This window comes from Micromys minutus (assembly GCF_963924665.1).
Source record: "Micromys minutus genome assembly, chromosome: 1".
NCBI classification, from domain to species: Eukaryota; Metazoa; Chordata; class Mammalia; order Rodentia; family Muridae; genus Micromys; species Micromys minutus.
In genome coordinates, this window is record NC_137969.1 from 189,633,422 (window position 1) to 189,705,510 (window position 72,089).

A 72,089-nucleotide genomic window follows, 5' to 3' on the forward strand; every position below is an offset into this window, starting at 1 on the left:
CAAGCTACAATTCACAGACCACGTGAAGCTCAGAAGAAGGAAGACCAAAGTACAGATGCTTCAGTCCTCCTTAGAATGGGGAACAAAAATATTCACAGGAGAAAATACAGATACAAAGCTTAAAGCAGAGACTGAAGCAAAGGCCACCCAGAGTCTGTTCCACCTCAAAATCCAGCCCATATATAGCCACCAAACCCAGACAATATTGCTGATGCCAAGAAGCACATGCTGACAGGAGCCTGACATAGCTGTCTCCTGAGAGGCTCTGCTGGATATGACAAATACAGAGACAGATGCTCACAGCCAACCATTGAACTAAGAATGGGGTCCACAATGGAGGAGTTAGAGAAAGGATTGAAGGAGCTGAAGGGATTTGCAACCCCACAAGAACAACAATACCAACCAACCAGAGCTCCTAGGGACTAAACCACTATCCAAAGAGTACACATGTGTAAATTAGAATTCAAAACTATTTTGCTGTGTTTAATCCCGGCTCCACAGTAATACAGCAGGCATATATATTAGTCACTTTGTAGCCTTGTGAACATATATTATTTCCCTATTACTCAGGCAGACTGTAAAGTATTAACTTGAATATAATATAGATAATGCTAGTTAAATCATGGCATGTTGCTACTAATACATGGTTAAAATAAAGTTGAGTGTCATCAAGTCTAAAGTCTAATGACCTCAGGTCTGCATCATAGAAGTCTTCAGAAGGGTCAGTGGATCCCCTAAAATTTCATGAAAATTGTGTGATAACCATTTTTCTGAAAAGTGCTCCTAATTCATTTTGAGATAAGCTTCCCCTGTTGCTCATCTGACCGCAGATGTATTGTGTACCTGAAGATGACCTTGAGATCCTGGCTCTGCTTCTCAGATACTGGGAGTTCAGACACATGCCACTCTGCCCAGCAAGAGCTCATCACTTCTATTAGGTTAAAAAAGAGATAAATGAATCCCCAGAATTTAACCTCTGCTGCTTGAGACAGTAACAGTTTATATTTTATCTTTCCTTAGAGAACCATACAGCTCTTTGCATATATTATTTACTAAATTGCTATAATAGAGAAATGAGAAAGCAGTTATCCTAGATGCAAATACACGAAAGCCAGTCAGCAAGGTGCTTTAATAAATCAGAAGTAGGAATATAGCAAGAAGAACCAACCTATAACCAGCAGGTTTATAAACTCTTTATAGAAAAAGAAGAAAGAGAGAAAGAGAGAAAGAAAGAAAGAAAGAAAGAGAGAGGGAAAGAAAGAAAGAAAGAAAGAAAGAAAGAAAGAAAGAAAGAAAGCAACCTTATGAACCACAGACTAAATCATGATTTTTCTGGGAAATAAATTATAATCTTCAAGTTATGTGGTATCAGGAAACAAATGCACAAGGTATTTTTTTTTTTTTTTAGATCATTGAAAAACAATGTGTAAGTTTTATTCTTTTTTTCGTGGCTACTAATATATAATTCAAAATGAGAGTCAATGAAGCAGGACTCAATTTCAGAACTAATCTTCAGTTTGCCTCGTGAATGGTCCAGGCTTTCTATTTTTTAAAGTATGCTGTACATGAGTATGTACAATGGGCTAGAATGTCATAAATGTGAAATAAAGTTATTTTTACTGAGTTTGTAACTTTGGTTAGTCCAGATGAAAATACCATCACCGAGATTACCTGAACTCCTTGTGAAAAATAAGTCAATAGACTCGGCAATTGTTTGGTTTAAAAATATGAGGCCTCTTTAAGAGAATACAGAAAGACATGGCAACAAATCGAGTTTTTTAAAAACAGAAACAAGATTATATTGATTTGTTTTTCATTTTATATTAATCTTGATATATTCCTTTCTATATACAGTGTTGAAAGCCTAAAAGACTACCAAGAGGCTGATTCCAATGAAATTGCTTGAGGATCTTTTTATGGAAGCTTGAGCTTGGGCTCAGCACCGACACCGACGGAGTAGGATGGAAGAGTGAGGCCCTGAGCCCTCACCAGGACGAGGCAGGTGTGGGGATTTTCAGCCTGGAAGCATCTAACCGAATGACTGTTATAAGATGGGTGCTCTGAAGCAAAACTATGAACAATCCAAAACGATCCGAAAGTTCATCTGGAACTACCAGACTAATCCTGATTGGCTGTTGCTAGGAAGTAATTAGGGAATGACTGTGGAATGGGCCAGAGACAAGTTATGGTTCTTCAGCTACAGGTTGAGTTGTCAGGCCTTTTTTCTTTTGAAATGGAGTCTGGTCCCAAGATGGAGTTGGTTTGGCCCCTGAATATGAGCCATCATGTGGTTGCAGTGAATTCAACTCAGGATCTCTGGAAGAACCTCACTTCTTCTGTTTGTTCATTGCCCACTGAGCCATTTCTCAACATTGCTTTTGAAAAGTATTTTTATTTATGTTTATGTGTGACTTACTATGTATGTCATCTGTTAAGACCAGAAGATGGCCTCAGAATGCTTGGGGCTGTATGAAGTTAAAGGATGTTATGAGTGATTTGGTGTGGATGCTTGATCAAATTCTAGTCTTCTAGAAGAACAGCAAGTGCTTCTAACCAATGAATTCCTCCCCCACCCCTCTCGCTCACCTACTACTGAGTTTTTTTTTTTAAGGCATTAACTTCACAAATTCATTAGCATACAGTTGTTCATAATTATATGCTGAATGTCTATAGCATGTAATAATATCTATCCTTCCTTTTTATTCCTGATATTGGTATGACTTGAGCTCAAAGTGACATCTTTAACCTCCTTCAAAAATAGGAAATAATGCCCCAGTTGTAAGATGTATAACTTACTGGCTCAAGATGCTAAGGCTTGCTATGAATAGCTGTTGTACATTGCATTTAATTTTTCCTTGTGTATCTTTATCTAAAATACCCTACGATGTTTGCATCTCAGCTCATGAAGTTTGAGGATATGGTCCTAAACTCCCATCTCTAGTGATTATCCTGCCCAACCACATACATATCCAGCTATGAGGTTAGAAGATACATGTCTGCCCACTCTACCTGAAGCAGATACTCCTACCACAGTGCACTGCAGGTTTTGTAGTTAAAATATATAAGATGATGCCATCTCAGACACAAACTCCAAGCACACGTAGCACATTCCTGCCTCTGAGGTGAGAGGTTATATAACCACTGTTTGCCCTTGGCTCACACTCCCATTATACTCCACATCTGGTTCAGGGTGTCAGAGAAAACAGTCTTGGTTGTACTCCTGATACACATTCCCTCCCTGTTATACCATCCACATGCATGAGGTCAAAGGGTGAAGGTTGATGTCAAGGCAATACATGATTGGACATTAGAGAGTGGCGACAAAGTTTTGGCAAGGCAGGGGAGATGGAAGGAGGGAGAAGCAACGTGGAGGCAGACATAGATGTTTCTCTCAGCCCATCTCTATATGGAAAGATGTTGTTATGAATATTTTATAAGGGGTGGGATAGTACAGGATGATCTGACTTATAAAGGTGGGCAAATTACATCATACCAATTGGATCAGAGTATTTTGGTGTGTTCTTTGATGTGGTGACTTAATTAAGTTCAAAAGAGGGTGTAGTGACAGTATGCACAAAACCCGATGTGTAGTTGGCATGGCAACAACCCACCAAGGGAAAGTGAGTGAAAACAGCATGTTTGGGGCAGTCGTGGACCACCTGGGTCAGAAGCAGCAAGAGCAAGCAGTATAGACTGCCTGGGTCAAAGGAAGCCGGGGTCTGTGGATGGCTCATGGCTCTGCAGTGAGCAGAGCTGTGGGGCTTTGTGACTCACAGACCACATGGCTCTGTGTGGAGTGGACTGCGTGGGAACCTCATACTGCCTTTTCTTAATATTTACTGCAACAGGTGACTAACCAATGTGTTAGGCAAGAATCCAATAGAAATTTAAGATTATTAGCCTGAGAGTTAAGAGTTAGAGTGTTATTTTCTAAGTAAGAGGGGCCAGCACCATGTTGAGTCACATGATGTCTCAAGTGCAGGAACATTAAACAAAAGAAAGAGAAGCAGCCTAGGCTTGCAGGCTGTAGGTCCCTGCTGTGAGAAGGCAGGCTACCATGAACACAGAGAGTTAGAGATTAGAAGCTGCATGATTCTTCTAGAGAATGCATTAAAAAGCTAGTTTATTTGTTTTAAAAAATGGTATAAAGATTCAATGCTCAAGTCTTACAGGATCACCCTTATTCTGCCTAACATGTGTCCCACGGGAACTTTGGGTTTAAATCCTAGACAAGCTGCCTGCTTCTTAATGGCAGGTATTAAAGTAAATATGATTAAGTATGTTTTTATAGTTAGAAAAAGAGAGTACAAAGTTTACTTTTTTGTAAGGTCATATCTTTACATTGGTATATAACTTATTTGTAAAAATATTTTTAAGCTACAAGGTTTGGACCCAGTGTGTCTACTGATGCCTTTGCAAAGTAACTTTGCACTTTCTTTTGCCTGAATCACATGGGGATTTCCACCCATGGTTCTGAACTAAGATAGGGAAAATTAGTTACTGGCTTCAAGTAGAGAGTGGTGATATTTGCCAGTTAAAAGGGTTATTAAAAATAGAAGTTTGTAGCACCAGGCAGAGTGCATAACAGATGTATATTATAGAAGTGGTTGATGAGTCAGATGCTCCAGACTGAGAGCTTGACAGATCCAATATATTTTGGGTTAAAGTACTGGTTTGACGATTCGCTTACTTTTTATAGATATTGAAATTGATAGAAAGTGTTAGTTTGTTTTATGAATTACCCTGCTAAGGCAATGTGGCCCATCCATGCTGGCTAGTGAGGGTTTATGATTATTTTTAAAATTACCACAACAAGAGGCTCATATTCTCTTAATATGGTCTCCATGGGAACTTTAAGTTGATATCCTAACATGACAGATTATTAGAGGCCTAAGAATAAGATCATATCGTGTTTTAGTTTATTCATTTGTTTTATATTGTTTTAAATTTCAAAATGGGTGTGATGTTGAGTTTTGGGGTTCTATTATTTCTCTTGGAGAGAATATCAGATTCAAGCTTTTCTGGTTGCCAACTAAAGGACATGCTACATTGGGAGAAAGGTTTTGTCTTTGTGTTTTTAAAAATGGTGATTGGGCTCTGGATGCCTTCCAGAGTTAAAGGAATCAGATTTGATAGAGGGAAACTTCCTAAAAATCTAGATTCAAGAAAATCAAATAAAAAGATATCTTGATGCTAAAATGTTGTTTTGTGAATTATACATTGCAGAATGTGCAGCTTTGGTGAAGCTCATCATCAAAATGCTGAACTGGCCTGCTTGGATTCCTGATCTCAGGGACTTTCAGCCAGATCCAGTCAAGAGAGATATCAGAAGTCACAACAATTATTGTGTGGCCTTCTTAAGACCATTCAACTCCCTAATTTTCCCTACCCGACTCCAAGCATGTCTCAATGGCAACATTACAGCTTGAAAAAGCCAATAAAAAGTTGTTGCCCTGATTCCCTGGACTTTGGGGGACCAAAAGTGGTTATTCAAAGGTTTTTTTCTAATGAGGAACTTAGAAATGACCATGATTTTATTATGTAATTAGGTAGATTGAGATTGATTAGTACAGTCATAATCTCATTTGGTAGTGAAGATAAAGTCATATCTTTACATTGGTATAAAACTTAATTTGTTACAAAAAGTTTAAAAGTACAAGTTTTGGACCTAGTGCTTCTATTGATGCCTTTGCAAACTTCTGAGTTGATTAAACATAGGAATTAGGAGCCAAATAAATTCATGGTTCCTAGTTCACTGTTAGGGTGTTTGAAAAATATTCTCATCAGAAATAGCTGAGAATAGTTAATGGACAACAGTCCAGATTACCTTCAAAAATGTCAGAAATTCACAAACTATGACATTTAATGTTACTTATCTTTTGTTGAGACAAATCTGTTCCTTACAGTTCTCCTTTGGTGGATTTAATGGAGAAATTGAACATCTCTATCTCCAGGTGAGCTATACTTTGTGGCTAACAGCCACTGGGCAGAAACTGCCTATTTCCCCTACAGACTAATACTGTCCGAAAAGGGACATATTTCAGAACAGTTGACTGATAATCATTACTGAGCCAGAATTATCAGCCCTTCAAGAATTTTGCATTTCAAAAGTCTGTCAGTGATCCTGGGCCAGAAGGCATAAGACTTGTTCTTACAAATTGCTAACATGGGATTGTACTAGGGGAGATTTGTCTCCACATGTCTCCACAACATGTCTCAGTTTTGAAAAAGCCTTTTTGGCTTCCTATGTTTATAGATATTTGGCTATTCTCAGATTTCTGATGGAGTTGAAGACTAATTTAGTTTTATAGCCTACTCAAGCTAATTAACTTTAAGAAAACATAGTCATTTAGATGATTTTCAAATGGTAATAGTTGTGCATGGCTTACCTTTGAGAGAAAAGTTTTTAAGTAATCAGGGTTATGTGTAGGTTGATATCAAGGCAATACATGATTGGACAGTAGAGAGTGAGGTGGAGACAAAGTTTTGGTAAGTTGGGAGATAGGAAAGGAGGGAGAGCAACATGGGGGCAGATGTAGATGTTTCTCTGGGCACATCTCTATATGGATAAAGGTTATAAAGTTACGCTCCCTGCCACTGCATGTCACATCATACCATACCATACCATACCATACCATACCATACCATACCATACCATTCCATTCCATTCCAAGTTCACCCTGGCTTCTGAAGTCAGAAGACATGAAATCTCCAACCTTTTCAATAGTAATTTCCCTGATCATATTGCTGGGACATCTTCTTGTGAAGCCAGGGGTTGTGCTACCCACTACAAAGCTGAAGTCATCTGAGCTATTTCACCTAGGTCATGGCCAACTGTCTTCACAACCAAATTTAAAGCAGTACGGAGCCAAGTATAATAGGCAATCTTATTGTTAACTTGACAGAATTTGGAATAACTTAAGAGACAGTTTTTAGGCACAGATATTGGAGAATATCTAGATTAGGTTAGTGTCTGGGCATATCTGTACCTTGATTACGTGAGGTCACTAAAGGAACACCTCACTGTTCCCTTGGCTTGAGTCCTGAACTGTGCCAAAAAAGCAGAAGGTAACTGATCATGAGCATTCATTGCTCTGTGCTACTTGACAGTGGAGTAAATATAACCAGCTGCCTCAGGATCCTGTATCCATGACTCCATTGCCTAGAAGAACTATATCATTATGCCTTCAGTCTACTCTTTTCTCCTTTCCTTGTGTTAAAATATTTCTGAGAAACACAATGAAGATAGGATTTAATCTGAATCAGTGTCCAAGAATCCAGTCTATCATAGTAGGCAAGGATACTGGCTAGTTTTGTGTCAACTTGATACAAGCTGGAGTTATCACAGAAAAAGGAGCCTCAGTTGGGGAAATGCCTCCATGAAATCCAGCTGTAAGGCATCTTCTCAACTAGTGATCAAGGAGGGGAGGCCCAGTGGGTGGTGCCATCCCTAGGCTGGTAGACCTGGGTTCTATAAGAAAGCAAGCTGAGTATGCCAGGGAAAGCAGCCATTAAGTGACATCCCTCCATGGCCTCTGCATCAGCTCCTGCTTCCTGACCTGCTTGAGTTCCAGTCCTGACTTCCTCTGGTGATGAACAGCAATATGGAAGTGTGAGCTGAATAAACCCTTTCGTCCCTACTTGCTTCTTGGTCATGATATTTTGTGCAGGAATAGAAACCCTGACCAAGACAGCAAGTAAAGGTGGCAGACACTTCAAGCAGATGGCCACATCATGCTCACAACCAGAAAGCAGTGTACGCTGTTGCTCAGCTTTCTTCCTCCAGTTATACAGATCCTATCCAAGGAGTGGTGCTGCCCACAGAGGTAGGTCTTCCCATATCAGTAAATCAAGACTCTCTCCCACAGGGAATCCCAATGTTCTATGTCCCTAGTTATTCCAGATTCTGTCGAGTTGGTACTAAGCTCTAACCTTAAGAGTGACCATCAAGCTTTGGACCCAAATAAACTCTTTCTCCCATAAATTGCTTTTATGAGAGTAAAACACTTTACACAGTGCCACAAAAGGCTTAACTAAGTCAGAAAAGTGGCACACGAAATGAGGGCATTGATGTGGCCTTTGCACAGACCTTACAATGTGGTTCTTAGTTCTTTAGTACTGCTTCCTGGCTGGACTTTGGAAGAGCTGTTACTTTGGCAAGAAAAGTCTTTGGATTTTGCAAACTGGGCATAATGAGCCATTCAGTAGGAGACCGGAAGGTAAGAATGCCCAAGGACAGCTCATGAAACTTCAGAGCAGACAACAACTGTCAGGAATGGGGCCAGCAATTGTTATTGATATTCTGACAAAGAATTTGATTTTATTGTGTGCATGCCTGATCATTTGAGAAAGATTAAATTAGAAAATAATGGACAGATCTGTTGGACAGAGGAAACTTCCATATAGTACCTAACCTGTGACATGGCTGCTGTCTACTGTGCATCCGGATATATGCTGAAAGAGAGCAAAAATGGGAACAGAAACTTTTTTTTTTTTTTTTGGGTGATTAACAAGTTTAAAATTACCAGTGAAGTAGGCTTAAAAGTAATTGTTTTAGGGCTTAGGGCCATTATAAAAGGAACCTAGAATCTTGTACTGAGACCAAAAAAAAAAAAAAAAAAAAAAAAGTGTCCTGAATAAAGAACCTACCCATCAAAGGCTCCATTTCCTGAAATGGAGATTCATAAGAAAGAAGAAAGCATACGGGCAGAAAAGGTAGCTCAGAGGTTAAGAGCTGGCCACTCTTCCAGGGTCTCTGAGTTAAGTCCCCAGCAACCACATACAGTACCTGTATGAATGCGGTGCACAAACGTGCACACACATGTTTAAAAATCTTTTAAAATGATCAATATATGAGCTAAGTAGGTATGACCAAACTATTTGTTTTCAGATTTCTGTTGCTAAGAAAATGTATTTTAGTGGTGACCTTTGTCACTTCCCAGAAAGAAAAAGAGTTGCAATGGGATACTTTTCATGACTGTGGGCAGTGAACCCAGAGAACTGAAAGCAGAGCTCTGAAAGATTACTATTCCAATGTTTGAACTCCATTCTTTCTTTTTTTAACTTTCTTTTTCTTTTGATAAATTGAACCTTAAACTCAGCAATAACTTGTAATCACCCAAATTACCACTTTGACTTTCCACCTATTGCTAAAGAAGCATAAGTTGGTGATGTGTTTATTTACTTTTGAGTCAAGGTCTGGATATGTATCACTAACTGGCCTGAAATATGTTAAGTAGATTAGGATAGCCTTAAAATCACAGAGATCCTCCTGACTCTGCCCTCCTGAGTTTTGGGATTAAAGGTATGAACCACCTCACCCAGCTTCGAAATAGCACCTTTATAGTAAGGTATGTACATAATTCTTATGTGTCTATAATAAATAATTTGATAATTAAGGTATATACATCAGTTTTGTGTGTATACAACAAATAATTTTATAAACATTATGCATGTTATATGGCTTATCTCATCTAAGCTATCACAAAACCTTGTAAGATGAGTATCATTTTTTGCCACTGTCTATGTTCAGCTAAGAAAAGTAAGACTTAAAAGGGTTATAAGATAGCCAGTGGTGATGAAAGTGGGTGGAGGATGCCCAGCAGAAGCCAGTGCAACTTGCAAGTATGTGGTGGACAGATGAGAGAGAAGGATGAGCAGAACACTTTGGGCATTATGAAGAGAGGTGGAGCTAGAGGCACAAGGATGGAGAAATAGTCTGTTGTGGGTAGCCTGCCCTCCACCTAGGCTGTGCTGAGGTCCTGACATGTGATGCTGCTGAGGGTCATATCTGAGTCTTTGGCCTTGCAGCAGCAGGATCAGTATTGATATCTTAGATATATATATCTGTGATATTACCACTACAGACCATGTGGACATCGCTGGGACCATGTAGATGTCCAAGGGTTGTGTATAGCTGGCCCTACCTCTCATGTGTTTCAATACTTGGGAGAGCAGGCCCTACACCTAGTTCGAGATACACCATAGACCTTACCCTGTTGGCTGGCATGCAGGTGAGTCAGTCATGAGCATGGGAGAGCTGTTTCTGCCCCTCACTGGCTGCAGCACTTGGGAGAGTGGATCCTGCACATCAGCTGGCAGTAGAGTAGAGCTGGCTCTGGTGGAGTAGATTCTGATGATCTGGACTGAGGGCTTGAGAGCAGAAGAGCGCTGCCCCCTGCAGCTTTCAGCATTGGTTGGGCTAGTGTGGGGGGCAGTGCAGGAGATCTCACCTGGTGGTGCAGATGTGGGAGAGCTGGCAGTCTGACCAACTCAGCTACCACCCAGGCCCAGATCCAGGGCTTTGAGTTGGACAAATAAGGCAATGAAGAGCTAATAGATAACATGTAACTCGGATTGAAAAGCAAGTTAAAGAAAGCATGTGTCAGTAAGTTTTAAAGTTTGTATTAACTCTTTTGCTAAATCTGGAAGGTAAGTAGTCTAACAATAAGCTACTTTTAAAAGAATCCATAAAATTGCCATATATATCCTGGTTTATATCCCATCAGGAAGCTAGATAAACTGGTCCTAAATTATGTAGAAAAATCCAGAGGATTTCTCTAAATTATAGATAATCAACTCTTGAAGGTAACTTTACGGGAGGTGAAGGAATGATTGTATTAAGAGGCTAAAAGGAAAAGTTTAACAGTGCTCCTCATTTCTTCCAAGCATTGCCCTCTCTATCAAAAGAAATCTGTGTAAAAGCTTACATTTTACTGTATTTACCTTTTTGCCTTAAATCTGACAGGGACTCAAGTCACCTAGAATAACCAATGCATGTTTAGTCTACAGTTAACCCGTTTAATACATTTCCAGTACTAGGGAAAAGGAACCAGCAGTCACTTGTACACATACATCATGATGCCGTTCTTCACACCTAATAAAATTCTGATTCAAAGCTTACAGAAGACACCCAGAAAAGGTTAACTCTAAGCGTCTAACTTGTTTAATATACATTCACCAAATTTACTGAGTGCCTACAAAATATAACACCTCAGCACTACAGGTAAAAATATTTTCCTTTTTATATCTCCAAACTAGATGCAGCTAATTAGGTGAAATTTCTATTATTGCTGAAACAAAACACGATACAGTTTGTGGCTTAAACAAGGTAAATGCATTATGTCATAGTTCTGCACATTAAGAGTCTGGTAGAATTACTAGCTGATTGTTCTATACTAGGTCTCAGAAGAATGAAATCCAGGTATCAGCAGGCTCAAATGTTTATATGAAGGTTCAAAGAAGGAATGTGTTTTCAAGTTAGTAGATCATAATTAAACCCATTATTTTGTATAAAATATACATTAATGAAATAAGTATAAAATTTTAAAGGTCTACTGGGTTGACAGAGAATTCAGTTCCTGCTGCTAATGACTTAAGGCCTCCCTTCGCTGTTGACTGACAGCCAAGAACCTCTCTTGGTTCTTTAGAGTCGCTCAAATATGTGAACTGAAGTTTCTTAGGAAAAAGAAAGAAAGGAAGGAAGGAAGGAAGGAAGGAAGGAAGGAAGGAAGGAAGGAAGAAAGAAAGAAAAGAAAAGAACAAAAGGGAACAGTGGGCACCTGTGTTAAAGATTATACCAGCTGACTAAGGAGGACCTCCTGATTGTGGAGACCTACAATGGTCCAGAACCAGATTTTCTTGAGTTATCTCTGGATGCTTTAACACACCCATTCATAGCTCACTTTTTCTTAAATGATAATACAATAAACTTTATTGTTTCTAGTTAGGATTTAATTAATATTCTTATTTCTTTTAAAAATCATTACTTTACATTCTGACCACAGCTTTCCCTCCCTCTTGTCCTCCCAGTCCCTTCCTCTCATCTTCCCCTCTTACCGCTCCTCCTCAGAGAAGTGGAGGCCTCCTATAGATCCCCACCAGCCTTGCCATTTGAAGTTGCAGTAAAACTAGGTGCGTCTTGTACTGAGGCTAGAGAAGGCAGCCCACTCAGGGGAAAGGAATCCATTGGCAGGCAATATAGTCAGTTAGCCCGTGCTCCCACGTTAGGGGTCCCACATGAAGACCCAGCTGCACAACTGTTGCATATGTGCAGAGGGACAAGGTCTGTTCCATGCATGCTCTCTGGTTGGCATTTCATCTCTATGAGCCCCTATGGGCCCAGGTTAGTTGATTCTGTAGTTACTCTTATGGTGTCTTTGACCACTCTGACTCATTTAATCCTTCCTCCCCTCTTCCACAGGATTCCCCAATCTCCACTCAATCTTGGCCAGTCATTGGTTTGCCCTTTCCTCAAAATGTTCTCCATCTTTTACCCCTACACATCTTGTAGGCAGGACAAATTGTGGGTCTAAGGGTTTGTGTCTGGTGTTTCAATCTCTCCATTGGAAGTCTTGCCTGGTTCCAGCTCCATATCCCCAGTCGCTAGGAGTCTTAGCTATAGGGCACCTTCATAGATTCCCGGGAGTTTTCATTGTCCTGGGTTCCCATCTCATCCCACATTTACTCTCCCCCCACCCAATGGTCTCTCCCAGTATGCTTTGCCTCTGTACTCCATTTTATTCCTCCTATTTCCATCACCACTCTTCCCCCACCACAGCCCCCTCCCTTCATCCATCCTTGATGTTTAATATATTTCTCTTCTCAGAGAAATTCGAGCCTTCCCTCATCCCCCTTGGTCCTTCCTTGTTACTTAGCTTTTTTGGAACTGTGGTTTGTTGCATGACTGTCCTGAAATTTCTGACTAATTTACACTTATAAGTCAGTACATACTATGGTTGTCTTTTGGAGTCTGGGTTACCACACTCAGGATGATCTTTACAGGTTCCATCCATTTGCCGGCAATTTTCGAAATGTCATTGGTTTTTAGAGCTGAGTAAATACTCCATTGTATAAATGTACCACATTTTCTTTATCTGTTCTTTGGTTGGAGGACATCTAGATTGTTTCCAGTTTCTGACGATTCGGAATAAAGCTGCTATGAACATAGTTAAGCAAGTGTGCTTGTGGTATGGCAGAGCTTCTTCTGGCTATGTGTCCAGGAGTGGTATAGCTTGTTCTTGACATAGATCCATTCCCAATTTTCTGGAAAACCACCAAACTGGTTTCCAAAGTGGTTGTACAAGTTTGCACTCCCACCAGCAAGGGAGGAGTGTTCCCCTTGCTCCACATCCTCCCCATCATGAGCCATCACTTGACTTTTTGATCTTAGTCATTCTGGCAGGTGTAAGAGGTCAGATGTACAGGTGTAAGATGTCTCAGTGTCATTTTGATTTGCATTTCTCTGTTGACTAAGGATGTTAAACTTTTTTTTTAAAGTGTTCCTTGGCCATTAGAGAATCCTCTGTTGAGAGTTTTCTGTTTAGATCTGCACTTTATTTTTTAAATTGGGTTATTTGGTTTGTTGAGTTCTTTATATATTTTGAACGTCAGCCTTTTGTCAGATGTGAAATTGAAAAAAAATTGTTTCCCATACAGTAGGCTGCCATTTGGTTCTTTTAACTGTATCCTTTGCCTTATGGAAGCTTTTCAGTTTCATGAGGTCCCATTTATTGTCGATCTGTTGGTGTTATGTCCAGAAAGTTTCCTCCGGTGCCAATGCATTCAAGGCTATTCTGCACTTTCTCTTCTCTCTGGTTTTATGTTGAGGTTGTTGATGCACTTGTACTGGAATTTTGTGCAGGGTGACAGAAATGGATCTGTTTGCATTCTTCTACATGTGGACATCGTTAGACCAGCACCATTTTTGAAGATGTCCCCCACCCCATTGTATGGTTTTGGCTGGTTTGTCAAAAAACAAGTGTGTGAATTTACTTCTGGTTCTTGAATTCCAATCCATTGATCAAGCTGTTTTTATGCTAGTACCACCCAGTATTATTACTATTGCTCTGTAGTACATCCGGAAATCAGGGATGGTGATTGATGTGTTTATAAAAATATGAAGGGGGGGTATATGTTCTATGGTGGTGTAGTGAGGTGTGGGGGAAGGGGTTTCTTTGGCAGGTCCATGTTGAGGCATCCCTTACTCCCAAGGGACCAGCCACACGATGGTATAGAGTTTATTTAGGGCATGGGGAGGGTAGTTAAGAGGGTAGTAGGGGCAGATTTAGAGGAGGTAAAGTAGTAGAGGACAGCCAAGAGCATGTGAAAACAGAGGAGGGAAGGGAATGGGGAGAAAAAGGACAAAGGGGGAAGAGGGGAAGAGAGGAAGGGCGCAAGAGAGAACAAGGGAGCAAAAGAGTGAGGAGGGGGCAAGAAGCCCCTTTTATAAGTGTCAGGCAACCCTGGATATTGCCAGGTAACTTTGGGGTGGAGCTTAGGTAGAAAGCTAACAGTGATACCTCCAGAAGTTCTTTTGTTGTACAGGATTAGCAGATGATATGATAGTATACAAAAGTAACCCCCACAATTCTACCAGGGAACTCCTACAGCTCATAAACACCTTTAGCAAAAGTGGCTGAATACAAAATTGACTCAAAAATCAATAGCCCTCATATATAACAAATGATAAATTGGTCGAGAAACAAATTAGGCAAACAATACCCTTGACAATAGTCACAAATAACTTGCTCTAACCAAGCAAGTGAAAAACCAGTAGTATAACAAGAACTTCAAATCTTTGAAGAAAGAGACTGAAGAAATCTTCAGAAGATGGAGAGATCTCCCATGTACATGGATCCGTAGGATTAACATAGTAAAACTGGCCATCCAACCAAAAGTACTCTACAGATTCAATGCAATGCCCATCACAATTCCAACATAACTGTGTTTGGCCAAAATAGTTTCGACTTTTGGGCAAAGCAGACTTTCTACCAACCCAAATGTTAAGAATGTTGCAAGGTAATATTTGCAACATATGATAGATTTCCTTGATTTGCTATAACCTGCCTGCTTGATGTTCCCCATAATACATTTTAAAGGTGCCTTGATTTGTCTTTCTTTTGTTCTGTAATTATAAAAACTTCATGAAACTATCACTACTTTAGAACATGGTACTTGAGACAAATGAAACCATTTTTCAACTTCCTAGGCACCAGTGTTTAGCTCCAGGATATATTCTCTTCTATTTCTTTTGCGATGTGAGATGTTTTTATATAAAATGGTTCTTTATCAAATTTCTTACAGCCTCCTCCTTATAACTTCTGTTACATCTTTGCTACTATTCTATGCTCTGTGATTAGACTGGGCCTGTAAGATTTTAATGTTAAGAGTTTAGCTGTTGCTAAAGCCACAGCACATAGCAGCAGTTCTTCCCCTCCTGGATACCCACAGGAACACTACTTAGGACAGTCTCTGTGAAGTTCAAGTTAAAAGACTTATAGGTGTCAAGATCTCTCACCTGGGGAATAAATTCACATCAAACTCAGGATAAATGGCATGAATCCTGCTCCCTACCTCCTAGCCTGCCTCCTTCCTGGGAACCAGAAAGATTGGCTGTAGGCTCATGCAATATTGCACCTTCACTCCAAAATGATAGGAAACCTCAACTTCTGCCACATGGCCTTCATTTCCATTGCAGAGCCCAAATATACTGTGTATAGCTTTAATAACCCTTCAAATACACTCTCAACTCTCAACAATCTGACTCAGCGTTGCTCTTGAACCCACATCTGATTGCTTATAGGATTCTCATGTATAATTAAAGGTAGCCTCTTTTCCTTAAAATCTGTGACTTTAATAACATATACATGACTCCCTTGCCCTGTGGCATAGGATATTCACAGGCTCCAAGGACTGCCTGTAACAGGATCTCATACATTAGTAGGCACCAAGCCTTAGGACAACTGCTATCATGCTAAAAACACCATTCAGACTTTGAAACCCAGAAATCCAATGCTTGCCAAAAAAAGAAATAAAGACATAGCCCATCTGCCAAAATAGCAACAAAGGTTAAGTCAACACTGTTTGGAGAAAGATGAAGCGAGTCGGGGTGGGGGTATATGCTCCATGGATGTGCAGTGAGGCATGGGGGAAGAAGAATGCCTCTGGGGAACCAATGTTGGGAATCCCTTCTCCCTGAGGGACCAGCCACAGGACAGTATAGTACAGAATAGAGTTTATTCTGGACATAGGAAGGGGAGTTAAGAGGGTAGTAGCGGCAGAGAGAGAGAAGAGGAATAGAGAAGCAGAGGCCAGCCATGAGCACTCTGAGAGAAAGAGAAAGGGGAAGGGAAAGGGGAGAGGAGAGGAAAGGGGAAGGGAGAGCAAAAAAGCAAGAGAAAGCAAGAGGACAAGAGGCCAAGGAATAGAGGAGGGGGCAAGTGGCCCCTTTTATACTGTCAGGTAACTGGGGTGGAGCATACCAGGCTGTTGCCAGGTAACTGTGGGGAGGGTTTACAGAATTCCCTCCACCAAAAAAAAAAAAAAAAAAAAAAAAAAAAAACCATTCCCACTAAAATTCCAGCTTTCCAATTCAATTCTTCATAGAGTTAGAAAGAAAAATTTGTAAATTCATTTGTAATAACAAAAAGCCTAGGATATCAAAAACTATTCTCAACAATAAAAGTACTTCTGTGGGAATCACCATCCCTGACCTCAAGCTGTATTACAGAGCAATAGAGATAAAAAACTGTATGGTATTGATACAGAAACAGGAAGGAACATCAATGGAATAGAAACGAACCCACACACCTATGGTCATTTGATCTTTGACAAAGGAGCTAAAAACATTCCATGGGGAAAATAAAAAAGATAGCATTTTCAACAAATGGTGCTAGTCCAACTGGCAGTCAGCATGTAGAAGAATGCATATCGATTTATTCTTCTCTCCTTGCACAAAACTCAAGACCAAGTGGATCAAGGACCTCCACATAAAACCAGATACAGTCAAATTAATAGAAGAGAAAGTGGGGAAAATTCTTGAACACATGGGCACTGGGAAAAATTTCCTGAACAAAACACCGATGGCTTGTACTCTAAGATCCAGAATAGATAAATGGGACCTCATGAAATTACAAAGCTTCTGTAGGGCAAAGGACACTGTCAAAAGGACAGAGGGGCAGCCAACAAAGATCTTTGCCAATCCCACATCTGACAAAGGGCTAATATCCAATATATACAAAGAACTCAAGAAGTTAGACTCCAGAGAATCAAATAACACTATTAAAAATAGGGGACAGAGTTAAACAAAGAATTATCAACTGAGAAATATCCAATGGCTGAGAAGCACTTAAGCATCATCCTTAATTGTCATGGAAATGCAAATCAAAACAACCTTGAGATTCAACCTCACATCAGTTAAAATGGCCAAGATAAAAATCTCAGGTGACAGCAGATGCTTGTAAGGATGTGGAGAAAGAGGAACATTCCTCCATGGTTGATGGGATTGCAAGCTTGTACAACCACTCTTAAAATCAGTCTGGAGGTTCCTCAGAAAATTGGACCTAGTACTACCTGAGGACCCAGCTATACTACTCCTGGGCATATACCCCAAAGATGCTCCAACATCTAACAAGGACACATGTTCCACTATGTTCATAGCAGCCTTATTTATAATGGTCAGAAGCTGGAAAGAACCCAGATGTCCTTCAACAGAGGAATGGATACAGAAAATGTGGTACACTTTAATACTCAGCTATTAAAAACAATGACTTCATGAAATTCTTAGGCAAATGGATGGAACTAGAAAATCTCATTTGAGGTTAAAAAAATACATGGTATGCACTCACTGATAAGTGGATATTAGCCCACAATCTCAGATTACCCAAGATATAATTCACAGACCACAAAAATCTCAAGAAGGAAGAAGACTGAAGTGCAGATGGTTTAGTTCTTCTCAGATGGAGGAACAAAAATATCCACAGGAGGAAATATAGAGACAAAGTTTGAAGCAGAGACTGAAGCAAAGTCTATCTAGAGACTGTCCCACCTAGAGATCCAGCCCATATACAGCCACCAAACCCAGACAATATTGCTGATGCCAAGAAGTAATTGCTGACAGGAACCTGATACAGCTATCCCCTGAGAGGCTCTGCCTGATCATGACAAATACAGAGACAGATGCTCACAGCCAACCATTGAACTTAGAATAGGGTCCACAATGGAGGGGTTAGAAAAAGAATTGAAGGACCTGAAGGGGTTTGCAACCGAATAAGAACAGTAATACCAGAGCTTCCAGAAACTAAACCACTTTCCAAAGAGTAGAAACTAAACCCATGGCTCTAGCTGCATATGTTGCAGAGGATAGCCTTGTTGGGCATCAATGGAAGAATCCCCTGGTCTTGCCATGGCTAGATAGCCCAGTGTAGGGGAATGTCAGGGAGAGGAGGCATGAGGGGCAGAGGATGGGGGGGCACCCTTATAGAAGCATGGGGTGAGCGGAAGGAACAGGGGGTTTATGGAGGGGAAAGCAGGAAAGGGGTTAACATTTAAAATGTAAATAAAATTTATCCAATAAAAGTAAAATGAAAAAAGAATTGTTAGATTACTGAGTTTTGTTTGAACAATGAAGTTCTTTGAGGAAGTTTTAATGAACCAGAAATTAAGTTAGTAAATAGAGGGACTAACTATGTACATAAAGTAGGAAATGCCCAAACATGATAAAATAACCAATAACCCCTTTACTCAAAATGAAAGTATCAAGTACATGCTATGACAGTCATGTGGATGTTTGTTTTACATAGGTGAACAATTGCTACGTTTATCTTTACTCCAAGCATTAACTGAAGGCATTACTCTGATGGTAATACACAAGGCAGTCTACTTTGTACACTATTGAATTCATTTATTTTGGTTGTAATTAAATGACAAAATATTTTCTTCCTCCAAATTCCATACTATAGAATTTTGAGTCAATTATTATATAGGTAATATGTCAGATCAGAAAATACAAATGCAGGTTGGAGAGATGGCTAAGCAGTTAAGAACACTGACTGTTCTTCCAGAGGTCCTGAGTTCAGTTCCCACCAACCACATGGTGGCTCACAATCTGTAATGGAATCTGATGCCCTCTTCTGGTGTGTCTGAAGACAGTGACAGTGTCTACACATACATAAAATAAATAAATCTTAAAAAAAAAAGAAAATACAAATGAAGCCTTATTCTTCAGGCCTGTAGGGAAAATGCCAGGATACAAGGAAGTTACAACCCTGTGCAGCGAGGGATACAGGTGAGGCAAGTGTAAGTACAGTAAATGGTTTGCTCTATGGGAGCAGGAAGGCAAGACTTTCTTGGCTTAAGTATAAATCTGAAGGATAAGACAGGAGGAAATCTGAGCCAACAGCATGTACAGAGGTACTGATTATGAAAAGGGACAAGGTTCATGGTAAAATACTAGTGGTTTTGGAAGGTAAAAAATACTGGGCAAGAGGTGAGAAGCCACACAGTTAAAACTTGTTACACCTCTGTGGTTTACTGAAGTTGCTGGTCCAATCTTTCTGTTCTGTGCAAACATATGATCAGACTTGCAATCCTGAAAGATAACTTTCCCTGAAGAAGAGACTGGGCTAGAGGTTAGGTACAAACTGTAGGACCAGTTTATGTGAGACTGACATACAGGAAGCCCTAAAGGAAAGGAGAGCACAGAGCTGAAGAAATGGCAAGAGATGGTAATGTAAGATTCATTAAACTTTATTACAGATTAAAGGTAAAATTGCTGACAAGGGAAGGAGAGGGAGATAGAGGAGGAATTGAGAGTTGCATGGAGATTTCTAACAAAGGAAGAAAATCTGCATATACTTTCTAATTTAGGGAATTAAGGCAAACAAAGGGAGAGGGTGTGGTGACTACCTCACTCCTTGACCAAGATTTAGTTAGGTTCCTTTTATGACTTGTCACAGGTACCTGTCATCCTTTGACCTCTGTCTTGGGCCTATCTAAGCCCAGTGTTAGCAAGAATCCTCTAAGTTGGTATAAAATGAATCCCCACTCTTAGTAACTGGTCATCCTCATCTTCCCTCACCAAGGATCTGCTTCTGTTCAGCAAGAATGCCTGTCACCTTTGATGTGATGTCATCTCTTCTTAATCTTCCATCCTATGACCACCTCCTTTGCCTATTGTTCTAAACTCCACTCTTTGTTGTGTCAGAACCTGGAGCTGACAGTTCACTATGGTAGTAGTTCTGACCAATCTTTCCAGCATTTCAACAGTGTCAGGATATTTTAATATCAGTAAATTAATAGTAAAAGCACCAAGAACTAGGCTTTACAATCCTTTTCATTTTACATGGCTACAGTACTCTGCTACCCTTGAAGGTGAACACTGGGGACTTAATCTGATGGTCTAGTTAATTAGTTAACACTAGACCTGTGGCAGGTCATAGTTTCCCTCCCTGGTACACAAAATTATGAGAATATCAACGTGTTGATTACAGTACCACCAGAGGGGTAGTACCTGCTAATTCCACAGGATGCTGTATGCAAAAACAAGCTTTTAAGTTGACAGACCCCATAGCTGTGCTAGAAACAGACAAAGAGGAGGTATCACCAAAGCAGGATCACAGGGTGCAGCCAGGCCGCTCATGTCCAGGCTGCTGTTAAAGCGTTTCCCAGGAACCTGGGCAACACAGCAGGCGCAGAGCCTTTTGACACGCTCAGCTCTGCTGAAATAGGGATGGTAACCGGCAAGCAAGCAACCAAGGACTCTACTGTGAGCAGCACCGAGACTGAAAGCCATTGATCTCCGCCTACCCGTCACAACAGACCATAAAAGTACAGCTTGCCCCTTTCGAAGCCCTGCTTCTACCAAGCACTCAGTTCCAACACACACCCCGCCCTCTCAGCTCTCTCCCACAGCCACGCCCTATCGTGCTCCCTTAGTACTGGAGGCGGAAAAACAAGACCGAGGGAGCTTGCGTCACTTCCGCTGGGGGCGGGGCGTAGCGGAGGGTGGTGCCAGTCGCGCCAGGGTTTGGGGTCCGGGCGCCGCAGCTGCTAGAAGGCCGGGCGGGCTGATGCGGACGACTCTAGGGTGGCCGCAGCGCCCGTGACTACCGCCTACGTCCGGGTGAGTGGCCGGAAGCCGGCGGGGGGCAGATGGCTTCCGCGGCACGGGCGCTCCGCCAGTCTCTCCCCCGGGCGTTTGGGAGGCTGGGTTCGCAGGCCTCGGGGTTCTGGCGGGCGCTGGGCCCCGCCGTCCCTGTGTCGCGGGCGTGGCCCCCGGGGTGTTTTGGTTGGTTGCGTCCCGCCCCCGCCGGTGGTCCCGCCCAGGCCCTCTGCGGTGGCGCGTCGGGTCCTGAGTGGGGTGTTCTCAGGCAGTCCCCTGGAGACGTTTTCTCTGTTCTACGTCGTCCTTGACTAGGCAGTGTGCACCTTGTGTTTTGGTGGCTGGGCATTTTTTACTTCTCGATGGTTTTTCCTTCCCGTCCGCAAATGATCCTATCCCAGAGCGCTGTTGCTTAAGCAGAATCACATGTGCGTGCCTTTTAAATGATGAAGAAACCGTATGAGTCAGCAGGTTGCAGAGCTTCTTGTCAGTGTCATTTCTGTCTTGATGCTGGGGGCGGAGGGAGGAGGGTTCGACCAGTTTCCATACCCAGTACAGCAATAACTTAAAAGAAAAGTGACATTCGAGGACTATCATAGGAGATGGATGTGACATAAGCGGCTATCCTAGAATACGTTTAAAATTACCATTTTCATTTCCAAGAACAGTTGTATATTGGGGTGGAATTCCTGATTGTCAAAAATATATTTCAGGCTCTCAAGGTGTCACAGGAAATGTAAAGAAAAATTTAAAAATGTGAGGATTTTTATAAAAGTACACTAGAATGAATTGGAAAGCTTATGTTTTAGTGAAGCACTCAGTTGTACCAAATTCCATATAGCTATTTTGTAAAATTCGGTATGCATATTAGAGGAATCTTCAATATAAAGATCCCGCTCTGTAGCTTTTGCTAATTGTCCTATGTCTTGTTTTGTATTTTTCCATCTAATTTTAAAATCTTGTTAGCAGTGCCCCTCTCTGTTAATGATGTCAGATTAATGAAAAGGTCATCTTCCCTAGTTCATACTAATACATCCATACTTTCGTATGCAGACTTGATACAGAACAGTCTGTTCTTGGAGTTGTTTTTCTCAGTCAGTAAAGACAGGATTTGTTGCTTCATTTGGGGAACGCATTTGTACAAAGGTCACAGCTAGAATCTTGTTTCATCTCAGTTCACACTCCCAGTCTCTTGTATTTTATTCAGTTTGATATCCTTCACTTTTGAACGGATACTTTCCTTCAATGCTTTCTGGTTTGCTTGAGTGCTTTTCTTTTTCTGTTCCTAACTTTGGGTACCACTCATAGCTCTATCCACAATGATCTCAAAACAAATTTTACTTTTTTGAAGCCAAAGTCACACTATGTGGATATCCTGAAATGTCAAGGAAAATACAGGGTGTATTTGTAGTAGAGCATTTTTTTTTTTCCCAAAAGAAAACATCATATTCTTGTTAGGTCCTGTGCATGCAAGTCCTGTGGGCCATCCTTGGGTAACCATCTGGCCTTAAGGGTTCAGTTGTTATATCATGCGTAAATGCAGTCTCTGTATTTCAGTTTCAGTGCCCTATCATTACTGCATTCTGTAAATGCAGAAGAAAATCCAGTTTTCTTGATGTTAAACTGTCCTCTTTCCAGGTCTTTTATATTCACAAGTGGCATTTTCCCTCTGAGTCTGATTTGAAAACTTGAGTTTTTTTTGACAACTTCTCCTTATCCCATTGATACTTGTCACTAAGTCCTGTTTTTTAACATATACTTTATTTTTATCTTCAATATGTGTATATGTCTGTAGTTAATGTAGGCATGAGTGCCTGCAAAAACCAAAAGGAGGCTTTGGATCCCTTGGGGAGTGCAGACAGTTGTGAGCTGGCAGCTGTAAGCAGCCTACTATGGGTTCTGGGAACCCAGCTCCAGTCCTCTGGAAGAAGAGCACACACTCTTAACCACTAAACCACTCTCCAGCCCCATGTCTTTCTTTTGTATTTTTTTCCTCTTTTCAGAATGTGGTTCACAGCAGAGCCCACTTCTGCATTCTTGCACTGTTACTGTATTCAGACCCTTGTTGCCCTTTTGGCTGCATTATTGCAGTTGTTAAGTGACATGCTTGTATAATCTATATGCTTGTATATCTATAATTGGGACTGCACCCAGCTTTCTGCTTACACCTGCACTGTGCAGACACACTGATAGCTCTGTTCCTTCTAGCTTTTTTCCTAGTTTACAGCACTCTTCACCTTTTCATTCTTTTTCCTACTTTTGCTGTACGTTCGTTGTGATTGACTTTCCTCTCAAAACATTTTGAGTGCATTTTCTAATGCTGACATTTATTTAGGAGGAGTATAGCTTGTTGCTTATTTCTGTGTTAAGTAAGTGTTGCTTGATAGTTGTGGTTTCTGATAGCTATAATTAGAATCTCTCATTTTGTTTACAAAATTGTTTTTCTATGTTTTCCATTTTGGGGGCTTTATATTCTGTTCATTGACGTTAAATTGATAGGTATATAATGTCTCAGGGATTGATTCTTTCCACAGTGAGTTTCTGGGATTGAACCTGTCCAGTTTGTATGTCAAGTGTTTTTCACTGAGCAAGACCACTGCCTCTAGATGATGGAAAGAACCAGTGAGGACTGCATAAGCATAGTCTAGACTTGCATTGCTTTCCCTTCTGCCTCAGTCCTGGACTGATCATAATGAATCTTCTGTGCTTTTAACCAACTTCAGTGTAAAAAGCTCATTCTTCATGTAAAATGTTGCTTGCTTTTTCTTCTGCCTAGAATATTTTATCAAGATTCACACAAGACTTCATTTTCTCAACTTATCTCAGAGCCACTAAAATGCCAAATATCAGTTCTTCTGACTGTCCCATCTAATTAGTATTCTTTGTGCCCTTCCTTTTCTGCTTTAATTCATGACACTATTGTGAGCACAAACTAATTAATATGCTTTTGCTAATAATTTGTCTTGATCTACAAGACTGCCTGAAGTTGAGTAAGGTCACCCTCTTGCTGTTTAGTTCCTCTTTTTATCCCATGTAAGGATTTCCCTTAAATCTGCTATAGAAGGCTTTTATTTTTCACTATTTAGGATATCATCATTCTCAAACTTCTCTCAATCCTTATCAGTAGGTTATAGGTGTATTTCAGAACTGATATATAGCCAGAAGTATTAATTTATTTTTAACATTTCAGAATTCTTCTTTACTCTTCATTCTTAGTTTTTCTTTTTGCCTCTAGTATTTTTATTCTTCCTGTTATCTTTAGATATTTAGCCTTACTTAATTTTGTGCTATTTCTAAAGCTTGGTTGCACATTTTCCTATTGGCTGTATGTACAGATCTCTCTAGGTGATAGTTCATTCCATGGCATGTTTTGTAATCTTTCTGAGTTAATGTTCATGGTAGCTGTCCATTGCCCAACATTGGACAGTGACTTTGCCTTGGAGTTTTAGTTGTCTCTTCTGGAATTCATTTGCATAGGACATCAGTGCTATGATAGTAATAAGATTGTAGATACTGATCTTAGCATGGCTTTCATTAATGCTGGTTTATGTAGATGAAAGAAACCCAGGGTTTTCTGCATGCTAGGTATTATGCCAGTTGGACTACATTCTCAGCCTCACAGCATGACTATATGCCCTAAATGGGTTACAGTCAGCTGTGAGCTGCCATCTGGGTGCTGGAAGTTGAACCTGGGGCCTCTGGAAAAACAACCAGTGCTCTTAACTGCAGAGCCGTCTCTCTAGCCCTACTAGTTTCCATATTTGTATATCAAGCCTTTAAAATACATTTATTTATTTATTTATTTATTTATTTTATTTACTTATTTGTGTGGGAGGGTTGGTACACATGTAGTGGTCAACAGAGAGTTTGTTGGAGTTTATTCTTCCCTTCTCTCATGTGAGTTTAGGGGATTGAACTCATTATTATGATTGATAGCAAGTGCCCTTGCTCACTGAGCCATCTCATTGGCCCTAATATCCGGTTTTCCTAGCACCATTTGCTACAGAGGTTGTCTCTCAACATGTATTTAAACATTGCCTGAGCTACTTAATATTCCCTTGATATATTTTCCTGAATGAAAACAAAAAAGCAGTGCTACTCCTGGCTATAGCAAAACTATAAATGAGGGTACTGCTGGTATGTCCTCTTAGTGATCATGGTAACTGCTTGCCCAGATATTTTACTTCTTTAAACCAGGCATTGATGTTTAAAGTTTCATTCTTCACTATTTTCATCAAAGAATCTTCTTTTCTATCATGCTTCAGCATTATAAATTGACAAAGTCTTATTTTAGATATTCCAAAAGAAAGAGATGGCTCAGCAATTAAAAGCAGGTGTTGCTCTTGCTGATGACTTAGGATTAGTCCTAGAACCCATGTGGTATCTCATGGCCATCAGTAACTTCAGTTCCAGGAGACTTAATGCCCCTTCTAAACTTGAGCACCAGGAATTCAGGTGTTGCATATATGCATACTTACAGGGAAACTCTCAAACTCTCATATACCTCAAATAAAATAAATATGAAAACAAAAATAAAAAGATGCTCTATTTGGGGGCTACCTCTATTTTAAATCCAGACTTTTTTTTTTTGTTAGATTTATTATTGCTTACATGTATGCCTTGCAGGCCAGAAAGGGGCACCAGATCTCATGATAGTGTAGGACCCCCTTTCGGGGACCCCCACTCGAGTCTCAGGACACAGGGTTACCCAGTGAAATTCGAGAGACCTTCTTACTGAAAAAGCACGAGGTAGTTTAATGGCGGAGCTCCGGGCGGATACGTATCTCACGCAGGAGATAGAGGTACCGATCCGGAGGCTCGAAAGCTGGGGTGTTTTATAGGGAGGGGGTTGGGAGAGAGGGTTGGGGGCTGGGAAGTACAAAGTTTGCCCAACACCAATAGCCTAGGTGCAGTTTGGAAGTCCAGGGACTGGTGGGGCGGATGCTTATCTAAGTCGGATACACTCAGTTAACATCTAATTTACATTTGACTGAGGACTCATTTGTAAAAGACAGCCTGGGCCTGCTTCTGTATTTCTATTTTATCTTTAAGGTCAATTAACCTAGCCTCAGGGATGTTTTTAACAATGGGCTTAGCTGGGCCTGCCTGGATTTGTTTTACAAAGTTCTCAGTCTTAGAATTTAATTTCCTTTCAATAGATGGTTATGAGCCACCATGTGGTTGCTGGGAATTGAACTCAGAATCTCTACCTCTGAGCCTTCTCTCCAGCTCCTTAAATCCCTAATAACAAACCTTTTTAGTAAGAAGGGAAACAAATACTGATGTCAATCAATCGGATCTACTATTGCTATTAACAGAATTATTATATTACAAATTAAAGGCTTTGGGAAACTTTTAATAGTTAGATATAGTTGTAAATATAGATGTCTGTCTACCTGACAGTGACTTTGGCCATTGGCACCTATTTATTATTGAATCACTGATTAGAATTTTAGGAAAGTAAATAGTTAGAATATGCAAATCCAAGACTGTCTCAGAGTTTCTATGCCACCGTAGGGCAAAAAGGGTTTCTTTGGCATACCCATTTCACTGTTCATCATCAAAAAAAAGTCAGGGTAGGAACTCAAACAGGGCAGGAACCTGGAGGCAGGAGCTGATGGGGTGCAGGGTGCTGTTTATTAGCTTGCTTATCATGGCTTATTCAGCTTGCTTTCCTATAGAACCCAGAACCACCAGTCCAGGCATTACACCATCCACAATGGATTGGGTCCTCTTCCAGCAGTCACTGAGAAAATGTCCTACAGGCTTGCCCTACAACCCAGTCTTATGGAAGCTCTTCTCTCCTCTCCTCTCCCCTCCCCTCCTCTTCCCTCCCCTTCTCTCCCTTCTCCCCCTTCCCTCCCCTCCCTTCCTCCTCTTCTCCTCTCTTCATTTTTTTGTTTGTTTGTTTTGTTTTGTATTGTTTTGTTTTTGAGACAGGGTTTCTCTGTGTAGTCCTGGTTATCCTGGCACTTACTTTATAGACCAGGTTAGCCTTAAACTCAAATGCAAAGTTTTGCTGTGGAGGCAGTTTTTTAATTGAAGTTCTCTCAAAATTGGAAGGTCCTTCCTCCCAAATAACTTTAACTCGTGTCAGATTGACATAAAACTGTCTCACAAAGATTAGTTTCTTTGAAAACCATTCATTGCTCAGCCCCATGTCTGACAAAATATCTCTGCAACCGCCAAAATATTTAAAATGCTTTTCAAGGGATCACTAATGTGGCTATTTGAATGAGAATTGTCTCCATTTGTGTATTTGGTTCTCAGTTGATGGAACATTTGAAAAAGGATTAGGAGATGTGATCTTGTTGGAGAAATGTCTCTGGCTTTGAGGTTTCAAAAATTTACACCATTCCTAATTAGCTCTGTTTTGTGTTTGTGGGTCAAGATGTAAGCTCTTGCCTGCTGATCCAACACCGTGCCTGGACACCTGTTGCCATGTTCTTCACCTTAGTAGTCATGGACTCAAACCCTCTGAAACTATAAGCCCTAAATAAAGTTCTGTACGGTTCCTTAGACATAATGTCTTAACACAGCGATAGAAAAGTAATTAAGACAAAAGTTGGTCTCAGGGAGTAGGATTGCTGACAGGCCTGAACATACTATTTTTTGGTAGGAAATGGGAGATACTTTTCAGAGTTTGGATTAGGAAAACAGTTGCAGGCTCTAAGCAGGTACTTAATAGGCCATCCTAATTTGCAAGATAGTACTGCCCAGAGCAATGTAGATTATGGAGGCTCAGCTTAGGAGGTTTCAAAAGAAAATAATATTGGCAGCTGGCCTCTAGAGCATTCTTGTGATATTCTGACAAAAAACAAAACAAACAAAAAAAAATTTGGTTGCTTTCTGTCCTTGTCCTAAAATTTTTTTTCTGAGGAAAAATTGACAAACATGGATTCATTTCCTTGGTGAAGATTTCAAGACTGCCTAAAATATTGGTTTTGACATGTGGTTACTTGTAATCACTTTTAGGAGAGTCTCTAACATAAAAGTAAGCAGGGCAAAAAGGAATAGAAAATACACATTTTAAAGTGAAAATGAACACCAGGAAATTTAATGCTGGAGCCAAGGCTTGTGCTGAAAGATGAAAAGTTTTAAGATTTGTTTCAAAAATGGAATAAAGGGAGGGATACTCTTAAACAGCTGTTACCCAGCTGTTTTCAACTTGTAGAAAGGAAATACCTGAGGAATAATATTCCTCTTAAAAGCAGCTATGTGGGGTGGCATCAAGATAAGTTGAAGTCCCGGGGACCTTCTAATCTCCCATGCCAGGCCCCTCTCACATAGCTACAACCCCCCACAGCCACCTGTAGAGGTTTGAGACAGATCAGTCACATAGGGCAGTGCTCCAAGCCCTTTCTCCACAGGTGAGGATGTGACCATAGATCACATAGGCTCAAGACAGATCAGTCAAGTAGAAGCAGGACCATGCCTCCAAATACGTACATGAGGTCTTTCCAAGCTCTCAGGCCAAGCCAATAGGAAGTACCTGCTGTCAGATCCTGACCCATCCCAAAACTATATAAGAATGCTATTCAGAAAGATTAAAGGTGTGCAGGAGTTACTCCATCATCTGAGAGCTTCTGTCATAAGAACTGTAACACTGCCACTTGGGGAAGAAATCTGCCCTCCGGAAATTGCCACCAGAAGCTTCCCTGCACCCCAGCTAGTCAGTCCAATGGTTAGCTGCAAGCATCCTCCTCTGTATCAGTATGGCTCTGGCAGAACCTCTGAGGAGTCATCTGTATCAGGTTCTTGCCAGTACGCACTACTTGGCGTCAGCAATAGTGCTTAGGTTTAATGGCTGCACTATTATATGGATCCTGAGGAGGCAGTCTCTGGATGGTCTTTTCTCCAATCCCTGCTCCTCTGGGAATGTGTGAGGAGATGTGGGCTTGGGAAAGCTCCCGCAGACTGCGGTGGAATGTAATTTATGTAGCACTGGAGCAGCGGAGAGGCAAGTTTGTCCCTGTATTTCCTCCTGTGAGTATTTTGTTCTCCCTTCTAAGAAGGATTGAGGCACCCACCTTCTAGCCTTCCTTTTCTTTGAGCTTCATAAGTTTTGTGAATTGTTTCTTGGGTATTTTGAGCTTTTTGGGCTAGTATCCGCTTATTAATAAGTACATATCATGAGTGTTCTTTTGTGACTAGGAGATATATACATACATACATACACACACACACACACACACACACACACATACACACACACACACATACACATATATCTGTGTACCATATTTGTGCAGTGCCCTTGGAGATGTGGAAAGGGTCCCTGGCCCTCTGGAACTTGGGTTTCACTGTGAACTGGAAGCTGAACCCAGTCATGTAATGAGAGCAACAAGTGCTCTCTATCCTGCTGAACCATCTCTCTAGCTTTATTCCATCTTTCTTTGAGATGGTTTGTTGCTGTGGTTTAAAGTCATATGTATTAACTCAGCTTGAATGCTAATTAACCTTTTTTTTTTTTAACCATTTCAGGTAAGACCATGAATTATGGAATTTCTTAGATGAAGCATTCAGGAATGGAATGAGAGAATGTCACATGGAAAATAAATGATTTTTAAGTTATGTCTATTAATTTGACTCTAGATATATATATTTACTTCCTTAATAATGCAAGACGTATTTGTGGGAAACAGAGAAGCAAACAGTTGCATTTTGTGTGTTCTAAACAATATTGGCACATGAACCATGTCAGTGTGCACAGAGAGTTTCACACAAGTAAGAAAAGCTGCAAATGGAACAGAAGTGAAGCACATTGCAGCAAACACTGGCACTCTCCAAGCAACCATGGCTTACGTATTGGAATTGTGAAACTTAGCACTTCTGCTCCCAGGGGACTTACAAAAGTGAGCATTCATATGTCCCGTATTAAAAGTACTTTAAATTCAGTTTCAAAGGCTATTTTTGGCAGTCAAAATGAAATGGTTTCACGGTTAGCTCAATTTAAGCCAAGTTCTCGAATATTAAGAAAAGTATCAGATAGGGGATGGTTAAAACAAAAAAATGTTAAGCAAACCATTGAATCTCTGAAAAACTATAGTGATAAATCAGCAGAAAAGAATTCTTTTGCAGAACAGAAAAGTTACTTTGCAGATAAAGAAGATTCAGGTAAACACAGTCTTTTCCATTACACATACAGTATAACCACCAGATTTGGAGAGTCATTCCACTTTTTAGCAAATCATATTAATTCATACTTCAAAAGCAAGGAAAAAATGTCTCAAACAAAGGAAGATAAACAGCTTCAGGACAAGCCAGGCCTTGAAGAAAGGAAATCCAGTTCTCCTGGCCCGGACATATTGACAGACAGGCCAGACACGGGAACTCCCGTAGATGTTGAAGACAAACTTTCCAGCACTACCCAGGTTCCTGAGGCTCACCCAGTGTCTGCAAAACAAAGTATTGCTAACTTCCTTTCTCGTCCCACTGAAGGCGTACAAGCCTTAGTTGGTGGTTACATTGGTGGACTTGTACCCAAATTAAAGTCTGATCCCAAAAGTCAGCCTGAAGAACAGGAAGAGCCTGCTAAAACTGAGCAAGCTGTCAGCAAAGACAAAAAGGCAGAAGAGAAAAAGCGTGTGTTACTTCAGCAAGAAAAGGCAAGTTGTTTTTCAGTGTGGGCTTAAGAAATTTTAACCATTTGTAGAGTAACTCCATCTTCTAATCATGTTTCATATGACCTTATAGATTATTGCAAGAGTGAGTATTGATAACAGAACTCGAGCCTTAGTTCAAGCCTTAAGAAGAACAACCGACCCAAAGCTCTGTATTACCAGGGTTGAAGAACTGACTTTTCATCTTCTAGAATTTCCTGAAGGGAAAGGAGTGGCTGTCAAGGTAATTTCTAATTTATTTAGTATTTGTCTTGAAATAAAAATTTAAATAAACCTCTTAAAGTGGGGAATGAAAAGCCTTTTTTATTTGAAAATTTTTGTTCTTTTAAATCATACAATATATATTCAGGAATTGTGTCATTATTTTATGATACCCATTAGGCTAATGAATTTCTTTTGTTCTGTTACATAAATTGTGCTATGATCATGAATATTGGTACTTTGAGCTGGGCCTCTGTAAAAGTGGAGCATAAGTTTGTTAGTTGCATTGCCTCATAATTGTCAAATTATTAATTGCAGTGCATCTACTTTTACTGTGTAATCACTTTTCAGGATAGGAAATAACCAGATGTGGGTAAACACCTTGAACCCAGTATTTGGATCATAAGTATGAGACCACCTAGGCTAGTTAGCAAACTTCTGTCTAAAAACAAAAGACAGGAAACAATATGGAAAGCCATTGTTGATGTTTATTTTATAATCCCACCATGGTCTTTGTACATTTGAAGTCCAAAATTTTGAACTAATAATTGAATTGGTAAAGCAATTAGCATTCTTTGCCTCAGTATTTTACATATCCAATAGTGAACAAAGCATAAACTTCATTCAATACACGATTCAAAGAGATGCTAAGTGACTAAAGGTGAGTCTTTTTATCTACATTAGAAGTTTATTTGTATACCTAATAATTTGGAAATACAATAATGATATTATTTCATTAAAATCCAGTTAGTGCTTTTTTTTAACCTAACTCAGAAAAAATTTTAATTCATACTTTCTCTATCATTTTATGTCTGTCTTGTTGAAATTATTTCTTGTAAATGTACCCTTCAATAGTTTTACACTGTATAACACATACGTTCAGAACTTATATATTTCATATTCCTAAAGTTTAAGATTTATCTTTTATATATTGATGTATTCTTGGAGATATGTTTCTGAAATACATGTGTGCTTTTAAGGATAATGTTCATGTCAGGAATGCCTAGAAAGGAGAGATCTAAAATACAGTTACTGTTTTTGTCCTCTGAGTTGCCATAACAAAATACCTTACACTGAATAGGTTGTATTTAACAGAAGTTTGTTTCTCATAATGTGCTTACTGAGAGGCACAGGGAAAGTGCTGGCATGTCTGGTGTCTGGTGAAGGTTTGATGGGATTATGCTGTCACTTGTGACTCAGTCACACAGCAGAAGGAACAACACAGCAGCTCATTTCAACCACATTTCCAAGGTCTCTAAACTCATATGTCAGGCAGAGGTCCTATGTCCTAAGCACTTCCCGAAAGACCCTGCTTTTTAATATTTAATATTATACTAGGAACTAAGTTCCAACATGAACTTTATAAGAGGCCTAGCCTTCAGACATAGCATATGATTTAACGAATGATTTAATAGTATCTTATGCAAGAACAACATAGGTATTTTTGTAAGTGAAGTTCACAGCCTCAGCACAAAAGCAAACAGCATCACTAGTGCCCCAGAAGTCTTGTTCCTCTCAGTCTTAGTCTACATAAAAGGTTAATTTGGGTTCCTTGTGCGATTGCTTTCTTTCTCTCAGCACATTGATAGGATTTACTCAGTGTGGCAGTTGTAAATTATTTGTTCTTTTATTTATTATGTGAGTCACAATTTAGTCTTTGAGTTGTACTGTTAATAGATCTGGGTAGTTTTCAGCTTTAGTCTGTTAGGAATAGTCATAATAGTTGAACTGTTGAAGATTGTCTTGTATTTGAGAACTGATCCCAAATTCAAGACACCTTCATGACCAAAAAGAAATGTAGTATGGGAATTTTGTTTCAATCAGTCAGAAATGAAAATCTAGGTAGTTGGAAAAAGTTGTCACCTTTCCTCCAGATAATAATCTAAAACAAAGGAAGTGAAGATATTGTTTGCATCATATTTTGCTCGGCTGTGATCTTTCCCAACTACACTTTTCTTATTGCCAATTTCTTCTACTGTTTAAAGGGGCTTTACTTTTTCTTCTTATATTCCTCAGTTAGGTTCATTATATAAGTTCACCTAGGCCCTAGTATGTAGTTCATGCTAGCCTGATCATTGTCATCCTCCTGCCTCTGCCTTTCAAGTGCTAGGTTTGTAGATTTGTTCCATTTTGTAGAGGGTTAACCAGATTTTTCACTGGTTAACAAAGCTGCTTTGTATTAAGTTAATGGTATATGTTTTCTAGGAGAATTTGTGGGCACCATCTCTTACCCATCAGCCCTTACCTTTTCAATCTTTTAAAGAAATGAACAGATACTAATTTTAATTTAGTCAAGTTTATATGTATTTATATGTTCAATGTAAGAAATATTTGAATTTCCACATTTTGCCTGCTAAGTGTAGCTCTCATCCACTCATCAGAGAAGCTTTTTCTTTCTTTCTTTCTTTTTGTCAGGGAAAATTGCAGTAGTGGTAGAGGAAAATTGTAACATTCAGAGATTTAGGATACTTGTTGCTGGATTGTGTCCCCTGTACATGACAGAGAGTACCCACCAACTCACAAGCAATTTCTTTCACTGGTTTAAGCATCTTTTTCTTCTGACGTGGCAGGCATAATGATAACATTAATTGAGATGTTAATGTGGGTGGGAGAAATTCCATAGGCTCCTACTCTTAGATGAAGAAATACGTATAGGTTGTCAGTGGTTACCGAGAGGGAAAACCAGTGTCCTCCAGGGAAGAGCTCCACACAGGTTTTCTAAACACAAATGGTTTGCCCTGGACACGGACATTCAGGCAAAGCCTAATTGACTCAGTAGGTTGTGTGTACACACGGGGACACACACACACACACACACACACACACACACACACGAGCATCTGCCATCACTACATCACCACCATCCTTTTTTTTTTCCAAAGAAAAGGAGGTCATGTTTGGGAGGGAGGGTCATAGGACGAGAGTAGGTAATGATGTAGGTGCCGAACTCATATTTGAAGTTGTTTCTCCCACAAATGAAGTTGCCTAACTTTAGTATTTTACTGAGTTTCTTCTAAAATTACATTTTGGCTTTCACATCAATATGTATTGTTCATCTGGAATAGATTTGATTTTACTGTATAAGGCAGAAGATTTGATACTTAATATACACATCCAGTTAAACAAGTAACCATTTATTTGGGAAAAAAAATTGTCATAAATGAGGCAATTATACATGGGTCCATTTTTTATAAATAGTCTATTTCTGGATACAGTATTTGGTTCTGCTAATGTATATATTTTTGCTCCAACATATACTTCCTAAATTAATTTAGTTTTAAAATAAACTTAATGTCTGGTCTTGTAATTCTTTTATCTTTGGTTCTTTTTAATGATTTGTGTGCACTAGTGTTTTGCTTGTGTGTATGTTTGTGTAGGGTGTTGGATTCCTCCCAGCCAGAACCTCAGAGACAGATGTGAGCTGCCATAGTTATGCTGTCTCTAGCCCCTTACGTTGTTCTTCCTTATACAGCTCAGCTGTCCTTTAAAAAAAAACTTCCGTATATGCATGTGTGTCTGTGTAGGTGTATGTACATGCAAGTAAAGTTGCCTGTGGAAGCCAGAAGAGGGCATTGAGGTTCAAGTGGTTGGGAACTGCCAGATATGGATGCTGGGAACCAAACTCTGAATCTTTGCAAGAACAGTATATTAACCACTAAGCCATCTCTCCAGCCTCCTAGCTTGGCTGTTATTTTTCTTTCTTTTTATCATTATGGATATTTTGCCTATATGTCTGTCTGTGATAACATAAATCTGGTACCCTGTAGAGTTACAGATCATAGAAAACTTACATGGTGCTAGGAATTGAAACATGATCTTGGGAAGAGCAGCCGTGCCCTTAATCATGTATCCATCTCTACACCCCTCAACTTTGACTACTCTTATCATGCTCTATTTCCATGTGAACTTTAAAGCTAATCAGAAAGAATAAAATTATACTAGAATTGCATTGAATAACTAAGACAGTTTAGGGTAAGGTAAGTATTAATTTGCTCTTTGTTTTCCTTCAATATTTAAAAATTATTCAATGTGAATGCCTATATATCTTTAATTAGGCTTATTTTGATAATTTATAAGTATATGATGCTTTGGGGTATAAATTTATAAAAGTTCCTGTGACTTAAATGTCTTTTGGTAACTCTGGTAGAAGAATTAACCTCTGGTGTTTGACTATGTGATACTGATTTGATATACATCATGGTTTTTCTATATGCTGGGCATTGTGATTTTCAAAAAGTTCTAGATTTCATTGTCCATAGAGTTATTTTGCTCCTCAGATGACAACACAACCTTCAGTAAGTTTGGATAGACCTGAGTTAAGAATGGTAAGAATTTGGGAAAGACACCAAGTTTTCCTTGTTCTTTCTTACACTGCCACCAGGCCTTGGTCCTAAACCTTAAGAATGCAAACATTTTTTTTTTTTTCCAGAAAGCTTGAGTTTAGCATTTTTCCCTTCCTACTTTGATAATTCTGCAGGTTTGTTAAGTTGAAATCAGCCATGCAGTGAAGCCCGCACCCCCCTTGTGAGCACATGGTTAGCTGAGGCGGGTTCTTTGTTCCTTTATGGACTTCTAAACCAAGCCCAGCTTTTCTATCCTTTGTGTCTTCCCAGAATCAGCAAGTTCCTGAAGGGAAGAGAGCAAGGTTACCCGCTTTCTGTGCAGCACTTATCCTTGTGGTAGAAGCTCTCCCTCCTGGGTTAAAAAGGAGACTTTCTTGAGTTCACTCAGGCTTTTCTAGTTGCTATCGGTGTGTCTACCATTGTTCAGATTTCTGTAGGTTGTTCAGATCTCCTTTGATGCTCAGTACTAGCTAAGCAAACAGAACAAAAATTAAAAAACAGAACAATAGTATTTTAGTTTGGCTGGTCAGAAAGAGAAACAAAGTGAATAAAACACTGGAAAACTTCATAGTTTATTGAACATTATACAACTCAGCTTTTCCTTTAAATTTTATGCAAACTTTTTGTCAGAAGTACTACTAATTGTATTAAGAGATTATTTTCTATATTGAGTATTGGAATTTTTTTTTGCTATGTAACCCAGACTGGCCTGGAGTTTATTCTGTAGTCCAGGCTGGCCTCAAACTCACAGTCCTCCTACCTTAGAACCCTTGAGTGCTGGGATTATAGGGATGCAAATTATGGCAAACATTGTACATATCTGGACAGAGGCTATTTTTGTCCTCAAATTAAGACAAATATATGCTAAATTGTTATATTAGTGTGTCATAAAGTAGTCATTTTTAATTACAGAGAAAGTAATAAACATTTTTGTTTTATGATATACTCATTTTTTTAACTTTCAAAAAATATTTATTGATTTTATATATCTGAGTACTCTGTAGCTGTCTTCAGACACACCAGAAGAGGACATCAGATCCTGTTACAGATGGTTGTGATCCACCATGTGGTTGCTGGGAATTGAACTCAGGACCTCTGGAAGAGCAGTTGGTACTCGTAAATGCTAAGCCATCTCTCCAGCCCTGAACTGGAATTTTTTTTTCTTACTTTATTTTAAAAAGAGAGAGAAACATGTACAGATTTTAAAAAGCATTTTGGCATAAAACTATATAAACATATTTTTGTCAGTACTTGATTTTTTTTAAAAGTTTGATAGTATGCATTGAAATCTTAGTAGTTATCAAAAGCATAAAGTACATGTAAAACAAAACGTAACATGGAAATTCTACTCACTGTTTTATTTTGTTACAGGATACTGCTGTTTAGCCCAGGCTGGTCTTGATCCAGATTCCCCTGCATCTATCTCCTTAATGTTGGGATTTCACAAGTATGCTACCATGCCAGTTCCTTCTTGGTTTAACATATGTAACAAATATCTTTTTCTCAATGTAGGAAAAAATTATTCCATATTTATTACGGTTGAGACAAATTAAGGATGAAACTCTTCAGGCTGCAGTTAGAGAAATTTTGGCCTTAATTGGTTATGTAGATCCAGTGAAAGGCAGAGGAATCCGAATCCTCACGATTGATGGTGGAGGAACAAGGTAAGGCTAGAAAAAATGTTTTTTAAGACTACTGATTTCATTGGGCTTAAGAGAGTTTAAAGACAATGGTTTAATGTGGTTATCATAAAATCAGTTTTTAAAAGTAAAACATAAAGCCACTTTTATTTATGAATATAAAAGCTATATTGTGGGCTGGAGAGGTGGCTCAGCAGTTAAGAGCACTGACTGCTCTTCCATAGGTCCTGAGTTCAGTTCTCAGCAACCACATGGTGGCTCACAACCATCTGTAATGGGACCTCTTCTGGTGTGTCTGAAAGACAGCTACAGTATACTCATATAAATAAAATAAATAAATATTTTTTAAAAAGTATTGTGACATATACTTGGATTATTTTTTATTTTGACTTAATCTTTTTTATATTACAAATTTCATCTTTAGCAACTTACCAACCATCTCTCAAAAACTTAAGTGTTTTTTTAACTTTTTTTTTTTTGGTGTTTAAGTTTTCAGTATAAGCAACTAATCATAAAATAAGGTGATAGTTAGAAAGAGAGTCTAGACTATCAACTTGTTATCAGCTTAGAGCTTATCAGCTTCTCTCTGTCTTCCCTCCTGCCAGTTTGGTATAATACCAAAACAAATGCATACATACATACATATCTAAATAAATAAATATAAAATACACACACACAATATAATTCAGGAGACAGTTTTGCTATCAGGATAACTCTTACTCCCTATAATCACCATCTGTGTTTATTCTTTCAGTTTACTTTGTCATAATTTGCCTAGCTTCTGACCTTGTCCTTTGAGCACTTTCTCTAGGATTTTCTGTGTTAGGTTTTTGTTTCCTTTGTCTCCCCTTACAGCCGACTTTTGCTCTCAGTGTTCACTGCAGTGCACAAGCAGTGCTCCTCTTGTTCCATTTCACAGTCCTCCCTGTCCTAAAGTCCTTCACACTTTGACTGATGTATAGAGTAAGGCAGTGATGAGAAGGAAGCTGTTTTAGAATCTAGGTATAAGACAGTTACTAACCTTAGATGACGGCCATGGCAATTCTGAGGTAGGAAGAAAAGATGTATATGAATTTTTTGAAGAAAATGAGACTAAATATAGTAAAAATCAGCTAATATCATGTTAAGTGTAAACCCTGTGAGTGATGAACAGAATTACAGACAGATGATTGGTATTGGAAAAGAGGTCTGTTTTGAGAAAGTTGAATATAAGCTTATATATATTGTAAACAGATGCTCAATTATCAAAAAAAATTCAACTGAAGAGGCAAAAGATAAAAGAGATCTTGATGAATATTTTGTTTTTAGGGTTACAGTATTTTATGGTAGCTCAGTCAGGTCCCCAAATGGTGATCCTTTTCGCTCAGCCTTCCAGGAGCTAAGATTACCTGTGGGTATCACCGCAACTAGCCAGCACGATGGGTATTTAATGGAAAACTTAAATAATCCACTGAGGTGTTCTTTCTTCATGTGTTAATATAAAATAGTGATGAATTGGAGAGAATTATTACACTTCACAGAATTACGTTCAGGGACTCAGGATGGGTAGCTTCGTTCTTTGAGTCAGCTGGTTGAAAGCCTTCTGAGTTATAGAAGCTCATTTGGATATTGGAAATAAAACCAATGTCTTGATAATGCTTCTATTTTAGAGGAGAAAAGAGAAGAGTAGAAAAGCAAAATGTGTGATTGAATCCTTGTGAATCCTGTCAAGGAAAGCAAAGCCAAGTGAAGGCAGCATAGAAAGTGATAGTGCGGCCATAAACTTTATGATGATCAACTGTATATAAAACTAATACTTACCATAGAAAGAATATTACAAGTCATCAACATTGCTGCTTAGAGTGAAAGCTACAGTATGGAAGAGACATTAGTTATTTACTGCCAGTAGGTGTGTGAACTGGAATAGTTCCTAAAAAAAAAAAAACTTAAACACTGGTCTGCCACATAACTCAGGTGCAGTACTTCAGGGCATACACTCAGAAGCCTTGGCATCCTATAAAAGAGAGACTTGCTTATCCATGTTCATTGCTATTGTATTCATAACAGCTAGGAAATGGAGCAGCCTAGATACCCCTGATTGATGACTAGACAGTTAAATATAACATACAAAAGGAATGCTGTGAAATTTGCTTATAAATGGATGAAATTGAAAAACTATTCTGATTGAGGAAACACAGACCCAGATAGACAAATATCACATGTTCTGTCATATGTGGAGTTTAGATTTATGTTGTTAACATGAAATGCTTATAGAAGCCAAGAAACTAGAAAGTGGACCCTGCACAGGGGGAAGGAAGACCTTAAGAGGGGATATTAGAGCACAGATGGGAAGCAAGGTGAGGTGATGTGGACCCAAAGGAGTCAGGATCCTGAACAGTGGGGTGCAAATGGGAGAACTGAAGATGAGAAATAAAGAAGACGAGCAATAGTGGGGACCAGAGGTCTTACATAAGTTAGTGGCTTATGCCAAGCAGCTATATTAAGAAGTATAGCATCCAGGGGAACGGACAAGGTCAGCTGAGAGGTCAGTCAGACAATATTGGCAAAGAGAACACAGGATACCCCAACACCATTGCCTAAGGACTGATTACCATGGCCCAGCTGGAAGAAACCAGTCCTCAAAACCAAAAACCTTGATTCCTTCAGGACGCCAACTTCAGCCGAAGAGTGGTCTGGCCATATCTGTTTCTGGAGAAGGACACAGAACTGAGCCTCTGAGAAAGTCTTGAGTTAGTCTGGCTCCCCATAGTGGGGGATGGGGGAGTAGGACAGAGGATAGGGTGGGGATAGGTATAATTAACACTCAGGGTGTTTGAATTGGAGTTACCATATAGTAAAGATCTAGAAATGAATCGAGTGTCAGTAATATTAACTCATTCACTCTTAATGTAGACATGATTCTAAGTTTATTGTTTCAAAAAATGCATAAAAATCTAAAGAAGGTAGCTTGAAAATCTGGCCAGGGAAAGATGGAATTATTGGTACCAACTATATTAATAAAGAAGAAAATAGTTTATAGTATCTCAGAACCACTGGTATTTAAGAGTATTTTACAGGATTGAGGTTATTAAAATATATCTAGTATTGTCATATCTTTCTACTACTTAGAAACAATACCACAAATGTATAATGCATTGTCATAGCACAGGCGTTGTGTTAGTATTTTGAAGAGATCCTAAAATTTGGTCAGATGATTTTTAATGGTACTAGTTTGAATTGTTTTTATGTCAGTATATATGCTCTAAAAGGTTTTAGAATTGTTTTATTCTTTACCTTGTAAGAGAAATTGTCAATTTTTTATTTAACAGAGGTGTGGTTGCTCTTCAGACTCTGCGAAAGTTGGTAGAACTGACTCAGAAGCCGATCCATCAGCTTTTTGATTACATCTGTGGTGTAAGCACAGGTAAGTATCCTCATGTGCATGGGTGTGTGCCACCAGATCACAGACCACAGCATGCACAGGCTTGAGATCATGGACCTTCTGTGAAGTGATGATAATTTCACAACTTTAGTGATGAGTAATCATTTGAATAGTGAACTTTTAAAATTGATTCCACTTTAAATATGTGCATTTTTAAGTTGAAGCATTTACAATGACTTATTTTTTGTTATATTTCCAACCAGTTGCATTGACAAGGAATGGTTACTAATTCCTGATTTTGGACATAGTCATTTGTAAGGGATGGTGGTAGAAGGATGAAGAGGTAGTAGCTGGTCAGATGGCACTTGAGCTAATAGGAGACTAAAGGCTTTGGTATTGTAAGGAATATCAAAGAGTAATTTTTGCTATCTTATTTGTATGGTGATTTGAAACTAGGACTTAAAGTTGCAAATGTGTCTTTGGTTTAAATAGTTACTTTAAAAAGTTGCTAGTTGGTATATGTGTGGGGAAGAAAAGCAGCGATCCCAAGTTCAGTTCAGTTCAGATTCACAAAATTGAAAAATGAGATCTACTTCCAGATAGGTGGAGCTGCAAAATTACTGTACGGAAAGAGGCAGCAAGCAGCTCGGCATGGTGGCACATGTGGTTAATCTCAGCAGTCCAGATGCTGAGGCAGGATGAAGTTGATTTGAGTTCTAGGCCTGCTTGGGCTCCATAGATTCCTTTTATATTAGAATTTATTGTGATTCTTAAAATAAGAAAAGGTGATTTGACTCTGAATACTTGCCAAAGAGACATTTTCTAAGGATAGTATTATTTATGGGCTTGTTTGTTTCGAAACATTATTCTACCCATTTCTGTTAAATTAGGAGCGGTCTTGGCAGTTGAAACATCTAATATTAGCTTGTTATATTAACTCAAGAATATTAACTCAATATTCTTGTTGAGTGACTACTTCAAGTAGAGCTCACAAGACAGTGATAATAATGATAATGTATAATATGTAGGTTTCTGTGTCTGTGACATTACTGTCCACATACTTCTTAACACATAAGTGCTTCACATTTTTTATTTTTCCATTTTGTTTATTCTTAAGTTGGTTTTTACTTATGATTTTAATGATGTCAACAGGCACATAGTTTAAGGATAATGTCCTTACTAACTTAATAAAATTAATTTTTTTTAAGATATCTGTTCATCTTTATAGAATTTTTTTTTTTTGAAAAGATACGCACTTTTGTAGCTCCTGGGAGGCAGAGACAGGAGGATCTTTGTGAGTTTGAGACCAGCTTGGTCTATATAGCAAACTGGAAGACAGCCAGGGATACATAAAGAGAACTGCTCCCCACCACCACCCGCCCCCAAAAAGGCTGCTAAATTTTTTTATTTAGCAAATTATTAGCTTATTAGGAATATTCTCCAAATTAAAAATATATAGTTTAATCCATAATATTGCATTTTAAGGTATCAGTTATTTAATCTTTTACTGGAATGAGGCCAGTTACAGTACAGTACCCTTTTGGGGGCTGGAGAAATGGCTCAAGGATTAAGAGAACACTGTCTGAATTTCTCCAGGACCATGTGTAACTACAGTTCAAGGAGATTTGGTGCTCTTTTCTGCACACTAGGTACATGTGTTGTGCAGACATAAATGTGTTCAAAACCATGTAAAGTGCATTATTGTTTTTTTCTTTCCAAGTTAAATGGTTAAGTAGGTCTTTGCCTGTCTTGTAGACTCCTCGTCCCCTAACATCCCATTTTCTTTAGTTAGGAGTTAAGCAAGTAGAACCACTAGGTGGCAGTGTGTCCCACCAATTACAACTGGTAGGTGAAATCAGCTATTTAAAAGGACATCCTAGAATATTTAATTTTTTTATCATATTGATTCTAGGACAAAACTGATGGAGAACTTGCTTAATGAGTTGTCAAATACACTGTATTCTTATAGTGAAACATGGTTTTACTTTCTATAACATCTTATATATAATTTAATTTAGTGTAAAATTTATACCCATTTCACAGATGGGAACACTTGGGACTCTGAGAATTGCTTTCTCCCACATACAGCTAGAAAGTACCAGAACTAGAATTTCAGCAGGTTGGTTGTCTCAGCCATGTGTAAATTGTAAGAGCAGTCATATCACTAATGATAAAGACTAAAAATGTTCTTTCTAGGGGCCATATTAGCATTCATGCTGGGATTGTTTCACATGCCACTGGATGAATGTGAGGAACTCTATCGAAAGTTGGGCTCAGATGTGTTCACACAGAATGTCATTGTTGGGACTGTCAAAATGAGTTGGAGCCATGCATTTTATGACAGTCACACGTGGGAAAAGATCCTTAAGTGAGTTTCAATCCATTTTAAAATATTTTGTTTATGTAGTTGTTTATACATATTAAAGCTTAAAAACTATAGAAAAGACAAAGAATAATAATATTTCCACTAATTAGAAATAACCACTATTACTTTTTTGATGAGTTATGTTCTTAGTGACAGATCTGGAGTTTGTGTGTGTAAGATTTGCATGTAGAAGTGATAATTACTTTTTTTTTGGATTGTGTAATAAGAGAGTATATATGTTCATATGTTTGTCTCCCTCTGTGTTTATATGTGTGGGGATCCATGCACATGTAAGTGGAAGTCAGAAATGGATGTTAGGTATCTTCCTCCCTCACTCCATTTTATTGTTTTCCTATTATTGTGTATGATATGTGGGCATATAGGGTTTAACTGCTGTGAAGAAACACTGTGAACAAGGTAATTTTTAAAAAATTGGATATTTTATGTATTTATATTTCAAATGTTATCCCCTTTCCTGTCCCTCTGTCTCCCATTCCCCTGCTTCTATTAAGATTCTCCCTGTCCCACCCACCTGTACCTGCTCCCAGTTCAACACCCTGGCATTCCCCTACACTGGGGAAATGAGCCTTCACAGGACCCAGGGCTCCTATTGATGCCAGACAATGTCATCCTCTGCTGCATATGTCGCTGGAGCCATGATACCCCCCATGTGTAGTAGGCTGATGCCAAGAAGTGCATATTTCTACCTAGGATATTTATGAACACATAAAGTTTATATTTTTCTTCCTTTTGTGATTAGGATTAGCTGTAGTAGAAAACTTTAAACTTCTGCTGAGATTTCAGAATGTATCAGTTTTGTTAATTTATAGTAAATGCTCATTTGTTCAAATGATGTCCGTTTAAAATAATAAAACATTAAAGAAAACACTGGAAATAGCTTATAATCCCACCAAGAACAAGGACATTTAACATTTCCCTTAGAACGTATAGGCAGATGTGTGGATTCCTCTCCTCCTCCAATGGAGATGACAGTGCACAGATCCCACACTTCCACTCAGCATGTGTCACAGCTGGTCTCTCATTAACATATGTATAAAGCATTTTAATGGTTGCTCATTATCCCATTTTACTAATATATTATTTTGGTTTAGCATATTTCCTGTTAGAAAAGGACACTTAAGATGTCTGTAGTTTACAAATGGACACGGACGTTTCCTATGTCAACTTAAGTCTGCTGATATCTTTAAAGGAAACTCTTAGACATAAACTCTGTCAGAAATGTTACATTATATTTTAAAAGTTGTGAGAATAAAAGAGCACATGAATTTGGGAGGGAAAAGTGGTGATAGGAAGAGGGAAGGACTTGGAGGGCAGGAAACCGAGGTAGATTTGGTCTAAACACATTAACACATGTATGAAATTCTCAAATAGTAAGTCTTGAGATATATGTGTGTATATAGCTGAATTGTTCTTAAAAATAGGATCCTGGTTTAATTATCTTCCAGCACAACTGTTTTGTTTCTGTTTTAAAAAACTAAATAATTTAATTTTTAAAATATATTAAAAATATGTAAAATATATGTTAATCTTTTACATATTTTTTATTACTTTTTGTGAATTTTATGGATATTATCTTTTGTTCATTTTCATTTCAGGGCAGTTTTCATCATACTGTGAATATATTAGCCATTTATTGAAAAGTTTGTTTAGTTGTTTTTTTGCATTTATTGTGTGTGTATAACTGTGTGTGGATATTTGTACCACATTGTTCTCTCTACCCTGTGGGTTCCTACAAATGAACTTATGAGACTTGACAGCAAGCATGCTTATACTGAGCCATCTAATGGGTCCAGAATACATTTTTAAAAACTTACTTTATTCCTATTTTCTATTTAATGTTTTTTTTAAAAGAAGGAATCTGTCCTAATTTGCTTTTGATATCATATCATATCATATCATCTATCATATCATATCATAGTTTGCTGTGATAAAGCAGCATGAATAAAGGTATCTTTGGAAAGTTGATTTGGCTTACACATTCTAGTCACAAAGCGACAGGCAAGTGTATAGTCCTTGATTGTTAAGAGATAAAGTAGTTTGGCTCTAACTTATGTGGTCTTGTTTACTAAAGGGATAGAATTGGATCTGCACTAATGATTGAAACAGCGAGAGACCCCGCATGTCCTAAGGTGAGTAGGTCTCCTAGCAGAGCATCACAGAGTCCAGAAAAAACATATATTGTGAGAAGCATTCTTGGGAACTTCTGGTAATAGATGTTATTGATTCTTTACCTATTAGGTCCTTTATTAAAATATAGGATGTAATTAGATGGTTTCTAAATGTAGTAAAAGTAACTAAAGTTTAAAAAATGAATTGGGACTGAAAATATAGAATATTGTATCATAATTATTTTAACAAAATCTAATGATTTAAGGAAAATTAAAGTATTTTCTGGGGCTGGAGAGATGGCTCAGTGGTTAAGAGCACTGACTACTACTCTTCCAGAGGTCCTGAGTTCAATTCTCAGCAACCACAAGGTGGCTCACAACCATCTCTGTAGTGGGACCAGATTTTCCTCTTCCACTGTGTCTGAAGACAGCTACATTGTACTTATATACATGAAATAAAGAAAATAAATCTTAAAAAAATAAAGTATTTTCTATCTTAGATATTTAAAGAGAAGTTTTATATGACATGTAAAACTAATAAGATTATATTAATGTACAAGTAGAATCCTAATTTTTAAAAATTGAGTCACTTAGGTGTGCCTTTATGTAGTTCATTCATTTGAAACCTCACAATCTGAAATTGTTTTAGCTTGCTTTTAACAATAGTTTGCTTAAGGATTATAATTGATGTGCCTAGAATTCCCACATGGTTTATATTTACTCTTCAATGGCAAGCTGTAAGGATGCAGAATCAAGATAGCACTCCCTCTGCTGGTCTTTATCACTTTTATACCTTCATTTTTGTGAATGCTATATGTCTTTGTGACAGCACTGAATTTGTGCGTAATAATGCTGCGGCTTTACTAGAAATGATGATGATTTGTAAGTATACTGTATTTGTTAATCTTTATTGGTTTTATTTCTGATAATATTGTATTAGTTATTATGTTAAAATAGTAAAGTAAGTTAGACACTTACATGGGACCACTTGGCTGTGAATTATCTACATCATGTGATTATTAAGTAAATCATTTCACAAATGAAGCAGTTCTGAAATGGATGCTGTGGAACATACTGGCAGTTCTCTGAAAGCATACATTTCAAGGGATGTAAGGAAGGCTACTTTGTGAGATCTCATTGTGAAGGCTAGTAAGTAGGAGCATTCCTGGCAAAAGGACAAAGAGAGTGGTCTATGCAGGGCTCAAAGAGAATTCCAGGAACTGTAAGCTTTCCCGAAGACTACGGCCCAAGGATCTGAGGTCAGCATGTGGGATGAGACTTGGAACAGTAGGCAAATTAGATCACACACTGCTCTTGATGGTCGTGACAAAGAGATGACTTCATTCCTTGGGAGAGGACCCTAGGATGTGCCCTACCTACCCATCTTGTTTCTAGACCTCTGTTTCTGTTTGAATACTTGCTTCTAAACTATGGGACGTTGTTAACATTGGGCGAAAGAATAGATGTGCATGGGAAAACTTGAGCCATTTGCAAAGAATTTTTGCTGTTGTTGTTGTAATAGAGTAGGCAGCTACCCATAGGATGTTTAATCCTCTTTTCTCTGTATCTCAGCTATGAAAAGATCCTCTGAATTTTAGTGGATGACCAGCTGGTATTCATAGATGACAAGAGTCATGGATTCCAGAAATCTAGGATAGGACCTTTGTTTACTAAATGACAAAGCAAACAGGGCCCCCATCGGGTTCGGTACAGGACAGGAAAACTTCGGTCTATCATTTGAAAGCTTTTGGAATTTGTGCAGGACTATGTTGTGACTTTACTAAAATCATGATGTTTTCCTTGTTCTTTTACTAAAAATAGATTATTTTCTCATATAATATATCTTGACTATAACTTTCTTTCCCTCTGTTCCCTCCCTCTTTCCCATCTCCCCTTCCTCCAGATCCACTTCCTTTCTGTCTTTCAGTAGAAAAGAACGGGCTACTAAAAGAAAACAGCTAGGCATGACAATATAAAATATAGTAAGACAGAGCAAAGTCCATCATGTTGAGGGCAAACAAGGCATCCCAGCAGAAGGACACGTGCCTCAAGAGTAGGCATAGGAATTTGAGACCCACTCGTTCAGGAACTTAAAGGAGTCCCATGAAAATATTAAACAGAAAGCTATAATGTGTATGCAGAGGACCTAGTACAGACCTGTGCTTGTTGCTTCAGCCTGAGTTTATATGAGCCTTGCTCAGTTGATTCAAAAGTCTTGTTCTCCTAGTATGCGCCATCTATCTGGATCTTGTACTTTTCTACCCCAGTTTGCTGCTCTAGTTGGTGGTAATAGTTGGAAAAATGGAGCCAGTAAATGAGATAAAGTCTCACACAAGAGCCAAATTTATTCACAGCATCAGACAGTTTATACCCTGAGGGTTAAGGAAAGTCACCTGAGTGCAGTTTTCATGAGTTCAAGCTGCATATAATCCTAAGAACTAGCTGCATGTGAAAGCATGTTTTCCCATACAGTCATAAAAATAAATAATGAATATTCAGTTGTAATGAGTAATCTGAAGTAAACTATCATATCCACTTGACCCAGGAGGAGCACGTTCCAAGAACAGAGATTACAAGACTTTTGTTTACTTGGAATTTTCTTACAAGGTCTCAGATCCTCCCACACATTTGTGGACTATGTTCCATTGTGTCTCCTCTTCTGAGGGGTTCCCTAAGCTCTAAGGGGAGGGATTTGGTGGAGACATCCCACTTAGAGCTCTGTGTTCCAAGTACTCTCACTCTATATAATGACTGGCTGTGGGGCCTCCTGTCTCCTGCAGGAGGAAGCCTCTCTGCTGAAGACTGAATAAGGCATTGATTATAAGTATAGCAGAATATCATTAGGATTATTTTATTGATACCCTTTTCTTCTTTACCAGAAGTGTTTTGTTTACCCTAGGTTTTTGAGCTATCTAATCTCAGGTTCTTGGTCAGCCAAGCAGTATAGGTTGCTTGTGGAGTAGGCCTTAAGTCAAATCAGACCTTGGTCAGCTGCTCCCACAAGTTCTGTGCCACCATTACCATAGCGTATCTTGCAGGCAAAACAGATTGTAGGTCAGAAGTTTTGTAGCTAGGTTTGTGTTTATATTTCTTTTGTAAGCCAGTAGAATAACTTCCTGTACCAAAGTCACTAGAATGTAGGGCTGAAAGTTCGGTATAGGCATCAGCTCGATTGCTCCATGGTCAGTGAGTTGTGTGGGTGTTGTTCTCAGCAGTGTCAGTGGCTGTCAGTTTGTGGAAAGCAATCCATTATCTTAGCAACAGCCTGGGTTTGTTTGGGGATTGATTTCAATGGGACCCGCTTGGTCAACAGCTCAATGGAATGCAACCCAGTCCTGGTACTGGAAGTCTTGGTGACAAGAGATGGCCATTTGGGACTGTGTGTCCTCCATTATTAGGAGATTGCATTAGGATTGCTTCACATGTTTTAGGAAGTTTCCACTGCACTGTGTTTCCATATCATTCCTCAAGTGCCTCTCCATTCCATTTCCTGGAATTCCCTTCCTCAACCCTGTCTCCCCATCCCTGCCCTACTCGATCCTCTCATTTCCTCTCCCAGCCCTTCCCCCAGCCCTTCCCCCAGTGCACCTGTAAAATCTGTTCTAATTCCTCCTGCTAGGGAGACCCATCTGTTCCCTCTTAGTCCTTTTCCCTATACCTAACCTCTAGGGTTTATGGAATATAGGCTGGTTTGTCATTTACTTAATGACTAATATGCACATAAAGTGAAAACATACCATATATATCTTTCAGCATCTGGGTTACCTCATTCAGGATGTTTTCTTCTAGGTCCATTCATTTGCCTGCAAATCTCATTCTTTTGAACAGTTGAGTAACATTCCATTGTGTAAATGGACCTCATTTTTTTTTTTTTAATCTATTCTTCTATTGAGGGACATTAGGTGGTTTCCAGTTTCTGGCTGTTATAATAGAGCAGCAGTGAACATGGTTGATCTTTGTGGTAGGCTGAAGCATCCTTTGGGTATGCCCGAAAGTGGTGTAGCTGAGTCTTGAGATAGACTGAGCATTAGTTTTCTGAGGAATCACTGTATTGATTTCCATAGTGGCTGCACTAGTCTGCCCTCCCTCCCTCCAGCAGTGGAGTGTTCTCCTTTTCCACACTTTCTGCAAGCATGAGTGTTACTTGTGTTGTCGACCTTAGCCATTCTGGTAAGTGTAAGATGGACTCTCAGAATAAAATATTTTCAAACATGAAAATTTTTTGTAAATTATATCCAAAATACTGCATGTGTTGAACTTGAAGAATAAATTGTTGACACTGTTACATCAGTTATTACCTTAAAATGTATGTCTTTCTGAATCTTCTTCAATAAAATCGTGTATTCAAACGCATCTTCTATTATTGTTCTCATCTAATATATCTCCAACTTGTGTCAGAGCTTATACTTCTTTAAATCTTCCTTGTCCTATAACACACATGCAGTTTTCTTTTAGGCTTTTCGTTAGTACCTTGTTCTTGTTGGTCTCACAGACATACTGTATGTCTACAGTGTCCAGCTGCCCACGGCAGTTCACACCTGGAATTGTAGCACTTAGCTGTGGGCACAAGAACTGCACAAGTTTCAGGCCAGTGTAGGTTAGTTTTAGACCAAGAAGGACTACAGAATGCAGCTCCTTGCATTTAAAAAATTAATAATAATAAAGTGTTCATTTTTTAAAGACTCTAGATGTTGTGGTTAATAATCATATTTTTGTTTACTTTTTAACTCTCTAGGTAGCTGCTGTAAGTACCATAGTAAACAGAGGACAAACGCCAAAAGCTTTTGTGTTCAGAAACTATGGACATTTTCCTGGCACCAACTCTCACTATTTAGGAGGCTGTCAGTATAAAATGTGGCAGGCCATTAGAGCCTCATCAGCTGCTCCAGGCTACTTTGCAGAATATGCGCTGGGGAATGATCTTCATCAAGTAAGTTGACCTGTGTGGCAATCTTTAAACCTTAATGTTTGAGTCAGCATTAAAGCAAAGAGTTAGAATTAAAGTCAGAATTTAACTGTTACTAAACTAAACAATCAACAGGAAATTTCCTATGTTCACATAAGTTAAAAATTCCATAATTCAAGAAACTTTTATTATTTATTTGCTATTTTTTAATTAATAAGCCTTCTGTTATGAGAGCATGGCTTAGGGAACCTTTTGCTATTTTCTGTTATGTGGCTGGTCAATGCAGTAAGCATTGAGGGAAATGGGGTAGTGTACCTGAACCTTATGCCAGCATGATGGAAACTGATAGTTTCTGGAGGTGTAGGTCATCTGTGTGACATTTTGGAGGGAAAGCTGGAGGCAAGGACGCCATCTAATAGCAAACCCTGAGCTATTGTGTGCTAGATAAACTTCAAGTGGATTGGCTTATTTATTAGTTGTTGCTACTTAGGAGACAGACCGTCCCCACTTTACAAATGAGAAGTCAGAGTCTTCAGAACTGTTAAGGATAGACCAGAGAGAAAGCCAGCTACAGATGCAGCGCTAGCCATTCCCATTCAAGTATATGAATTAACTGGAAAGTTTAACATTGTTAATTCTTTTTTGTATATAGATTCATTTACTTAATCTTTTTCTCTTTCTTTTTCTCTTTTTATAGTGTGAAATATAGAGTTTTTCACACTATAAAAATCTGAGTTTATAACTTAAATAGTAAAAGTAAGGCATGTTGAAGCTTTTGAGCTAATACTTTCAAATATGTATTTTTATAAATGCTGAATTTTCATACGACTTCCCACTTAAAATCAGTTTTAGTTGAAGGAATCATAAATTCTTTCTTTTCTAATCATTGAAGTATTTGTGTACCCTTTATAACCCATTAGGTGGGGGAAAAGGTCTAAATTATTGCCGGGAACCTTAAATAACATTCAAACCCTGTCTTAGTGTTTGTGTTTACTGCTGTGAACAGACACCATGACTCTTATAAGGGCAAGATTTAATTGGGGCTGGTTTACAGGTTCAGAAGTTTCGTCCCTTATCATCAAGTTGAAAACATGGCAGCATCCAGGCAGTCGTAGTACAGAAGGAGCTGAGAGTTCTACATCTTAATCTGAAGGTTGCTAGCAGAATACTGACTTCCAGGCAGCTAGAATGAGTCTTATAACCCATACCCACAGTGATACACCTACTCCAACAGGACCACACATTTTAATCCAGCTACTCCCTGGGCGAGCAAATACAAGCCATCACAAAGCCCATGCGCAGATCTTCTGTGTGAGCTGTATGCCGGCTATATAAACTTGAAAACTTCCTCACAGGGAATTTTAGTTTACATGTGTGAGCTAGAAAATTTAAACTTTTTCTCAGTTTTGCTTTACATTTTGACAAAATAGTATTCTAAAATGTTGGCTAATTTTCCTACTTTTAGTTTTCAAAAGTAATATAGTCTTTGTAGTTAGATTAAAGCATAGGGTTTTTTTTCTGATATTGATTGAAAATTTATTAACTAGATATTTGTATTATTATGTATGTTTCTGTTCTTATCAATAACTTCATCCTTTCTTATGTTGTTATGACTGTGTCCAGAGGGAAAAATTATTTAATATTTAAAGATACCATGTTTATAAATTGTATCTTTTAATATAATCATGCTACAGACCTCCAGTAAAAAGTCAAATACACACAGAACTTTTCTTTCTTCCTCACCACCTCGGTATCAGTAAGTAGAAAGAGCTTAGAACTCACTGATTATTTCAGGTTGGCCTTGATCTCACAATCCTCCTACCTCAGCTTTTATTTTTGTCTAAAGCAAAGCAGGTCTGAAGTGCTTTGTTGTTTTTATTTTATTTTATTTTATTTTATATAGATTAGGAGTATTTCTTTTCATTTTTGACCATTCTTATACTGATGACTGTAAACTCTCTCTTTTGAGCTGAATAATTTATATAAAGGATACAGCTACATGGAATAACATGTAATGTGATGTAACCAGTGGACTCCAGGAACACATTCATCTTAAAAAGAATATTCAAGTGGGATCTATCATTTTAGACCCTACTTAAGTACTTCTTTGTTTTATAATGCCTTTTTGTAAATCTTGAGGAAAAAATAAGATAGTTTTCCCCTCAAAAATAATATTTTATTCTAAAATATGAATAATCTTGATGGCCTAAACAAAACTTGGGAGAAAGCAAAGCTAGTCTTTGTCTTTTACTTACAGCTTAGGAAGCCAAAGATAACATTAAAATATTAGCACTTTCATAACCTTATACTAAATTCTTTAAATTTATATTCTTTTTAATCTCATTTCTGAAAATACATTTTAACTGTCATGTCTACAGGTATCTCATTTTATTTCATATTCTTATGGAGCAGGATTTAGGGAGAAAAAAAATCTTAATTGAGAAAAGGCCTCCCTAGGACTGGACTTAAGGAAGCCTGTAATGCATAAAGCTTCAAAGGGTAAGGGAGTTTGCCCTTTCCTCCCCATGTTACTACTGTTGGTTATGGTCTGTACCAAAGCAGTGGAAACCCTAAGACAGAACTAAAGCATGGGTCCTTTCTCAGTAGCTCATGTCACTTCTCCTTTGTCAGAAACTAGCACAGTGTTTCTCTTGAACTAGTACTTTTCACACAGAATTATCCTGTCTCATTTTTTTCATCTCTATTTCCAAAATTACTTTGTTAACATTCCATCTTTGCTAAGAAGAATCCGATACGTCATTGTATTAGTAAGGGTTCTCTAGAATTAACAGAACTTACAGAATTAATTTCTTTTTTTCATGGATCCCTCTAGAAGGCATAGTTGAATGTGGCCAAATAACTCAGACTACAGCATAAATTTTATAGACTGATAAAGTCACTAATAAGATAGTTAAATAATGCAGATGTTCTTTACAAGGAAATTTTCATCTAATTGTCTGTAGAATGAATAGTCAATTAGATAAAAGAAAATGGGGAATGCTTACATAGTTTGGAAAAAAATGTTTTTGGAAACATTACAAATAAAAGTTTCAAGACAATGTAAAGGTAGCTAATGCCATTGAATTATACCCTTCAAATGAGTTATACCATTTAAATCTGGCCTATATTTAATTTATTATAAAATAACCTCAAATTAGAAAAACAAACTCAAGAAAGGGTTTAACCAGGGAGAGAGCTCAGTGCTTAAGAGTAAGTACTGCTCTTCCAGAGGACTTGAATTTGGTTGCCAGAACCCACATCAGAAAGTTTACAGCCACCTGTAACTCCAATTCCAGGGAAGTCTGATGCCTCTGGCCTCCATGGACAGCTTAGTGCACATAGACACATAACTAAAAACAGTAAAATTAAGGCATTAAAAAGAAACTAAAGAAAAACCAGCTATTCCAGCTCAGAAGGTAAGGTGGAAGGATCAAGAGTACAGGGAGAGCCTTTTTTTCTGCATACTGAGATCCAGTCTTAAAACTAACTAGCTAGCTAGCTAAATAAAGAAATAAATAAACAAATAAATTTCTTTGGACTAAGAAAAGTAGAAAGCTTAGATGTGAGATATTGATGTTCATTCATTAGAAGAACACCACATTTGTGATATCAGAGGGAAAATAGCATTTTCAGAAGGTGAGGTTATACTGTGAATTTAAACCATGTATATTTTTTGGAGCATGTGGGAACAGCTTAAGGTGTGTAGAGGAAGAGAAGAGGACTGCTGTTACTGTCAGGAAAGAACAGAGAGCTCTGCCTGTGGGGCAAGCATGGCGCTCAGAGATGATAGCGGCAGGCAGGCAGAGAACAAAAGGCTTCTGAGAAACACCAGATTCAGACTCAGTTTATTCCCTATAAGCTTTTTAATCTACACAGATTGTATACAGATAGTTATTTAGGCTTTTCATGAATGAACTGAAATAATATACTTGGTAATAGACAGCAAATCACCCCACCCCCCACATACACTTTCTCTCTTGCAGTATTCAAACACTAAACCTCAACCATGTTGTGCTAAGTGCTCTCACATCTTTAACTTGTACTTTGACTTTAATTAGTATTTTACTGTTTATTTATTCTTTGCCATGCTACTTTGACTTTAGTGATAAGCATTAAACTAAACCACCAAGAAACACACTAAAAATTCAGTCTGCTAACTCTATAAACAAAGTAACCATCATCCCCAGAGTGAGTACCAGCTACACTATTCTTGTGCTGTACTTAGCATCTTGGAAAGAGACATGGTATGAAATGTTGACATCTGTTGATAAGAAATATTTCCTATTGTTATTTATTTTTTTAAATAGAGGGTCTTGCTATGTTGCCCTGGCTGGCCCTATATTACCTGTAATGTTGAGTTTGCATTACAGCAATCCTTCTTTCTCAGCTTCCAGTGTGCTGGGCTAACAGATGTATACCACCATGCTCAACAAACGATATATTTTGAAAGAATATCCTCTCATGAAAGTCACAGCATAGAAACATATGGCACAGTCATTCAAAGGCATGTGTAAAAATGGTGGTGGTCAGCAATTCAGGGATAGAAATTAGAGCATAAAGTGGCAGCTAACAGCCCATACTGAAAGGTAGAATGTAATAAGCAATGAAAAGATGTAACCAAACTGCTTTCTCAGAATCTGATGGACTCATGTTTCCCTGGCATCTCAGAAGTATAAAACTTTGTATTAGTGATCACTGGCATTTTGTATCTCTGCTTTTTAGTTCGAGTGCATTTTAGACTGTTATTTGAGGAAGTTAGATCAGTGTAGTGGGGGAGTGGGAGAGTTGGGTGTAAAATAGAAAAAAAAGTCCAGAAATAGACCTATATACATATGACCTTTATCTCTGCTAAAGATACAAAGAAGTTCAACAGATAGTTCAATGGATAGCTTGTTATATTCATGTGTGTAGTGCATGTGATCAGTCTGTGAATACTTAGGTTACCTAGAGTGTCTTTGCTCTCCTGCTTGTTTGGTGAGACAAACAAATTCGTGATTCTCTCATGGAATCCCAAGCTTACCAATTGACTAGACTGGCTGGTCAGAAGGCTCCAGTGATCTGCCTTTCTCTACCCTCCTGTGTTGAGGTTACAAATACAATGTGTGCCACCACAAGTAGGTGCTTGGTATCTGAACTCAGGTTCTGTTACTTGAGTAGCAGGCACTTTATCCACTAAAGCCTCTACACAGCCCCAAGAATACTCTTCTCCACAACCTGCTTTGAAATATATCACCACTGTTGCCTGCACCTCTTTCTGTCTCTCCTACACATTCTCCAAAACTTACAACCTATACCAAGAACACTGAGTGGATTGTAATTGTGAACTAAACCTCACAGATTATACCAACAATATTCAGTAGATTGTAGTTTTAAGTGTAAAACATTTAGAAGAGCAGTGTTGTGATCTAGGGTTAAGTAGATTTTTAACAGTTTTTTTTTTCTTAAGTTACTGTCCATTCACAAAAGTCCCTGGTATAGCAGACTTTATCAAAATTAGAAACTGTTGCTTTATAGAGGTACTCTCAGAAACTTAAAGGCTATTTATGATGCACAGGAACAAATCAAATACCTGCAAAGGGAATATATTTAGGAAGTCTAAGTAGCTACTTAAAATAGCTTCAATCAGATGTAGTACCCTAGATTTTTATGCTCAGTATACAATATAATAATGAAATAGGTTTAGATATTATTGTATGATTCATTTTATTAATGTTTAGCCATAAATTTAAATCCTTTTTTATTTTTATAGTACTCAACCCTGATTGAGATTCTAAGTTTTTTACAACATACTCTATTAGCATTTTTTCCATTTTTGAATCCTTTAAAGTCATGTTGCTACTGATAAACATTTAGAATAGAGGTTCTCAACCTTCTTAATGCTTCAACCCTTTAATACAGTTTCTCATGTTGTGATGACCCCAACCATAAACTTATTTTTTTGCTACTTTATAACTGTAATTTTACTACTGTTATGAATTATAAATATCTGTTTTCCAGTGGTTTTACGTGACCTCTGTCATTAGAACCTCCCAAAAATGGTCATGAGCCACATGTTGAGAACCACTGACTAAGAAGTTTAAACTTTCTCCTACTTTCTTCAGGTTACAGCTGTACTGTGGACATGATATCTTAAAGTTATTTTGTTTAAATCTCAGTTAATTTGATTACATTGAATGTTTGAAAGATTGTTTTGTTCTTATTAATTATCCTAGTGTCTTTAAAAGTTGTTTGGTTCAGGGACCAGCAAGATGGCTCAGTGGTTAGAGGTACTTACTATGAAGTCCAGTGATCTGAGTTCAGTCTCCAGGATCCACAGCGTAGTTTTCCTCTTACCTTCATGTGGATGCATACACAATTAATAAATAAATATACATGAAAATGTGTTAGGATTTTCAGTTTATTTCAGTGTTATTAAGCAGCATACACAAAGCAATCCAAAAAGTTGTTTAAAATACGAAAGTAAAACTTATCCTTCTATAGAGTGGGATTTGGAGTTGTAGCATATGAATAAACTCATTTGAAAGGATCCTCTTGTCCTAAGTTAATCACTACACTGATAGCTTTTTCCTGTAGGAAGTACTGAACTCTTATGGCTTTGTTTTGCAGGATGGAGGTTTGCTTCTGAATAACCCTTCGGCCTTGGCCCTGCATGAATGTAAATGTATCTGGCCAGATACCCCACTAGAGTGTATAGTGTCCTTGGGCACAGGACGGTATGAGAGTGATGTGAGGAATACCTCAACATACACCAGCCTGAAGACCAAGCTCTCCAATGTTATCAGCAGTGCTACGGATACAGAGGGTTAGTTTTTCTCTGCTACCTTCGGACTCTTCAACTTACAGTCTTTTGATTTCAGTAAAATGTGATCTCAATTGTGAAAGAGTGGTTTAGGCTGTATTGTGAGCTTAGAAAGCACACCGCAGCTTCTTTGTCTCTTATCTTTTAATAAGAGTCAACATTATACCATGAGTTTATAGTTTTAATTTGTATTTGTGATGAATGAGTACAGTTTTCTTGTGGTAGGCCATCTGCCATAGATAGTCTTTAGTGAACCAGTGTCATACTGCATAAGTCTGTACCTCATACAGTGGCAGGCTCTTTGGGAACTTTTAGATGTGAAATGTTACCTTACTATACTTACACTGTAGTTAATGAAACAGATATAGAGGCTTGTGACAGTTAACTTTGAAAACATAAGAATTACATTGAAACATATAATGATTTATAATACATTGTTATTGAGATATAACAGCAAGTTTATGTGGCCTCTCTAAACAATTCTAATTAAGTGGTGAATTTATATATGACTAAAAGTAGGACAAGAAAACTAACATGATAAAGGATGTTTGTCTGACTCCTTTATGAAGGACAAGATTAGGGATGGTTCACTGCAGAGACTCAGGCCTTTGAAGGTCATGGGAGTGTGTATGACTTATAGTAGGAAAACAAATGCTTATCCATTACCAAATTTTGTCAAATTATACAATTAAACATGATGAATCTTAATATACTTAAGTATATAGTACAGCAAAGATGATCCCCAAAAATGAAAAGCAAAAGAAAGGAATGCATTTCATCAAGGAGAGTAGTCAAGCAAGATCCCTAATTGAGCAAAATATATGAAAAATTTGGAAAGCTAAATGTAATTTATAGATTTGTTTGTGATATAGGTTGAACCTATTGTAAAATAAACATATTTGTAATGTGCCTAAAATGAAGATAATTTTAAATGAGAATAATTAATGAATTATTTCAAAATAACTTACCTCACACCTTTTCTTACCAACCCTTTCTTCATTTTTGTTTTAACAGAAGTCCATATAATGCTTGATGGTCTGTTACCTCCTGACACGTATTTTAGATTCAATCCTGTGATATGTGAAAACATACCCCTAGATGAAAGCCGAGATGAAAAACTGGATCAGCTTCAGCTGGAAGGGATGAAGTATATAGAAAGAAATGATCAAAAGATGAAAAAAGTTGCAAAAATATTAAGTCAAGAAAAAACAACTCTTCAGAAGATTAATGATTGGATAAAATTAAAAAGTGACATGTATGAAGGCCTTCCCTTTTTTTCAAAATTGTGAGTAGGGTATACATGTGTTCTCATAAATGAAGGCCATCAAGAGCTCCACCAGTTTAGAGAGGAACAGTGTGATTCAACATGAATTTGTGTAGGACACTTAGTGAATTCTGGGAATCCCTGAATCAAATAATGCTTTGAAGAGCTTGAACCTCACAGAGATGATTGGCATAGAAGTTACATGGGAATTAGGTATTTAAGATGTTCATAACTTTTAGGCATTTTATTACTGTGCTAGTTGGTTTTAGTATCTATTGGTCTTCAATTGTTTGCTGTTTGTGTACTGTTTCAAAATGTATTAATATATGTGCCAAACAAGAAATGGGGAATGTTATACTTTATGCTCTATTTTTAGTCATTTCAATTATGAGGAATTTTTGTGACTTGATTTTCTTTCATGTCAAAACAGTGATTTCTCTTTACATTTACACTACTTAGCCTTTCACTAGGTGCACCCACAATCCACGTGTTACCTTTCACTGTAATAATCATCGAAACAGATGTAGGAAATGGGATTTTCTTTATTAAAGTACATTTATGTTTGAAATATGAAAAAACTGGATACAAAAAGATTGCTGAATTTTCAGGAATCTTTTTCTTGAAGTTTCAAGATAATGTTCACTTTTATAGACTGAATGCCATCTTATCATTTACCTTTACAGAATTAATTATTAAATTTTACTGAGAAGATATTCTTATCATAAAACAAAAATAAATTATTGAAGTGACCAATTGTTCAATGCTAATGCCATTTTAAAGTATTTTTATTGCTCATTATGATTGCCCAGTTTCTTGTAGCATTCATGAAGAAATGTTAGTTTAATTAGATTTACAGAAGCTAAACATGGCGCCGTAGGCCAAATATATTAATCTTCACTGTATTATTTCCCTTGTAAGTCTTTATATTGAATTGAAATTTTATATGAAAAATGAAACCAAGGTGTGTATCCTTTGCTTAGTGCACACACAAACTCACAGTCTGCCTGCATTGTCATGGTGTTTGCAGTGCTGGGTCACTGAAGCACTTAGGTGGGTGAGAGCCGAGGAGTGGTTGAGAGTGTGGGTGTTAGTGTAGTCAGCCTCTGTGCATGATCTGGAGTGGTTGAGAGTGTGGGTGTTAGTGTAGTCAGCCTCTGTGCATGATCTTGAAGACAGTGGACAGCGCGTGCAAGGTTTTTAAAAGGTGGAAAGCTAATTGTCAAATTTTATGTCTTCTCATTAATTTTTAAGAACAAGATAAATAAGCTCCAGCTATTTCAGAAGATAATTTAAACACCCCTTTTTAGCCTTTAAATACAAATAAATTTCTATGCAACTAGACTGACTTACTAGTATAAGAAAACTAGAAACTAATGGTAATCTGAATATTCTGGGGATTCTTGGCAATAGCAGATTTCAAGCACAAAGTACTGTGTGGCCCACATAAGTGTGCTCTGTGAGGCTTTCTTGTCCTCACCGGGTATAGTTCATGCTTTGCCACTCAAATCCACTTCTAGTTTTGCTAGTCATTGCTAATGGTTCTCGGGCCGCAGTTTTATTGTTCAGCCACGTATCCTGGGTGCTACGTATGAACTTTCATCCTAACAAAGTATAGTCATCTGTGTGGTATACAGGTTTTTATTTATTCTCATCTCCATTGGTACCTGATACTGTTTATCCAAAGAACTGAATAAGTCCCTGAAACAACCTTCATTTTATAAAGAAGGAAGCACTCTCTGTGCCCAAAAGTCATTCTAAAAGCAGCCCATAAAAGAGATAGAGAAATGAGGTTTTAGTCTTACATAGATTAAAAAGTCTTTCTCAAAGAAGCAGTAGTCTATTTTATGAAATACAAGTTCATCAGTTGTACTAAAAATAGAATAAGTATTATTTTGATCTCAGACCTTGCTGACTATTTGAGAAATTAATATTTTAGATCAATAGCAGATACTATTTTTTATTAAGCATTGCAACTCAGAGTTGTCTGTAGAGGCCACAGGGGTGGGGAGCACTATGGCTAGGTTATAATCAGCACTGCTTTTTTCCCCTCCCATACCTTTTGATCCATGAAAAATTAGACATCATAGAAATTTTTGGACTGGAAAAGAGGTTACAAAAACCTGAGAGGATTCAGGACTCTTACACCTTTGTAAGAGGAGGGAGCAGCTTGCAATCACTTTCCCTCCTTTCATTCATGATACAGCCTGCAATTGTTTACATAGCTAGGATCCCTAAAATTTAAAGCCCCAAATTTGTCCTAATTCACTGTGTGGTAGAAATAGTTCTAATCATCAGGGAATGGTTGTACACCCTGTAATCAAAGCACAAAAAAAGCTGTAACAGGATGATCAGGAGCTCAACATTAGCCTGAGATCCATAACTACTCTGAGTTAAGCTCAACTACATAGTGAGTTCTAGACCAGCCTGGGCTACAGAGTAAAAAAATTCCCCAAAAAGGAAATACAGAGGCCTGCAGTAAGACTCAGCAGGTAAAACTTCTTGCTGCCAAGCCTCATGACTTTTGGTTCCTGGAGACCAACCTGCTGAAAGGAGAGAACCAACTGCCATTAGTTGTCTCCTGACCTCCATATTTGCATTGTGACATGTGCCATACACAAATCGGATTAAAAGGAGAGAGGAAAGGAAAGGGAATAGAAGGCATGAGGAAAGAAGGAGAAAACTAGTTAAAATCTATAGGAAGTATTCCACAAGTGTCAGTTGGCAGGAGTTTGACTAAGCATAGCAAATGTGTGCATGCTTACTGAGCACAAGTGTTTAGTGCATGCTGGGAGGGGGGGATTACTATGAGCAAGCCCTAGTGAGTACTGTTGCAACTTAGAAAAAGCTTTCCAAGGTACCAGGGCTCAGGAAGACTCATCAAAACACTGTACACTGTCTCTTAACTAGAATGTACTTCTGGAGTGTTGTAGAATGACTTCAGATCTAGCTTACAGACCTGAATGTGGACGATGATAGCTGGTGAGGAAATGTTCTTATCACAGTACATGTCGCCTCAGTCTTTATGACCTCAGAGCTTTTTGCAAAAGCAAATCGTCTCAGTGTCCAGTTTTGTGGCTGTATCTTAGGTCTTTTTTTGATTACCCCGGGCTTTGTGGTTCGGTATTGTACCTTACTGGTTTACACCTCTAAAAGGACTCGGAAATCCATGGAGAGGGGGCCAAAGAAAAGGATGCCTGAGCTTTCCTACCCAGTACACCAGCATTGCAGTCTTCCAGAAGGAGCTTCCTGTCTACTGAATGGCTATAATAAATTTCTTCTGCAGGAAATTGAAGCTGTCCTCTGGGCAGTTAGGATACATAATCCATTTGGAAAATTTCATTTTGGTCCCATCCCAAGAAATTTTTTTTCACTTTCATTGCTCTGTGTTCTTTTCTGTTATTGTTTCTTGCCAAGTTTAAATACAACAGAACTGTTCTTTAATTTGACTTTTTGAAGCAAATATACGGCTATTACTCTCTCATAACAAAGACATAGGAAACACATCAAAAAACAGTTTGTTCTGTTCCTGGCAGGAACTATTCACAATCCAAAACAGTATTTCCAGACTACAGATGCCCCTGGGTTCGACGGTTTGCATTTGTTGGTCCACCACTTTGATAAATATATCTGTCAGAAGTCACATTGATTCCTTTGTTCACCTTCACTTTTATTCAACTGATATGAAGACTTTCAAATTCATCACATGCCACAAATATGCATGAATAGTTTGGTTAATTAGTTTGTTAAAAATATATTATTGGACCAGTGAGATGGCTCAGTAGATAAGCAACTGCCACCAAGCCTGATAAGTTGATGAATTCCAAAAACCCACATAGAGAACTAGCTCCCACAAATTGACCATACTGGATGAGGAGAACTAGCTCCCACAAATTGACCATACTGGATGCATACAGATGTGCTCATGCATGCACACACAGTTAAAATGATAAATACTAACTTTTAACCAGGTATGATGGTGCAGACCTATAATCACAACAGAAAGCAGAGGCAGGACAATCAGGACTTCTCAAGGCTAGTTTGTACTACATGGTGAGTTTAAAGCCAGTTTGAACTATTGGAAGCTCTATCTCTAGAGGGAAAAAAGTAAAGCAACTATTGATTGTGATGTTGATTTTTCTTTATTATAAAAAGCTGTATTTTTATGTCAATTTTTTTTTTTTTTTTTTTTTTTTTTTTTTTTTTTTTTTTTTTTTTTGCTTTTAGATACTACATACTATGAGTTGTGACAGTTAATACTGTCAACTTGACTGTCTAGAATCACTTAGGAGGTGAATCTGTGGGCATGCCTGTGATGGATTACCTAGATGAGGTTACTTCAGATGGGAAAACTCATAACAGTAGCACTGTCCTATGGCCTGGTATCTTACACTCTGCTTCTTAGGAAGAGATAGACTGTGTCCAGCTGCCTCCTGCACCTGCCTCTGTGCCTTCCTGGACCATGAGAAAAAATGCACTGGAATTATGAGCCAAAATAAACTTACTTAAGTTGCCTTTTTTAAAGATAGTTTGCTGCAGCTGGCAAGTCAGTAATACAGACATATTTTAAAGATCCCAGCACCCAGGAGGCAGAGGAAACAAATCTCTTGAGTTTTAGACTATTCTGGTGTATATAGTGAGTTCTGGGACAGTCAGAGAGCTACATAATAGAAGGACTGTATTTCAAATCAAACAGAAAAACAGTCAACAAGTACACTTGTAGCATATACTACTATGTTTGTGAAAGACAAAGTTGTTGACAATAAGCCAAAAGTCCATCCTGCTATTGAGAAGATAGCATATCATCTCATTGAATGCTTTAGATGTAGTGCTAGCTACATAAGGAAGAAAAGCAGGAGGGGAAAGAATGCCATATCTTGACAAAGTTAAGAAAAATAAAAAAGTGATCAAATATTATATGTCAAGATATATAGCTTTGGTTTTCATCTATAATACCTTATTAAGCAAGAGCTTTAAGTTTTTCTGTTCTATTGAATTGTTCCTGAAAAAAAAAAGTATTCTAGGGTAACAGTCATTTTGCTTTTGTGTTGATCATACGGCCACTCTGAAGAATTCTTAATAATCACTCAAGTTAAAAAGTAAACACCAATGAAGTTTACACTTCTCTGTGTTTTAGTTTAGGCATACCATGCTTGATTCTTCTATAGTGATAGGAAAATTGAGCCATTGCGAACTAACTTGCTTGTTCTCGTCTCAGTCATTGAAACCACAGTCTTTTATATCACAGGTGCTATTATTTTGGTGGTTTTGGATGTTTATATCAGGATACAATTAATCCACACACATCTAAACATGTCCTGGGTATCCCTGGCAATGCTTGATTATGTGGGAAATGCCCAGTAGTCAGTGTTTAGAACTGTAGAAGCAATGGAATGTTAGAATATGGTGATGAATTATATGCTTCAAGTGTTCTGTTCAAGTTTCAGTAGGAGAGATTGACAATAGCATTCCCAGGTTTTAGCACAGAAAACGTTGACATTCTTCAGAACAGCAGTCTACGTTCTCAGATAGCATGTGGAAATTGCTGTATCCAGCTCCATATGAACATAATAATCTCAATAAGAAGAGAGCTCAATCAAAACTTCTTACTATATAACCCTTAGGAAGTTGCTAAATCTCAAGTGCTAAATTCTCAGGACCCCCATTTGAGTATTGAACTTTATTCTTCAGTAATATTCCAAATATTAACTGTATTAACTTTTATACACCACTGTTTACTTAGCGAAAACAGATAACAATTCATCAATATTTAAAATTTGTTAGTTGAAATAGATAATGGATCTTCTGTAATAAGTATTTTATACTTTGAATATTATATAAAATATATTCCCACATATTAAGTTGATATTTACTAAAAAATGATTTTAATTTAACATTTTTGTTTTTAACTTACTCTTTTTACATCCCACTCGGTGCCCATTCCTGGTCACTTCCTCTTGAAGTCCTTGCCCCATCCTCCTCTGGAGCCTCCTGGGTATCCACTCCCACCTGGCACTTCAAATCTCTTAGAGGCTAGGTCCTTCCTCTCCCAGTGAGGCAAGACAAGGCAGCCCAGCTATAAAAACTAATTTTTATTAGTTCAAGTTTCCAATGGGATGGTTCTTAAGATACTGATAATTAAATTAATATTAAAAGTGGAAATTTTTGAGAGATTTGGGTATTAGGATAAAAAAAATTCAGCATTTTTTAACCAAAAATTGAGATAGCATTAGTCATTTTGAAGAAAATTTTATTGTTCCAATTAATCTCGCCTCCCATCCTCTTGTCTTTAAAAAACAATTAGTGCTAGATACATTTTTGTACAAATTATTACTAAACTAAGAATTTTTGTTCCTAGAAGTAATTTTAATATCTGCATACTGAATCTATTGAACCTGTAACATTTAGAGATTTACTTCTATAACTAATGAAAGCTTGAAGAGAGAAGACAGTTGGAGACCTTATGCCCAGGTGTTCAAAGTTTAATACCTGGACTCAAGGTCCAGGTTTGAGTTTAGAATTTTAAACACTTTGGGGTTCTATGATAGAATACTGTGTCTGGGGAGGTAGAATTCACCTTCTACCCCAGCCCTGACTTGGTTCCTGAACCATCAGAGTCCTCAAGTACATAAAGTGAAACACTTTAGCTTGTACCCAAGTTCAGTTCCCACCTTTTCAGACATTTACACACTCTTGCACTCCATGTGCACACACTAGCAGACCGTTGAATATTAAAAGCACATGAAAAGAACTTTCAAGATCCTGGTGGGATTCTTCAGTACTAACTTGGGCATAGTCTAGAATAGATGTTTAATAAGTCAAAGAGGAGCCAGAACAGGGCCTTCAAAAGCACTGCATTTGCTTGATCTGCTGGATAGTTTACACTGTAAAATACTGGAAGACAGAAGAACACTCATTATGATTGCTATGCTCTTAACAATATAATTTATAAATAAATGAATAAATGAGTTTGCATGGAGGTACTCGGCAAAATTGGATGATGCTGTTCCTAGAAGCCATAGTTATTAAAAATATTCCAGAAGCATGTCTAAGTTGCGTTCATAATGAAGTGTGGTCATATGGTCCCAGAGATCCTCAAAACATTACAGAACATTACCATCTTTCTTGGTTGCCCACCAGAGCTAGGTGATAGACTTTATTGATGAAGATACCTCATAGTTTCGGTACAGTACACAGTTCAGACTGGAACTGAATTAGAAGCCTCTCTGCTGGGTAACATTTATAGTAACAGGAGGTGCTATGCAAATGGACATACTTGGCAGTAAATACTCATTCAATAGTGGCATGATTGCTTTGAGGACAACCAACTACTAATCTCTGCTTAGAATTGTCTTGCTACTTAGAAGGAATTTATACTTGGTAGTATAAATTGATTAAAGCCCCATGGATGAGGATGTCACAGACCATAGTGAGGGATTTACTACAGTTGCTATGATAAATGGATATGCTCTCAGTGGTCTTCTAAATACTTAAAAGTTTATATCCATAGAATGGTTCTGCATTTTTCAGTGGGCAGTGGTTAATGCAGAGACTCATAACTGGTCAGAGGCTAAGAGTGGTTGTTGAGTGCTCAATCCTAACAAGAACATCTATGTCACTACTTTCTTAGAAGGCAGAAAAAAAAAAATGGAGAGCTGGGAAGTGGGAAGGAAATGCTCTGAATTGCTGTCTACTGAGCAGGAGTGACCATTGCAGCCAACTCACAACTGTGGTTACCTGCATGAGACTGACACAAGATTAGGCCCATCAACATTCCATCACAGGTTGGGAGAGGCGTCCTGTGGCTCCACCCTTCTTTAAGGGGAATCATTTTCCTCTGTGGTTGCTCCAATAAGCAGCTCCCTTCCTGTGCTTATACAAGCAATCCCATTAAACACAAAAAGGACATGGAAGCAGAGGGACACTAGTAGGAAAGAAGGGGTTAAGTAAGGCACAGGGGAGATGAGAAAGTAATGGAGTATGAATCTGATCAAAATATGCTCTAGAGTTGTATTAAATTGACAACCCCACACCATGATTTATACATGTATAAAACTTTAAAAATATGGAAAGATATGTTGTTAAGGATATGGAAATGTGTGATCTTTGGGAACAGCTTGGCGAAATGTAAGAAAAGTAAAGAAATAAAAGAAGTAAAGCATTATATCCACTGTGGAAAATAATGCAAGAATCATTCAGAAAAAATTTTAAATACTGTATGACTAGTGAATGTCACTTCTGTGTATGCAGCTAAAATAGTTTAAAACAAGATCTCAGAGGTATTCATATATATATATATGTATGTATACAAACACACACACACACACACATATATATATGTGTGTGTGTGTGTGTGTGTGTGTGTGTGTGTGTGTGTGTTAATAGCATTATGAATGCCCAGAGATAGATGCAGCCATGTGTCTGTCCATCAACAGACGAGCAGTAGTGTGATCCGTATATACAATAAAGCATTATTCAGCCTTAAGGAAGGAAATTCTGACACATGCTATACACTGGATAAAATGTTAGTATATTAGGCTAGTCACAAAAGAGAATACTGTATTGTTTCATTTATATGAAATATTTACAGCAGTCAGATTTGTAGACACAGCAGGAGCAGCAGTGGTTACTGCAGCCTGGAAGGAGAGGACAGTCGGGAGATGTTTAATGGCTATAAAGCTGCAGCTTTCTAAGACGAAAGAGTTCTGGAGACAGATGATGGTAATGGTCACATAACATGACACTGTCAAACTACGTTGAAAAATGGCTAAGGTGGTAACTTATATGATGTATATTAAAATAGCTTGAGTTAAACTTTAGACAGAGGCTGAAAAGAAAGTACAGACAGAAGCATATCAATATATATTAACCTAAAACCCCTTTCTTCTTAAAATGCCTCAGAACAGCCAAAGATTAGAAATCTGCTGATTCACTCCTTTTGACTTCAGTGTTGTATACAGGAGTATTTTCTTTCCGTTTCCAAGACAAACTGACCTTTTTTGTACCTGTCATCTGTGCCCCTGAAGGCAGCAGTGAAGGGTGCACTTTAAGAGCACTTTTAGTATTTTCACTGAGAGGCAGTTTCCTGTTCTAGACGATCTTATCTTCAGTGGATGGCTGTGCATTGACCTTGGCTAGTCTTAAAGCTGTTCATCCAAACTGCTGTACGTTCCTGTAGATAGAAACCTTGGGAACAGATGGAAGCATCAATAAGCATTGGTTATAGGAACATGCACTACTGTTGAAAATGTCATTCTTTCTAACTTGGTTCCCTGGGCCTGGGAGAGGGGAATATTGAGCCAAAATGAAGATAATGGTGACTCACAGGTTCCTAGAGAAGAAATTCACATATGGCAACCACTGTAGGTCACACTTTTCCTCCACTTGCTTTCATATCACCTCCTTCAGACAGACGTCAGGGCACTGTGTTGCTAAGCAGCAGGCAAGAAATGGGTTTCAAATTTCTAGCTTCATCTGACATATGCCCAAATGGCATCCAGCTAACACACAGAAGTTTGTAGTTGCGTAGCATATGACAAGGGGAAATATAAAGGAGCAAACTAGTGTTAGCATCTGTAGAAACTTTACACTGCTCACTAGTCACATGGCTTCCAATTATTAGTTACATATTATGAACATCCACCCCACTATTCATAGTGAGTAATCACCACCCACTAGAAATCTCTTAAGAGCTAGGCCAGTTGAGACTATGGCTGTCAGTCAAAAGGAATAAGGTGCATCTGGGTGGGGCACTGAAGATGGCCCGTCTTGTCTGTGGGAGCTAAGCGTGACTAGTTTTGGAAGTGGGCACTCTTGAGGCAGACTTCAGACAAGTCATCTGCCTTACAATTGCCTCTTCATCCAGCACTATTTTGTACTTAGTGACAATGGCAGTTGATCATTTAGTGAAAAGAGCCATCCTGAAATGCTTTTAAACATCTCTGTGATGATTTAGCAGCTTGGTGGTAGCAGCAATATTTCTTCTCAGCCAGTATCTGTGGATCCAGAACCAACCATTGCTTCACTGAGTCCTCTGGTTCAGGACCTTCTATGAGGTTGGAACCAAAAGCTAGGCATGCACTAGAGTAATCTCAGGGCTAGACTGGGACAACTGGACTCACTGGATTTTGGATGAGCAAAACAGAAATAAGCTGCAGTCTGGCTTTTGGACCAATGACCTTAGTTCTTCAAAGTCTGCTGGCCAGAAGCTTCCCTTAAGAAGAGCATCTGTCTTCATAGGGCATTTCTTATGTGTCTTAAGCTCAAGGAAGCAAAAGAATAAAAAATCAGAACATTTTTGTAATCTAAAGTCAGGAGTGACAACCCACTGCTCTGGAAAATTCTTTAGAAGTTCATCGCTGGAACTAGGCTGCACTTGCTACTTTGCACTGAAATGTTCCCAAATGTCTATGATAAAGCGTTAGTGCTTGGTGCTGTTGGGAGGTGGTGGGACCTTGTAGAGTGAAGCCTAGTGGGAGGGCCATTAGATGTCTGTCCTTGAAGGAAGTTACATATTCATCTTCTTCCTTTCTGTTTTGCTTCCTGGCTTATGGTGAGCAGGTTTTCCATAACACACTCTTCTACTATGATGTGCTGCTACACCAAAAGCAATAAGATCAACTGCCTATGGGCCTTTGAATCCAAGGTCCTTGTAACTGAGTGTGAATTGTTGTCTATGTGCAGGTGCGGACAGACACAAGATAAGGCTAGCGCCTGTGATTGGGCAGTGGTTAAATAAAGAAGGTAGGCTGAGAGTTTTCAATATGGGAGATAGAGACACACATAGGGAAAGGAAGAGAAGGATGAACCAGATCCACGTGGCTTTAAACAGGCACAGGTAGCTATGAATATCATAGAAGGGTTGGATTAGTACAGGACAATTTGTCCAGTCTTGGTGGGCAGCTTATATCAATTGGCTCTTAGTTAATTGTGTGGGCATTTTGTGGGTTGAGAAGTTACTGAGATAAATCTGACTGATAAATTATAAGCCTCTGGAGTTTTGATTTTGCTGGGTTATGGGGATGGCTGGTAATGTGAGCAGGATCTGCAGCAAGAGAAGCTGGGCAGCCACTTCATGAGGACAACCTTGGCGGTGAGGAAATCAAGTTACTAGAACATATCCAGCACTAGCATGTGGTGCTTATTTAAATCTCATGCAACAGCTGAGTATCAAAAACACTCTGTAAGTTGACTGATTATCTTTACCATTTGTTGTAGTCATCAGTGTAGTTTTATTTAGTTCTTAGTATTTGTTATAATGACTGACATAACACTAGGTGGAGAGGAAGGGACCACATTTGTATTAATATAGCAGGCAATCAATAAAAATTATGTTACAAGCTGAGCTGCCCATCATAACTATTTTTGACAATACTGGATTATAATGTCCTTTCAAATAGATAATATTTTATTACTATTATCATCATATCTCTACCTCAATCTGAAGATATTGATGACACAGTTAAATATCACTTTTGTAGCAGATTACTTAGTGATGTTAATATAAGAACTTTTTAAAAAGTGCTTTTATCTTTCTGATCTGGAGTTCACCAACCATTTGAGGCTGGTGAAAGAAAAGTGTTACAATTTACAAAAAAAATAAAAAATAAAAAAGAACAATTAAAACCAAATTTCTGTGTTTACCTAGTCTAAAATTCTGATTTCACCAGTTTGGAGCAGGTGGAAAGGGACATCCCTTGCTAGTGGGCACACTGATCATTACTAGGGCAGCTTGGCACAGGCTTGGTTTCAGAAAACTTGAGGTCAAGTTGTAGGGCAGTCGCCCTGAGAGGCCTGCAGTATGGATATGGATTAAGAAACTTGGTTGAGAAAATCAGGCAAAGGAAGTAAAAAAGGAAAGGGGAGGGGAAGATAGAACTGAAACAAGTCTAAAGCCTATTCACTCCAGGTACCACTGGAGGGCTCCACGGCTCTCTATGGAGGTGCTACTCCCATGGAAAGAAACAAAGTTTTTAGGCTGTTATTGACACAGCACGGTGCAATGGTTAAAACCATGGGTTTGGGGGTCAGATTTGATTCCTAGTTCTGTTTGAGGATATGAAAGGGATTCTGTATACTGGGCAGTAGGAGGAAGGAAAAAGCACAGTGCACATGAGTGCATGCAGGTGGGAGCTTAAGTTCGAATTTAAGTTCCAGCAGGGCAGAGGAGCTGTCAGAACTCTGAAGCATGACCCGGATCCGTTTTTATTCATGAATCCCAATCTAACATCTATTCTGGAGGCTGAAGGCTGATGAGAGCTTCCAAAAGGAAATGGTCAAGCTGACTATACCTGGCCCTGCAGAAGGGAACCCAGTTAAGTAACTGTGTGCTTCCATGCTGGAAGGGGCGAGGGTCCTCCAGAATCTGAATTGTGTAGTATGAAGTAGGTTTATTCGAATTCTACCCATCTTTAAAAAAAGAAAAAGTTGTTTCGCATTGGGGGAAAAAAAGCTTGTACAATATTTTGCAGTCTGAAAAGCTAATTTGAACTACTCCAGAAATCCAATTCCTACTGAAAATAGCATCTGCTTAAACACTAAAGGGACCCTTCCTCGAATGTATTTGGAAACGATAGTTGTAAAACTATAAATCAGTACTCAACCCATGCCAATTAGAAGAGAATAGAGGGGAGCAGATTGGAGGTGAGAAGAGGGAGGGTGGGAATGTGTGATCCAGATCCATCCATCACACTCACGCGAAAATCTAAACCAAGGAGAGTAGCATTTAAAGCTCATTTTCTGGAACATCTTCTGTAGACACTTCCAGGTCACCAGTTCTCCTGAGCACTCAAGTCCTCATTCCTGGCCCTACAGCCACCACGTCACACAGTGGGCCGTGGTGGAGGTCCGGAGAAGGTGAGGGTCCTCTCAGGTGAGGGGCCATCCAGTCCTAAAGGTGCCCAAGGCTGGAGTCCATTCACAGCAGCGACAGCTAGGATTGTGAGGGGGTTAGCCCGGAGGGGAGGGAGCGGGCGACGCCCGGTGAGTGCGGGGGAGGGGGACGCAGGGACGCTCAGAGAGTCGGGAGGGGCCTGAGCCCGACGCTGGGTTTCGCGGGGAGCGGAGGGCGGGAGCGGCGGGGACGCGCGCTTCGCCTGGGTCGCTGGCGGACGCGCGCCGCAGTCCGAGGCTCAGACGCACGAGCGCGAGGGACTGTGCAGGGACCGAGAGACTGGGGCAGCTGGAGGCGACAGCTTCTGAAGCTTCGGAAATACGCACGACAGCTGCACTCCGGGGTCTTGGGCAGTAGCACCCCGGCACGGCAGTGGGCGCGGCAGGAAAACGTGAGTAGCCCTGGGTGTGTCTGGTGATTGCATTGGTGACACTCGGTCCTGGTGGGTGGACGTGGCTGGAGCAGAACAAGGAGCCGGAGGCTGCCGTGTAGTCACTCGGACTGAGCCGGGGCTCCTGTGAGAGTCTTGCAGCGCCTGCAGCATAGGAGAAGCAGGTCGGCGACTTCATTTTTTCTGGCAAGCCCTTGACACAGTCAGGGCGCCAGCTAGAAAAAAGGAGACGCGCGCCCTGGAAGGACGCGGCTTCGACCCCGCAGCTCGTGTACGGCGGGTGAGCGTCCACCAGCTCCGTGGGTCCCCCGTCAACTTCAGCCGGCGCCCCACGCCTCTCTGGAATTCCTGCTTGAGGTCTGCCTTTGAACAAATGGGCAGTACACAGCTTTCTGGGCAGGGATGCAGAGGATGCGGAGTGTCACAAGACAGGGTCGCCCGGCGGCGAAGAGCGCCTGAGTCCCGCTGGTCGCGCAGCAGCGTGCGCGCGTTCGTGTCCCCGCGGACACATCTGGGCGTGGGCTTTGTTCAGATGTGCTCACACCTGAGCGAATCGCCGTGAGTGGGGGGCGATGCTGACTGCCCTCCACGGCTTTCTCAGCCCTGGCGAGGACTCGGGGAATTAGAGAACAGGATAGACATTAGGGACGGCACCTTGGGGACACTTGCTTTGTTGGCCTCCAGGTGAGGGCCGTGACAGTTCCCCCAGCACACACAGCCTCTGTAGACCGGAGCTTCTCAGGGCTGGCGCGCCAGGTTTGAGACAGACCGGAAAGAACCTCTTCCCTGCCCCGGCTCGGCTCTCCCGGCGACTGTGCTGAGCTTGGAGTGACTGCGGGCGCTAGAGCATCATCTAGCTGCGAGCGCCATCTGTGCCCGGCACCGCCCCAGGCCCTCCAGGCAGTGCGGGTGGGCGCCGCAGCACTCTGGTTCCCGCGGTGTGTGGATCCGGCCACTCTCGGCCCACATCTGCCACAGCACAGAGTAGGGACGGGATTTCTCAGTAGGCAGAGCCAGGGAGTCATTCTCGGAAAAGTGTTCTCTGGTTAGCAGGTGCAGCGTGAGTTCCCAGGGTCCACCGGGCTGGTGGGCGGGTCATTTCTTTCCCTTTGCTCCGGGCTACCTCCAGATCCCGAAGCTGGCTGGAGGTCCCAGTGCTTCTGCCAGCAAAGAGGTCGCCAAGAGCTAGCGTCCCTCTTCTACCCCATCCCCCCCACCCCCTTTCCTCACTCACAGCTCCAGCATCAGGGTAAACTGAGAGGGAAAACCAGAGAGGGAAAATATTCTTTTCCTTCGG

General features: G+C 39.0%; 1 protein-coding gene across 1 annotated transcript; it reads left to right on the plus strand.

The window, feature by feature from the left end:
• Window positions 1-20,771: 20,771 nt before the first annotated feature.
• PNPLA8 (patatin like domain 8, phospholipase A2) lies at window positions 20,772-58,261 on the plus strand. Its single transcript, XM_080919160.1, has 10 exons — window positions 20,772-20,902; window positions 29,366-30,489; window positions 30,578-30,727; window positions 36,561-36,712; window positions 39,997-40,091; window positions 42,246-42,417; window positions 44,507-44,564; window positions 49,279-49,473; window positions 56,056-56,251; window positions 57,263-58,261. The coding sequence occupies exons 2-10, from the start codon at window positions 29,455-29,457 to the stop codon at window positions 57,535-57,537; spliced, it is 2,328 nt and encodes a 775-aa protein (XP_080775286.1). The 5' UTR covers window positions 20,772-20,902; window positions 29,366-29,454; the 3' UTR covers window positions 57,538-58,261.
• The last annotated feature ends 13,828 nt before the right edge of the window (window positions 58,262-72,089 follow it).

Bases quoted from the DNA above. Each gene is read 5' to 3' on its own strand.
- PNPLA8 (XM_080919160.1), top strand. From the start codon at position 29,455: ATGTCTATTAATTTGACTCTAGATATATATATTTACTTCCTTAATAAT. The intron at 30,728-36,560 runs GTAATTTCTAAT...TTCTCAATGTAG, and splicing joins GGAAAGGAGTGGCTGTCAAG to GAAAAAATTATTCCATATTT. The intron at 40,092-42,245 runs GTAAGTATCCTC...TGTTCTTTCTAG, and splicing joins CATCTGTGGTGTAAGCACAG to GGGCCATATTAGCATTCATG.